The 53,249-nt window shown below is 33.3% G+C and overlaps 1 protein-coding gene across 4 annotated transcripts; it reads right to left on the bottom strand.

Moving 5' to 3' along the window:
- Positions 1 to 16,431: 16,431 nt before the first annotated feature.
- LOC110032697 lies at positions 16,432 to 46,008 on the bottom strand. 4 transcript variants are annotated; one of them, XM_020736404.1, is made up of 4 exons: positions 45,753 to 46,008; positions 45,621 to 45,663; positions 29,417 to 29,532; positions 16,598 to 16,702 (listed from the first exon to the last, which is right to left on the bottom strand). In XM_020736404.1, exons 1-3 carry the CDS (start codon positions 45,943 to 45,945, stop codon positions 29,454 to 29,456), a joined length of 315 nt encoding a protein of 104 aa, XP_020592063.1. In that variant the 5' UTR covers positions 45,946 to 46,008; the 3' UTR covers positions 16,598 to 16,702; positions 29,417 to 29,453. The 4 variants fall into 4 exon arrangements, with proteins under 4 accessions (XP_020592066.1, XP_020592063.1, XP_020592064.1 ...); XM_020736407.1 differs by lacking the exon at positions 29,417 to 29,532 and having other exon boundaries at positions 16,432 to 16,702; positions 45,753 to 45,985; XM_020736405.1 differs by lacking the exon at positions 16,598 to 16,702 and having other exon boundaries at positions 29,483 to 29,549; positions 45,753 to 46,001.
- Between the last annotated feature and the right edge of the window lie 7,241 nt (positions 46,009 to 53,249).

Genomic DNA, 53,249 nt, shown 5'->3' with positions numbered 1-53,249 from the left:
TTTCCCCCACAGTGACCCCACCTACTAAGTACATAGAGGTTGGGAGCAATATGTGGAACTCCAGGTTGAGTAAAGAAGAGGGTAGAATTTCTAATGGTGAGGGTTCCAAGTCTAGTTTTCTAGGAATAGTCAACAGGAAAAGTCCTATGGCTAGACCCCAGGCTACTAAAGAGAAAAAAAACTAAACCTCAACCAAAAATGAGGTCAACATAACTCTTGGGCCAAAAACACATTATCAATAATACTTCTATCCTTGATGAAGGCTGACTGATTCCTGCAGATAAGCTGATTTAGGTGAGGTTGTAATATATGAACCAGTACTTTGCTGATTATCATAGATATAACAGAAGTGAGACTAATGGATCTGAAATTTTCCCATTTATGAGGAGCTTTGTCCTTGGGAACCAAAGTAATAGTAGATGAGGAAAAGTATTTAAGGAGATCACCCCCCTAGAAAAAGCTTTGGATAGTAGCAATGACCTCACCCTTCACAATAAGCCAAGCCTTTTTATAAAAATCTGCAGTGAAACCATCAGGACCAGCAACTTTTGTGTTGTCAATAGAGTTTAGAGCTTCCCAAATTTCCTTTTCATCAGGGATATTAGTGAGAGATAGGCTTTTGGTGAATTTCCTTTCCTTATCAAACAATGTATCTTTAATGGCTGGGTGAGAGGATGAATTTTGTCTGAACATATTTTGAAAATAGTGAACAACATCATCAGTTATACCATCAGCATTGGAAATCCAGTGACCCTCCTGAGAAAGGATTTTGTGAATTGTGTTGCATTTCCTCCTATAATTGATGCACGCATGATAATATTTAGAGTTCCTATCTCCCTCACAAAACTTAATTCTATTTGCCTTTTGAGCATAGAAAGCCTCTTGGATGTTGATTTGATCCAGCAGATGTTCATTAGCATACTAAAGGTCCATTTCAGACCCTATGCCAGAGGATAAGAGCTATTCTAAATGTAAAACATTTTGTTCAGCTTCAAGGACTTCTTTATCAATGTTCCCCACCACCTCCTAGTTCCAATTTGAGAGATGTTTATGTTTACTAGATGTTTACTAACTTTTTTATGTAAAAGCCAAAGCTTGATACCAGGGATGTGATGATGAACATCAGTCCAATCCATTGAGACTTGATTGAGAAAATCCCCATGCATGGACCACATACTAAGATATTTGAATTTAGCTTTAGTTTTAAAAGAGGAGGAAGATATTTGAATAAGCAAGGGTCTATGATCAGACCCACTCATAGCCAAGTGTTGGATATAAGTATGCAGGAAATCTCTAAACCAATTATCATTCACCAAAACTCTATCAAGCCTCTCCCAATTCTTCCCCCTTCTCTAAGTGAACTTAGGACCTATAAACCCCAAATCAAAAAGACCAGCAGACAGAATGTTGTCATTAAATGTGTTCATTATATTGATATCAAGAGATCTCCCACCCTTCTTCTCACTAGGTGAAGAGAGGCAGTTGAAGTCACCCCCAACTAACCAGAAATCCCTTATAGAGGTACTGAACTCATGTAACTGTTGCCAAAGCTCATATCTAGCAGTTGTTGTACAGCCAGCATATATGAAAGTAGCAAAGCCACAATAGTAATTGAAGTTAAGCTTCAAATGGATAAATTGGACTCCCTCTTTAAGAACAGTGCATTGAATTTCCTTTCTGCAAAGAAGCCATATTTTACTGTTAGTGTTAATAAAAAGCTGAAATCCAGGGAACTTCCTCACAATTCTGTTAACATGTTTAGTGATCATTGGTTCAATTAAAGCAATGATCCAAGGTTTATACATCCTATTGAGAGCTAAAATTCTATTAAGGGATTTAGGATGTGCTAATCCCTAACATTCCAACACATTAGATTCATTAACCAATAGAAGTGGACTTTTCTCTTCTTCTAGTTTTGACAGTACTAGAAGAAAGAGGAGGGGCATCCTCCAAAGAAGATGATGAGGGGAGTAGATTCTTTAATTCCAATGGCATTTTCTTCTTTTTTGTTTTCTGGGCTTGCCAACCTTGTTCAAGATTTTTAGTTAATTGCAAAATCAAAGGGTCTTCCTCTGATAACTCAATAGCAGTTATCTCTTGATCAGCAGGGAGTGTAGGATGCTTAGTACTTTGGGTTTGTTCAATTTGAGCAGATTTTGGCAGGAGGTGAATTTGCTCAGTCAATAGTTCAAGATCATTTTGGAGGTTTGGTACCACATCCTCTTTTTCCATATCTTGGGGTAATTCAACCAACTCTAACCAACTCTAGTTCACTCTAGTTCAGTGTAATCTTGAGCTCTTGTCCCTGGCAACTCAGAAGCATTAACAGCACCACCAACAGCAGTTGGAAACTCAATGTCATGTGAGTCACAAAAATCAAAGTTGGTGTTCGCAATAAATGAGGTCTTGGAAGCTTCCTTCTCTTCCTTCTGAGGTTGGGATGAAGTCTAAATCATTTCTCATCAGTCTGGCCAAACATATTGCAATGATGGCAATAGTAAGGTCTTTTTTCAGCTATGATTTTTTGCCAATATCCACTATGCTCAGAGCCTAACCAAATTTCCTCCACAACTTGTAAAGTGATGTTTCTTTCAACCAAAATTCTGGCTATACATATTCCATCTTGGGATGGCCAAGTTGAAATTTACCAATTAAGGTGAATTTATGACATTCAGTAAGACCATTTAGGTCCTCTTCAGTAAAGTAGATAGCCAATTTCCCACTTTTCTTGCATATAAGTTTGAAAAGAGGGCCATTACCCTCATGATATTCTTGAGGAAAAACCAAATCATCAGGGTTCTGAACTTTCTCATTACCTTTCCCAACAATGTCAGCAAAAGTTGATAGAATGTTTAGAAAAAATTCTAGCATAATCTTCCTCCCTTGAGAGATTATAAGGATATGCCTACCATCAAGTATGCCTACTTTCCAGGCCCCTTTGAATTTCAGTCCATCAAAGTATCTTCTTACATATTCCATCTTGGGATGGCCAAGTTGAAATTTACCAATTAAGGTGAATTTATGACATTCAGTAAGACCATTTAGGTCCTCTTCAGTAAAGTAGATAGCCAATTTCCCACTTTTCTTGCATATAAGTTTGAAAAGAGGGCCGGCCATTCATATAAGTTTGAAAAGAGGGCCATTACCCTCATGATATTCTTGAGGAAAAACCAGATCATCAGGGTTCATTACCTTTCCATTACCTTTCCCAACAATTTCAGTAAAAGTAGCCGTGGCCCACTGAATATTGGTGGCAATATTAAATTGATTTGAATCAGACATCATTGAAAGAGCCTTATCAGAGATAGAGCTGACCCTAAGCTGTCAACTGCCAGAGAAATCCAAAAACAAGACCAACCACACAGTAGGAAGAAGATCCCAAGAAACCAGCCAAACAAAAAAATTGTGGGGCTAAGCAATAGAACAGTAAAATTTGAAAAAAAGTTTAATATGAAAAAGCAACTTTCCCACTACAATGAGCTCGGGAAGATGTACAAGATTAGAGAAAAGCAAAACTTGCAAAAACCATTGATGAGAGGAGAGAAAACCATTTCAAACTAATGAGATAGCAAAGATTTGGCCATCTACAGCAACAGTTTGAGCCATTCTGCTGAAACCCTAACAGAGCAACAGTTCCATTAAGCTATGTATAGGTACAAGGATTTCGAAGATTACCAGAATATTAAGGGTTGAATTGTTATCAGCCTCATGAGAGGTTGATCCCAAAAAATATAGTTGTGTAAAATTTATAAAGTTAACTTCGCTTTACAACGGTGCTAAAAATTTGCTGTGATATTTTATGAATAGTAACATTAAACACTTAAAATTGGGATTCTACGCAAGTATACATATAGTTATCAAGTAATGTAAGACTTTCTATTTAAGTCACAAATATCAATCCCACGAGGAAGTTTTAAATTTGAAATAATAAATTAACTAGAAAATTCACAGAAATCAAACAAAATTACTGTCACTAATTTTGAATGTGTAAGATACTACCAAGACTAAATTATTAACTACTAGCAAAAGTTAAATGCAAAGTTTAATATGAAAAAGCAACTTTCCCACTACAATGAGCTTTTTGGTGAAATAAGATGAGATAAATGGTTTAAATTTGTATTATGCCAAATAGGAACAATTTTAATTATCTACCCTGATTCATTGTTATAAGAAATCAATGGCTAATCTTAGGTTTAGTCCCTAAATCTGTGGCTAGGCAGGGGGGGAATGGCTCCCACTTCCCTTCCCCTGAAGACTACCTCTCACTTTAGTTTTTAAACATTAAGATCGAATTGAGAATTTTTAGTCTGTCACCCTATAAATCTTCAATTCTACACCCAACAAAGTATATTTTTCTATTTATTTGCACTTAATTTTATGAAAGTATATTTTCCTATTTATTTGCACTTAATTCTATGAACGAAATACTCCTTCATGGACTTAAATATGATTCTCACTCTGTTGTTGAACTCATACTTCATTTCCTGGATCATATGTTTCATAACATATTTTAACAATTCAATTAAGAGCGAAGTTGAAAAACCATCACAATTTATTTTAAATTTTAATATTAACACATCCACATTATCTCTTCATTTCATCATATATCAGAGTAGGAAGAAAGATAAATGAAACTTCTCAGACTTCATCAGAAAGATACAACAAAACACAAATTTCATATATAAAAGAAAGCTCATACAACAATAATAAACAAACAACACTTATCTGAAACTCTTTACCAAAGCAAATCTCTTGTAGCCTCTCTTAGGAAATGTAGGAAGAAGAAATCTCTCACTTACCTTCCTCTTCAATACTTCTTAAAGAAGAATTCAAACTTAAACTCACCAAAAAACTCCAAACTATAAAGACAATAACTAACTAATGGCATGGAATGGCGTGGAATGTAGGCGTGTGAAGAGGAAAATTAAGTGAGTGGAAGAACGTGAAATGGTGTGAAGGGGGTTTTCTGATCAAATTTTGGCCCTAAATAGAGCCTAAGGTCCAAAAACTCTTAAAAAAACGTTCAAATTCATCAAATCTTCTGCACTGACACTGGCACCATCGGCACCCATTCTGGTGATGTCGGCACTAGAGTCCAATTGATTAATCCTTCTTCTCTGTAAAACGGCACCGTCAGCGCCCTGTCTGGTGTCGTCGGTGCTGAATAATTTTTTGAATTCTTCATTTTGACTCCAAATTTCATCATTTCTGCTTCATTTTTGCTCCAAGTCCTAAAATCAACAATTTGCAATAAAACACAAAAAAATACCTTCCATTAAAGTGCAATATCACCAAAAATAAGTATAAGATATAGGTCTAAAATGCATATATTTTTTGTGTATTACTGTTCATTTTAAAGAAAAATCTAAAATACCAAAAATATTTTTGATATTTGTCATATTAGTTAAATTTTTAAATTTGTATACATAGTTTAGGAGCTGCAGGCCTTGAATTTTATTACTCAAATTTAAAAAATATTTTAGGAAGATTATGAATCAGAAAAGATTCCATGAATTTAATATAAAAATGGTGGATCAACAAAATAATGAATATGCAGTTTTAGATTATAATGCTAGTCAAGCACCCCCAATTATTATGAAAAATTTATTTGGAAAATGGATTGAAACTAGCCATGATATATATAATTCTAATTCCAATTATTACAACCTAAATTGGGAAAATCATTTGAATTTTAACTGGAATAATAATTTTGGAGGAAAAGACCAATTTTAGGAAGATAATCAATTTAATTGGACATGTAATTGGAATAAAAAGGTAATTTTAACAATGAACTTTTCTTACCTCATAGATTTAACTTCAACCCATAGAAAGAGGAAAATGAGTTCTTATGAGAAGAGGTTGTGATTCAAATAAAGAGTCAGCTAGAGAGTTAAGGGGTCATAATTAGAAAGATAGAAAACCAACTATGGGCAGATTATTAATTCAATTAATTGTTATCCTCTAGAGATTTTACATAGTGACCCTGAGATAAACCTTAAGGAGAAAATGATATGCAAGATATAGCTACCCAATTAAGATGTGAAAGAGAATTTAAGGATATGGTTTAAATAAATGTTGAGTTGAGAAAAGAGGAAAAAGTGATTGAAAAACTAATGGAAGAAATTCCTAAAGAATTAGAAAAACCTATTTCATCAACCAAGATAAATATAGAAAAACCACATTCACCATTTTCTCAGCCCCAAGGGGAAGACTTGGAACATAACTTGAGATGGAAGAGTAACCTAATAGAATTTGATCCAAAATCTAAATTTTCTAGAGAGAATCCAATCCAAAATTTGGAAAATTTTGAACTATCTTATGGAGATCCATTTCTTAAAAATTTTAAGGATGATATCAATATGCAAATTGAGAAAATCATGAGAAGAATGTTGGATTTAGAAAGAAATTTAAAGAAAGATAATTTGAATCAATTTGAAAAGAAAAAGTTGACAAAAAACTAAAATTTGAGGATTTTTTAGGAATCCACGGATTCAGAAAAAATTGGGTTGTTGATCAAGATTACTTAAATAGAATTTTAATCCAAGAGGAATTATTTGTCGAGCTAGTGACGTTAAACCAAGCACTTTATGAGAGGCAGCTCTTAGTTATCAGTGTGGTTTAACTTAGATTTTTTGTGGTTTATTGTGTTTATTTCAGTGTGGATTGATCAGTTTCATTGATGTTGGTGGATGTTTGGATTGCTAGTGGATTGATTTGATCTTTTGATCTTTATGTGTCATTATGGTCATTATGGATTGATCAGTTTGATTGATGTTGGTGGATGTTTGAATAATTAATGGTTTGATTTAATCTGTGTGCGACTTGAGGGAGGTGATTCCTTAACTTCTTTTGGTTCCATCTTAATTTTTTTACTTATTTTCTTTGACTTTATTTACATTTATTAGGAGTTTTGAACCTATTTGATAAGTTACATGAAGATGATCTTACACTATCCTTACAATTATTAGAGGTGCATACTTAAGAGGATAAGGTGCTGCCTGAGGTTGGTGCACGTAACCAACTTATCAGGGATTAGAATCTATAAAATCATTTATAAGTACCTAATATATTAGTGTAATGATTTCAATACAAATTGGAAGTAATGTAATGATTTGTGATTAGTTAAAGGAAGAATTAACCTCATTTATTATGTGTGTTTGTGTCTGTGTTACAACAATAAAACTTGGAGAACACTTAAATATATATTCCTACGTCAATTCATGTTAAGCTTTTTAGACTTTTCTTTAGTTCAATTGTATTCTTGCATGTTTAGTTTAAATTTACTTTCTATTACAAATTGTTATGTCCTGATGAATACTTGTAGATATTTTTTATAAACATTTGTGGCATATAGAATTTTTGAAATGTTTTTCTGCATGCTTATATTTTCCGTACTGAATACTATACATGTTAAAAATCAAGTTTGTGGGGAGGAGAAAAACATAAATTTCAAAATTAGAATACTTCCTTTTTATTTTAATATTATTGCAAGTATGTTTTAGGCTAGATTTACTTTTTTCTGCAGACATTCTATCCTGATTATGCATGAATATCAATTTGATAGGATGTTATAGTTGTCAGTAAATTTAGATTTTATTTTTCTTCCTCATACATTTTATAAAAATCATTGCAAAATATTTAAAAATTTAAGTTTGGGGGGAGGAAGAAAAATAAAGTTCAAAGTTAAACTCTATTTGTCCTTAACAGAAATTATAAATTAATTTTTTTTTAATTTTTGTTATGTGGAGTTATTTTAAGAACACTAAAAATCTAATTATAAAAATGTAATAATAAAACTTAGTAAGGACTTTAGTAAAATGGATGAAACTAGAGTTAAGATGTTTAGTAGAAAGTAGAAGAAAAATGATTTTACTATTTATAGTAGAAAAAATTGAATTTTTGAAAAATTAAGAATTTTTAGAATAATATTTTTTGAAAATTGGTTTAACTATTAAAATTCTTTTTTAAAAACTAATACTACGTTTTAAGTTGATTTAACTTTATAAATTCAAAATTAATAAATTGAGGGTTAAGACCTAATTGAAAATTGGTTTAACTTGAATCATTCTAAGGAAGAAAACTTAATTTCAAAAAGTATTAGTAAAATTATTTATATATAAGTCATAAATTCTAAAATTAAGGATTTTTATATTATTTATATTATTAAAGATTTTTATATTATATTTAAATTAAGGTTTAACTTGAGTTATATTATTTATATTGAATTTTTGAAAAATTAAGGTTTTTTTAGAATAATATTTTTTTGAAAATTGGTTTAACTTGAGTCATTAACTTGAATCATTGGTTTAACTTTATAAATTCAAAATTAATAAATTGAGGATTAAGACCTAATTAAAAATTGGTCTAACTTGAATCATTCTAAGGAAGAAAACTTAATTACAAAAAGTATTAGTAAAATTATTTATATAGAAGTAATAAATTCCAAAATTAATATCCAAAGTTTTGAAAAATTTCAATTATTTCTGAATTAAATAGAAAATCATGATTCATATAGTTTAATACTAAATATTCTAATACCTTAAAAATCATCTAATTTACTGAAACTTCTTCTAAACTGGACTATAACATTTCTAGAACAAAATTTTAGATCATCTTAAAAAAACCCCACTAACAAAAATCAACATATTTTCAAAGTTGTAGTGTTACTTGCGGACAAGTAACGTTTAAGTTTGAAGGAATTGATTCACCTTAAAATTACACTTTTTTAGTGAACATTTCATGTTCATTTTATGCACATTTTTTTTGATATTGCACTTTAAAGGAATTTATTTTGCATATTTTTTGGTTTCAAGTATAAGGAATGAAGATTTAGCAAAAATGAAGCAAAAAACGGTGTAATTTTGAGTCAAATTGAGCAAGGAAGAAAATTCTGATCTAGCGCATTTTGATATGAATTTCTATGCTTAATTTTCTCTATATTTATCACATATATTTAAATTAAATTAAACTTTAAAGAAAGGTTATTTTCATGTTTATCTTGTAGGTATAACACTAGGAGCGAAACGGAGCAAAAATGGAGCAAAACAGGTGTGTTGCCCGCAGTGTGGCACTATAGTGCTGAATTTTAGTGCTATTGCACCAGATACAACTATAAACACATGTTATAGCACTGATTCTGGCACCATAGCTCCCGAGACGATTTTGGATGGATTTTTGGCGATTCTGGACCCTTCTGGGATGTTTTGGAAGCATCTGGATAGCTTGCACGTCCCATGGAGTGGTTAAATGGATCTAGACACTTGGAAAGGCTCTTGAATGAAGCGATGTGTCTCTTGGAGTGAAAGGTTGTGTCTTTTGGATGACGAAATGTGTCTCTTGGAGAAAGGAGGGGTTTTTGTATCTCTTAAAATAGGGGTCGACGCCTCTCATGACAAGTAATTAAAAAGTAATTATTGTGTGTTTTAGGAATAGTTTTAGAAGGATTTTAGAGAGTTTTTGGTGTGAGTACGGAGATGTAGATTTCTCCATTTTATAGAAAGATTGGTGAGTAATTTTGAGAGATATGAGTAAGGAAGTATGAGTGGTACATAGATCGGCAGGAAGCATTGTTGGAGAGAATTGCATCTTTCTTTCAAAGGAAAAAAGTTAAATATTGTGTTCTTCATTATCTTGTAATTGTTCTAACCACTTTCTAGTTGATTTTATTTGATTTAAATGAATTTTTCTCTTGTGTTTTATTTATACTTCATAAGTAGTTTTCTTTACTATTTTCTTTTAATATGAAGTAGTGGCATGTGTAGGTTTATGATAGAATAATTTTTATTTTCATGTGATGAGTAATATCTCATTTTCTTGATTGACATAACTTAAGTGGCATTAAGTTATGTTAATATTTTTTGCATGTGAAACTAAGACTCAGGAGAGCAGTGATCTTGCAACTTGAGTACACTCACATTGACCGGTTGGCTAGTAAAATAGTTTAGGTGGCAATGTAACTTTTAAGGAACTATAATTTAATGATATGTTTCTATTAGATGCTTCTAGATGACAGATAGTTGCATAAAACTAATAAAATACTGAGCATACATATACACTCGAAAGAGGGTAGTTAGACATATGTTCCTTGTTGGCACATAATTTATTACATAATTCTGTCATCATATCAATCCTTTTACAACTTATGTCATTATCTTCATTTTACTTTTCTTTTGCAATGAAAAAGATGCATGCTTAGGAATTTTTATTTGCTTAGATATTCTCTTATTTAACTAATGTGATGGTATTTTCACAAACTCTTAATTTACTTTACAAACTGATCACTTGTAACGTTAAAATCTATTGTGAAACATAATGAACCAAGAGGGCTATGTTTTCACCAACTAGTGAGTACCACATTTCAACTTGGGCAAAGCCGTTGCGATCAGTTGAGGGGGAGTGCAAATAGATAGCGAGATAAGTTTTGATAAGCATAGAATTGATGTTTCTAGTGTGGCATACTAGATTCTTTTATCAATTAGGTCTAGAGTTTGGGTAGTAAGGGTTCCTAGTAGATTCTATAAAGAGGGTACAGTGGGTAATCTTGAAGTGAGAGGCTAGAATCTACTTAGCACTACTACACAAGCTGGTGAAAAACTCTAGGTTAGCCAATATTCTTTGCTAGTACTGAGAGGGGGTAAAGAATGTGTATGCTCTTATTTATCACCGGCTACATTCAAGTCTAAACATTTCATTCCTATTCATAATTTAGGTCATTGCATAAGAAGAGTAGACTTCAATATCTCAAAATTCTCAAAACCAATTTATCCAGATAAGTTATCTTAAGATTTAAGATTTTCATTTAGGAATAATTATTAGGAAAACCAATTTAATCTACATTCCAAACTAAGGCCTGATAATAGTAGACTAGAATTAGCCTAAGGGATTTCTTACCCCGCTTCTCTGTGGGATCGATGCTTTGCTTGGGGTCTTAAAAGTCTTAAAAGAAAACCCTATTTTACTTGAAACGATACGTATACTTGGGTAGAACCCCTAGTATGTGAAATATAAATCAAATTCTAAATTTTATAAAATATTATTTTGCATACTAGCCAGTTGGGTCAAGTTTTTGGCCATCTTTCAGAGCTTAATTTTCTACGTAATTGCGGGTTAGAACAATAGGTCACCCCAGCATTCTTCAGCTTAAAGGGCATTACATTAAAACAAAAAATTCCTTACGTGGTAAAGAAAGAAGTATTTTCTACATCGGTTACATGTATTCTTATTTGGTGCAAGCCCAAGAAGGTGTCAAGGAAACTCATCACAGAATACCTGACCACAACGTCCACCAATGTGTCAATCCTCGATAAGCGGTAGGTATCCTTCAAGCAGGTGGCATTTAGATTGGTAAAGTCGACGCATATTCACCATCTACCATTGGGGTTCCAAACAATTTGTACTTTTAAGAGCCAAGTTGGAAATTGGACTTCCCGAATGTAGCCTACCTTCTTCAGCTTCTGAACTTTTATTGTTATTGGGTTGGTCAGGAATCTTGCAGTCGATCAAAGATTTTGCTGCATTGGTTAAGAAAACTGACTGATGTTCAGTCAGTGATAGGAAACATCGATCAGGACTAGGTAGTTCTACTACTGTGTAGGCAAACACATCCTGATGTTGGTGAAGGGTCTCAATTAACAGGTTTTTGTATTCTATGTCAAAACTTTCCAAATTAGAAAAATTTTACCAGGTTCACTTCATCAGTGATAGGCACTCAAATGATGGCTTTGCCGATCTTGAGACCTCCTTCACTCTATATTTGAATGTCTAGCAGTTCATGGTCGATGATAGTGATCGCTCGCATGTAAAAGCTCATGCATTGTTCCAAGTTTCCTTGGACTATGATTATCTCCATATTCTCAAAAAATTTCATGGCTACATGGTATGTCGAAGATACAGCCCGGTAACTGTTCAGCAACAGTCAGTCAAAGCTGAGGAGATTCCACCACAAAAAAAATTCTCCATATTTGTGAACTATTTTTCTCACTCCCCCATGAGACAGCTAGGGCGATCACCTCCAAAGCCTCCTTTTGCTCACTTAAGAAGCTGAATAGTGGGTCGGCTGGTGTCACCAATCACTCAGCCTTGATTCCTAGTTTGTTAATCACCATTTTGAACAAAATGTTGACTAAACTGCTAATGTTGACAAGGATGCTCGCCACCTGGTAGTTTCTTATGAGCATCATAATGATGATCACCTCATTGCACCGGTTTCCCTTTAGGGGGAATCTATGTTTTGAAAATAATTTGGGGTGAATACGAGTGTAAGAGGTGACGAAACATACCTCCACCGACGATAACCAGGATGCTTCCATCCATGTGGATTTCATTCATCTACACTGGTCCATCCATGAGTACCTGTACTGGGGCCTTCCCCTGTTAATGTGTGTGTGATCCAACGACCACAAACTCCTTCAACTATTTGACCTTGATGAGCTCTTCCACCATATTTCTCAGATGATGAAACTCCTCTGTGTTGTGCCCATTGTCTCGATGGTAGGCACAATATTAATTCAGGTTACGTAGTTGCGGTGCTGTCTTCAGTGAGGAGTGGTGGGGGCCTTCTTGAAGTAGTCCTTATTTTGAATGGCTTAGACTAGACGAACTCCTTCACTTATTTGACCTTGATGAGCTCTTCCACCATTTTTCTCAGATGATGAAACTCCTCTGTGTTATGTCCATGGTCTCGATGGTAGGCACAATATTAATTCAGGTTACGTAGTTGCGGTGTTGTCTTCAGCGAGGAGGGGTGGGGGCCTTCTTGAAGTAGTCCTTATTTTGAATGGCTTAGACTAGCTCGATCATTGACACATTCAGGGGTGTCGACCCTTGCATCTCTCAATATACAAGTGGTTGCTCATAGTACTAAGCTGGTTGTTGATCATGATGGTATAAGTGACCATTGCTGCTTCAATCAACCCCTTGCACATCCCGAGATTGAGGATGATTGGTATGTTAGTCGTAAGGGGCTTGATCACCCTTTGGCCTTATGTCGTCCTACCAACCCTTCCGCTTCTATGACTGGTGATTGAATACTCTTAGTTTAGTTTCTAAGGACTCAATAAGGTCTTCTTCAGTGGCAAAGTGGTAATTTGCTAATTCTAAGTCCTCCATGAAGATCCTTAGCTTGTGTAGATTCAGGTCAAACCTGAATCGCTTGTTGTAAATCATGTGCTTTAAGGCTGTTCGGGCGATGAGAAGCTCCATGTTCTTCACTTCCAACATTTTCTTCTAGAAATGGGTGATATAAGCCTGTAGGCTTTCATTTACCCAATGTCTGATCCTAAGCAAGGTCTTTGTATCCTTCCTCGATTTTTGCTAATTAGCACGGTGTGTCAAAAAGAGCTTCCGGAATTTTAAGAAGGACGGGATGATCCAATCTGGTAGGCTATTAAACAATTAAAGCGCGGCTCCTATCAGCATGGTCAGAAATATATGGCACTTCTTGCCGCCATCGATCTGTAGAACTCCAATTGTTGACTCAAAAGAAGCTAGGTGATCAGTCGAGTCACTCTTCCCTTTATAAGGATTAAAGTGAGGAATCCTAAGCTTCACTGAGGGTATGGTTTCCAAAATTATTCAGTAGAAAGTGCAACCCCTAGCTGATTGAGCAAGCAATCCCACTCAATGCACTCGATGTTGGACTGTCGATGTAGACAGTGCACTGTCTGTCTATTAGGAATCTTTAGATTAACCTTGAGGCACTGACAGATTATTGAGGTGAGTTTTTTTAGGACGAATTCCTCTAGAGTTTCCCTCTATGGGTAGCGATCGGGTATTTTGCCAAGTCATGACTGTCAAAAGAGCCTCGAACTAGTCCATTATTTGTTCTCACAATGCTTGGAAATCTTCCCATATTTCTCAACGAACGGTCTCTCTATTGAATTTCTTGGGAGTTATTTCTCACTGCAAGAATTCTCCTTTGTAGTTGGCTTCGCTTCTCATATAAGGCATGTCCATGCCCACTGCACCATCTTTCAGGATGTTCAATCCTAAATTATAATTCAGAATTACACGCATAGAGAGTTAGACCTGAGAGTGAGAGGAGGACGGAGAGAATAAAAGTGTTAGGAAATTTTCAGTGGAGAGGCCAGAAAAAAATCCTCAGACCAGGGGCCCCTTTATTCGTCTTTTGCTCTCTAATTATGGAAGTGTAATCATACAATTATAGAAAGGAAGGACAATTATGGAAACCACACTTAATGCAATCAATGTGTTGATATAATACTAAATTTGTATTACAATTTGAATTCAAATATGGAGGTAATCAGCCGATCGATGTGTTTGAGTTCAATCGACTGTGGTGACCGGTCGAGTGGTGTTCACGGCTGGCGAAGTATAAATTGGTTGGCCGACTACTTGCAATCGGGTGCCCATGTAAGGAGTTTAGGCGGTCGAGACTATGGGCGTGGTCCACCGCTTGAATCCATTGTCCAATATGTCGGCTGACTTCGACCAAGAACAGTTGGCTCGGATCATGCTCCTCTAACTTGATGCCTTGATTATCCAGCCACCATCCTGGACCGTTTAATTGCTTTGAGATTCGTGTCGACAGTTCTAGTGCATGCAAAAATATATAATTTCATTTCAAAATATATTCAACTTTGGGCTTGGGCGCGGCAATAATTTCTCATCTATTTTAAAAGTTGTTCCAATAAATCATCTTCAAACTCACGTTTTAAAGTAAAAACCATATATATTATGTTCATTATTAATTATCTTATAGTGCGCTTTGGCTTGATCATTATGCAAATTCGATTTTTAATATTCATTTGCTTCATGATCATTTTGAAGACATTAAAATGCATTATTATAAAAAAAATTAGGAAGAGACGCAGCAGCAATGGTGTGTGTACTAGTTTGCATTATTATTAGTGTACGTATTTGCTCTTTCAATTGAAAGAACCCTTATTATTTATTCAAAATGTAACGCAAATTTAAAACATACCCAATTAGTAAAATATTACATAACTGCCCTTGCCCTTGTATCGGAATTTTACAGACCTTTAGCTAAAAACAGAGAGAAAAAGGAGGGGGCGAAAAACTAAGAAAAAAAAAAAAGCAATTCAATTAAAAAATATATTTTATATAAAGAAATATCTTTTAAATTTCAAATAGAAAAGATAATCTATATACCGGACTCTTAGTCATACTTAGAAAAAAAACAAGCTTCATCTTTGTATCATGTTATTATTCAATGAGCATACAATTGGACTCCTATAACATTTTTTTTAATTTAAATTTTATAATTATTTGTTTTTTTTGGTTTCCGGAAATTAAAGTTTTGGACATCCATGTAACGGTTCACACACAAATCAATAATCTAGAAGAGTAATCTTCTATCATTTTTTATTTTTATTTTTATTCTTGTTTTTGTTTTGAAAAGGTTTATATTTCGCCACCTCTCCCATGCAAAATTGCCTCGATTTGCGAAGTTAATGACCTCCGCAGCAACCTTCCTCTAAACACGCAGCTTAGGCTTATGAATATAACAAGCAAACATATTAACTAATGCAAGTTCATTATTTAAAATTCCTCCAATTAGATTTCAATCTTAATTATGAAAAGCATTTTAGTAATAATAACATTTGCTTACTTTACAATACATATTCACATGTGATTAAATACATTTTCTAAAAGAAAACAAAAAATGTTGTTTGCTAAAAATTAGATGAAATTGAATTCAATCTTGCCATTCACCTTGAAAGATAAGAAATGAGCTATAGTTTTGAGAGCTTTAAACTTAAACTTCTTTTTAATAATAAAATTTTAAATTAATAGAATGATAGATTATAATATTACATTAACTTATTGTTATAATAAAAAAATATTACTAAAACTCCTTAAACTAAATTAAGAAAAAAAAAACATATCAAACATTGTAAAGCAAACTCACAGACAGAAGACCTTTAATCATACCAACTACACCATCCTTTTTTTCTATTATCCCTTCCAAATTGAACTCAATCTCATTTGGACAAATCGCAACATAAATATTATTTGTATGAAAATCTGAAGCAGCCGTTCAGGCTATACCTCCATTAAAAGTCAATTAAAAGTTATAATATGAATTATAAATATATCTTTGAATTATTTTTTTGAAGTTCAATTTTTAGGAGTGTATAATGAATTATTGTTCTTATTTATTCAAAAAAATCAACACTAAATTTGGACGTATTCAATGCATTATAGAACCTTTTTTTTTTTTTTTTTTTTTTTTTTTTTTACTTATATAATTGACTTGCACCCAATTTTGGGAGAATAAAAACATTAAATATAGCACAACTGAATTTTGGGTGGGAAAAACATTATAAAGATATTTTGTTCAAGCATTATTAATTACACTTCATGATCTATGGCAATGCCTTCTACAATGCCATTAAATCAGTGTAAACATACAGGTTCATAATAATAGCAAATAAAAAAACGTGCAAGAAATGTAGAATTGCAAAATTGAAGTCACAAATACTTCATAAAATAATTTGTTAATACATAATGGAGACGGAAAAAAAAAACGAGATATCCCAAATCATTATCAGAAAGCTAAATAGGAAAAGATATTCTCAAATTGGAGCAGATCAAATCTTATTCAGTCTATTAAAAAAGCATGGTTACAATCAACATTCCCTGAAGAGAAAAAAAAAGGAGAGAGCAGCAGTCTTGATACAAGTGCAGAACCCTCAAATTATAGCCATCATAACACTATTTCCTGGAAAATTATAAAAAAAAAAAAAAAGGAGTCGGGTGAGTTTAGAGATTAAAGTAAAAAACAAAAGCAATCGACCTGAAATGAGTATCTAATAATCACAATAAAATGATTTATATGAATTTATAGAAACTGAAAAGGAATATTGCAATACCATCACCTTCATCCACACACGCCATCAAGGTTGCCTGATAAAGAAGCATACCAATATAAATAGTCTTATCCAGCATACGAATCCTCATTTACAATGTCCTTAGAAATCTCAAACTGATTTTATGGAAGTATTTTTTTAATAGTTTTCATGAAAGTTGTATCCAATGTATATCCTTGTCCTCCATAACTATAAATTTATTTGTATTCTCTAATTCCTTCTGTGTTAAAAATATAAAGATATAAGAGAATATGTAAACACATGGGGGCATACGAATCCTCATTTACAATGTCCTTAGAAATGTCAAACTGATTTTATGGAAGTATTTTTTGAATAGTTTTCATCAAAGTTGTATCCAATGTATAACCTTGTATTCCATAACCATAAATTTATTTGTATTCTCTAATTCTTTTTGTGTTAAGAATATAAAGATATAAGAGAATATGTAAACACATGGGCCCGCAATATGAATCTGACTTGATGAATGGACCAACACAAACCAATAAGAAAGCACAGGTTAGACCCGATTATGCAAACAGTTCGATAAAACTTAGCATAGCTTGCCCCTACCACAACACCTTCTCACCCAAGTCGAGGGCCAAAGTTATTCACACACTAGTCGACTTGAATTGGGCAAACTGCCGTCCTGGCCACAATCAACTTGCAGCTCAACCCTAGCATTCTGCCCTTCGTACAAAGCTCAAAGATACCAAATGGTTCAACCACTCAAGTTTTGAATATGTTATGCAAAACAATGTGAAAAATAAATCACACAAACAAATAATCAGACGTTGCAATTATGTTGTTCGGCACAAATTCACCTACATCCACAGGGAAGGTGTAATGAAAAAACGACAGCAATAAAGTGAAAAACCGGGTCGAAAAGATTGCAAACCAGAAAATAACACATTTACGTGATTCGGCTAATTTGTCTACGTCAACAAAGCCACAGAATATTTTATTACTTCGAGAAATTACACTGTCGAGTGTCTCGGCGTTTACAAGAAAACTTTCTTTATCTTTCTCTCTTCCTTTCTCTCTCTTAGCTCTCAAGTAGGCTTGGCTTAGCACTTATGACAGACCAAAAGATGCTATTTAAAGAAAACGAAGAGAGAAAGGTGGAGAGAGGTAGGTGGGAAGCGGTAGGTGGGGTAGGTAAGTCACAGGCTTCATATATCTTACAGAAACGGTTATTCCACTATTAATAGGTGGAGAGAAAGGGGAGAAACAACTGAAATAGAGTTACCACTCCACACAAAAAATTAATCATAATTTATTCTATAATAAAGAGATGATTATGGAATACAAATTAAAAATATTTCAAGTATAAAAAAAATCTTATAATTAGATTTCCTCTAATTAGGAATTCCTATAATTAGATCTCTAATTAGATTGCATAATATCAATCTTCATAATATACACACTTCCCTATATAAAATCATTATATTTAATATTTTTCATAAAAATTTCCACCTCACCTACAACTACGGCGGTTATTCCACTATTAATAGGTGGAGACAAATGGGAGAAACAACTGAAATACAGTTACCACTCCACACAAAAAATTAATCATAGTTTATTCTATAATAAAGAGATGATTATGGAATACAAATTAAAAATATTTCAAGTATAAAAAAGATCTTATAATTAGATTTCCTCTAATTAGGGATTCCTATAATTAGATCTCTAATTAGATTGCATAATATCAATCTTCATAATATACACACTTCCCTATATAAAATCATTATATTTAATATTTTTCATAAAAATTTCCACCTCACCTACAACTACGCTAAAATGGTTGTCTACGTACCCCCTCACTAAAGGATCAAATCTCGCATAGTTCTTAAAAATGACCCAATGGGCAATTCATTATGAGTCTATTGTCGCCTCCCAAAAGAGTTCTTAAGAGAGGTGAGCAGCCCAGGACTTAAATACTGCTCTTCGGCCCTACACCTAACCAATGTGAGACTTCTTGTCCGTGACATTCTCCTCCACTCAATCACGTGACGCCCTCATCACAGATCGGCTTCTCCAAGAGTCATACTGGACCATGGAGAGTCAACACACCTGGCAGACAGTATTTAGAAATGACCCAATGGGCAATTCATTATGAGTTTATTGTCGCCTCCCAAAAGAGTTCTTAAGAGAGATGGGTAGCTCGGGACTTAAATACTGCTCTTCGGCCCTACACCTAACCAATGTGAGACTTCTTGTTCGTGACATTCTCCTCCACTCAATCACGTGACGCCCTCATCACAGATCGGCTTCTCCAAGAGTCATACTGGACCATGGAGAGTCAACACACCTGGCAGACAGTAATTTGTTTTGATACCACTTATCACCTCCCAAAAGAGCTCTTAAGAGAGATGGGTAGTCCAAAACTTAAATATTGCTCTTCGACCCTATAACCTAGCCGATGTGGAACTTTTTGTCCGTGACAGTGTTCACTAAACTCCAACAATATGTGAACTTAGTAATACCTTTGTGAGCATCTTCGCTAGATTCTCTTTCGTATTTATCTTCCTCAACAGAACATTATCGTCATCAATCAAATTCAGACAAAGTCGTAGCTCACATCCAAGTGCTTGGTATCAACATGATTAACCAAATTTATGGCAAAAAATATTACACTCTCTAACTATTACATAACACCGACAGAGACTCTAGATCAACTTCTAAGTCATCTAGTAAGCTCTGCATCTATATCGCTTCATTAAATCCGTGACTGTCATGCACTCAGCTTGTAGTAAACAAAATAAAAGTAAACTGAAGAACTGATCTCCAACTGAATGAATATATTGTCAACGTGAATAAATAGCTAGTCGCAAACCTACACCAATCTATATCATTTGCATAGTCTAAATCAGTGTAACCTACACACAAATCAAAAATAGATGATTATCTTTCAAAAACCAAACCGACATCAACTGTATCTCTCAAATACCTGAAAATACACTTCACACTATGTCAATGACTCCTTCCAAGATTATGCATGAACCTGCTCATAACATCAACTAATTGTGCAATGTCTGGTCTACTACAAACCATTACATCACTATCCACTACATTAGCATAATAAATTAATCATATTTTTTCCTCTTAGTCATCATTATGACACTGATATGAACTCAATTAAAAGTGAGATGCAATGAGTAGACTCACTGTCATACTCGAGTCATCAACCTTACACTTTTTCAGCAACTTTCGAACATATGATTATTGTGAGAGCCAAACATTTTTAGTTGTCTTGTTCCTGAGAATTTCCACGTCAAGAATTGTACGAGCTTCACCCAACTTCATTTGAAATGTTTGGACAATTGCTTCATCATATTAATCTCAATCTCATTGATATAAACAATCAACATGTCATCAACATATAGAGGTAAATAAATGAACTCAACATTGACCAACTTCTTAAAATATGCACAATGATCGTATGGGCTTCTCGAGTACACTCGTCCCATCATGAATTGATCAAACTTATTATACCAATGTCATGGTGACTACTTTAATCTATATAATAACTTGTCTTGTCAACAAACCAAGTTTGTTTAGGCTCTAAATTCAAGCGGTTGCAGCATATAGATCTCTTGTAATTCCACGTGTATGAACTGTCTTACCACCAAGCTACTCCAAAATTAGATCGTATTGTGCTACAAAAGCTAAGAGAACACGAAGAGGCACGAAGAGCACTGTCATAATTAATCTCTTCTCATTGAGCAAAGTCTTACAATTAACCCAGCCTTGTGTCGTTGTCGGCCGTACACGAAGAGCACTAGAGAGAGCACTGTCATAATTAATCTCTTTTCATTGAGCAAAGTTTTACAATTAACCCAGCCTTGTGTCGTTGTCGGCCGTCAATGTTTTGAAAATGATGATTTTTGTAAAATATGAAAATAGTTTTGATGTAAATATGATTTTTGAAAGTAATATTTTAATTTAAAAATATATGAGACCAAATGAGTCTTACATATTGAATTGTTTGGATGGATGAGCGCGATACCACAAGTAATACACTATCCAAAAGAAAAAGCATACCACTTGTCAGTAGGCTCAACCACCTAAACTAAGGAGTTTGTCACATCCGTTTGGTCTGCAAAACCTTTTATATATGGCCGACAAATTCCCCTACCTAATATAAGGATTAGATAAGGTTTATTTTACCTGGATTCCAAATTCCCTATAGAGACAAGTCTCTATAGTTAATTACATCTTAAATGACCAGGGTCACTTAAGAAAACTCTCGATTAAGATCAGTGTTTTTTCCTTCAAGATTTCAAAATTTAGGTTTCCAAGATTGGAAACTGGAAAATCAAATGAGAGTGGCTCAAACAAGAACAGTTATTTTAAGGAATCCAACAACCTAAGAAGGTATGAGTCCCACACTAATCTTGTGTCGATGAATGATACTATCGTCCTACGATTCAACAGGTCCCAGGATTGGGTCCTGATGTCGTAGGATAGAATATTATTTCGCTCTACCACCGGTTTGACTTTATCATCACCGCCCTAAGCCCCAAAACAAAACTGACCTACTTGCGACCTTGCTTGACGAACATAAGCAGCAAAAGCCTAAATCAAGAAGAAAAGAAAGCAAACCAAAAATCAAGAAATGAAAAAGAAAGAAGACCAACCCTCCTTCAAAACAAATTTAGACAAAAAAAACTAAAGCGGCAGGAGGGTTAACCTAAAGCATCCGACTGGCGGGACTTTCTCAAATGGTAAAAGAGGTGAAATACACTCCCCATGCTAACCAAGAACGAACCCGAAATGCCTAATTTAGAGACCTCCGAGCCATTTCCAAACTTTTCTCAAATATCACAAGGAATCCCTCTCCTCATTTCTTTCTCTTCTTTTCTTCTTCCTCACTTTTTTTTTTTTATTGCAATCAATTCGGTCCGCAGGAATAGACCTCAAAACATCTCCAGGCATTTCATAGATCATCTACCAAAAAGGGACATTCGAATTCTTCCAAATACCAAGAATTGAAATATTTCACCTCATAAGCATCAAAGCATTGAATTCCACTTCAAACCGAACGACTAAGAGGGCAAACCGAATCCAAGCAAACACCCCAAATTATATCAAAATACCATCATTCTATCTTTTGGCAAGTAGACCATGCATTTTCATATATATGTAATGTAACAAATAGCTTATGATTGAAATTCATGTATCAGATATACAAATGCATAAGATTTGTGTGGTATATATGAAAATTTCCTTCACAGTCAATCAATACACCAAAAGCAGGAATCTATCCATCAAGAAAGATTACAAAATATAAAATTTCAGCATAGAGCAACAACCATAATACTTCAATTACTAATAAGCCCATCAAAGCCAATGCATAGGATGCCCACATAATAGATTTCAGGTAAGGGCAGCAAGGGAGCCACCAACACCAACATTAAAAAAGTCCAAACAGCAGTTTTCAGGTAGGGGCAGCAAGGGAACAAATCAGAACACATTCAAGTAAGGTTCGAGAAGTTTCCAAATCCCATAAATTAAAGATGAGGCAATCTTGCATATTTCAAGTACGAAGCTTAACAAAATATCCAAATGGCACATATCAAAATCAGCACACCTTCGCACGTCGTCGCCTTCAAAAATCAGTAAAATAAAGAGCTTTGAAAAGAACAAAAGAAGCTCCCATCCAATTCATATACCTTTACATATAGAACCCATAAATTTGAACTTTACATACCCGCCACCTTAATCATGCATGAAGAAATATATATATATATATATATCTGTAGTGGGTTTGAGAGGTTGCCTTCCTTTATAAAGGCTCTCTCCTGTCACCTTTTTTCTTTTCTTCCCCTTTGTATTTTGTTTTGGTTTCTTTAATGAATTAGAGCTATGCTCCTTACATAAGAAGAAAAAAAAATATATATATATATATATATATATATATATATATATACATCTAAGCCAGCGCGATCTGTTTCGTCATCCGAGGTCATTTTAACGAATTCATTGATTTACGTGTGATTTGCTCGTGTGCAGAATTATAGCAATGTGTCATTTTTAGGTAAAACCAACATCCCGGACGCACTTGCGCAATCCATTTTTTCATCTAGTGTCATCCAGGAAACCTCGTCGACGATCGGGTCAAAAATACGTCAAATTTGATTTATCTTCAAATTTCGGGTTCTTTATCGGTTATTTCAAAAATTGACTTATGTTCCGATTAATTGTGAAGTTATTACAGGTGTAGGTGATGCAAATTGTGGTTATTGTGTGCGGATGCACTAAAGTCATTATGAGTGTCCTAAGGCTTTTAAACCCGATGGGATCTCTCTTTGAGCCTTCGCATGATGGCCCTTAACCACTCAACCAAATGATGATGGTCCGTGAACACAACCACTCGATGAAATGGTTATGGTTTGAGACCACTCAGGCGAGACACCACAAGAGAATTGGGAAGTGGTTTCAATTTCTAAAGGGGTAGGTTCAGCTCTAATCCTTTAAGATAGTCAATAGGAAACCATAGAGCTAGATTCTATGATCTAAGGAGAGGAGAAATGACCTCAAAATGAGGTCAACAATCGCACCTCAACTTTATGAATTTTTTTCTACTTTGCACACACCCATTTGCACGTAATGACTTTCCTCTCAAGAGGAAGCTTCACCAACCTCCAAGTACCATTCTTCTGAAGAGACTCCATATTTTCATCCATTGCCCCTCTCAGAAAATCGTCCGGGCACTCCACTGCGTCCTTGTAGTGATTAGGAATTTCAGCTTCCGTGACCAAGAATGTAAATACAATGTGATCTCTCAACCAAACTAATTTTTAGATATTTTGACACCTGACCCTACCCCTAATTAAGCTTCCCGAGTAAGGACCTCATCCTCGACACTTCTTCAACATCTTTCTGAGCACTATTAATAAGTACCTTCTAAGTTGCAACTAAAACAAGCACCCGAGTAAAAATGAACAAACGCTGTGGAACAAATAAAGTTACATCAAACTCTAACTTCTGATACAAATTTGTGGTCTCGATAGAACTCTCCACATGTTTCAAGTCTCAAGGCTTCAACATTTTTGCTTAGTCAAATGTAATATTCTTGTTAATGAAAATCTTCTCTACCTGATCAAAATATTTGAAGTGCTTGACTCTACGTCTAAAGCTAATAAAAATCATCTTTTTTGCTCGTGATCCAGTTAATCTTTCTGCATATGGTAGTAAGTTGGAGAAGCACTCTCATGTGCTCATAATCTCTAGCATAATGTCCCGACCATATCTTCTTTAGGGTCTTCTTTCCAATAGCTGCAAAATACAGATGATTCACCAAGTGACAAGCATAATATATGACTTCAACTAAAAAAGGCTATCCAAACCAACATTAAAAAACATACATTGAACTTTCTCTATCAAAGTTCAATTTATCCTCTTTATCACCCCGTTCTACAGTAGTGCCTATCCCAGCTCTTTAAGACTCTTGCAAGCAACGCATCTGATGTGTATTCACCCTCATATTGTATGATCTAATATACCATATATTTTAACCAGTTTGGCAGTCTAGGTCTAATGTTAGTCGCATATGCCACAATGTAGTGGCATCAAAAAAAATTATCAACAACAGCAGTTCTAGTAAATTTATTACCCTAAAGATGGCGAAATCCATTCAGAAAAATCAATGTTTCAAGGCATCCTCAGAACTCTTGCCTCAATAACTACCTTGTAGCCCTTGGCCTCTAAGACCCCAACTGACAATAATTCTTCCTGATATCCAAAATATCTCTAACATCAATCATCTCACTCAAGCAGCACCTGTGTTTAGAATCCAATGTGAATTATTTGTACATAAACTATGATAAAATGAAGATAAAGATACATCTAATTTGCCTCATCACACCTCTCCACAATAAGATTAACTTTCACCTCAGAGATAATTTCCTTTTTATCCTCCTTCAACTTCAGACTATCTTTCCTAAAATATGTCTTTAAATAGAAGGCACACTATTTTTTTTTCAAGACTGAGCTCACAAAATTTGTCCCGCTTTAAAGAAGTACTATTGTTGTCAACCTTCTTTGCCCAATTCTTCTCAAATCTATCATGTTGGAGTATAATTGTCTCAGCTGACTTCATCTTTATAGACTCGTCCCTTCAATAGAACTCTTAGTTCAACGATGTAGTAATCACCTCGCTATAATTTCCAGAAATGAGTTTCATTTTGAAATTTTGATGCTCATCCAAAATTGAATTCAACGAAATTGTCATGTCTGCATCTCCAACTTTTTCATCCAAATTTAACAAATCTATCAAAAGCTTTATAAAATCATTCTAGTGTTCATCAATAGTAACTACACGTCTATCTGAAACCTGTAAAGTAAACACTTCATAAAAAGATGATTCTTCATTCTCTTCGTGAGATATTTGTTCTCCAACATTCTTCACAATTTTTCTACAAAAGCCTTCATCATCGCCACATATTTGATCTCTTGAGATAAGCAATTTCAAATTAAGCCACAAGCACTCTAGTTCATCTTCAGCCAATTTTTTTGTGACATCTCGTCAGGACATTCATTGCTATCAAGAATTTTCTTCAGATTTAACGAATACAACGCATTCATTACCTCGCATTGCCACGTGCCAAAGTTCTATTTACTGTTATATCTCGTAGCATCATCCTTAACAGGGATGTATAACCATCTATGAATCGATGTCTTCTCCACCGTCGTGGTTGATATTGAAGTACCTGATAACATGCTATTATCCACTACTCTACCAGATCTTGTGGCCTAACTTATTTTGATTTCTTTACCTTATATCGACAACATAGCAAGAATCGCAATGGCTTGTTGCCAGAATCGCACCAATCTGATTCTGATACCAAATTATTGTGCAAAACAATTCAGAAAATTAAATCACACAAGCAAATAATCAAATACTGTGCAATTTACGTGGTTTATTGCAAATCCATCTGTCCACGGGGAGTAGTTATTTCCCTATCGACAAGTGGAGAGGAAAAAAACGATTGAAATAGGATATAACTCCACACACAAAATCAGCTTTAATCCCTTCAATAAATAAGAAATGATTATGACATACACATTGTAAATATTTCAAACATAAAAAAGATCATGTAATCAGATCACCTCTAATTAAGCTACCTAATATCATTCTTCTTAATATAGAAAAGATAATGTAATTAGATATCTAATTAAGTTGCTCAATTTCAAACTTGCTAATGTATACACTTTCCAATATATAATTATTGGATTTAATACTTTTCATAACAAAAAAAACTTCCATACCCAAACCACAAAAGTGTTGATGCCTTCTACTTTTATGTATTTATAAGGACGAAAATGCCTGTATGAGAATCTTTTCCTCTTCTTCTATTCTCTCTTTGCAAGAAAAGAATTATTCTTGCATCCCTCTCTCTCTCCCTCTTCTCAAGTGCACCAATATAGATGGTGTCAAGGACATATCAAATTTTAACAATTTGCCTTCTTGATGGATAAATCATTCGCCCTTGCTATTATGGCCAAAACAACTAAATTGATTATACTACCCTTCCTTTAATATAATGGAAGATTTACATGTACATATCACTCAATTCTTACGAATTTACATATCTAACATCTAAACTTCAATTTTTACATATATGCCACCTCACCTATGCATCAAAAGGTGTGTTTCACCTTTTAAAAGTTAAAACAGTGATACTTTTTGTGATATTAAAGATTTCGATGGTATAAATATAAAAAGCATAGTTTAGTAAATTCATAGGATTTTGTTCGTACTTATGTAAATGCCTCTAATATAATTCTTTCTCTATATAGCATTTCTACGTTTTGCCATATAATCATCTAAAGCATATTATCAGCATTTCACAGGCAAGTTCCTGTGATAAAATAATTTTCAATAGGAAATCTAAAGAGTGGACAATTATAAAATAATTTTGGGGAAAAAATCTCTTTAGATATCTAACTAAAATTTTGATTTGAATGAGCTTCAAAGACTTCAGATTCTCTTTTAATAAATAATTAATTTTAGTCATTGTTATAAATAACTATTTCGTCAAAAGATCATGATACCAAAAATTTCCAAACACTAAAAAAAAAGGAATTTAGAGAGCTTATGACGAATTCATCAAACGTTTTAGATGATTTGGTCACATTAAATGTTGACCTTCTGACGATCCGATCAGGAGAGTAGATGTTTTAGATTCTACTTATGTTAAGAAAGGCAGAGATAGACCTAGGAAGACTTGGGCTTATTTATAAAAAATGATTTTAATTTATTAGAACTAACTGAAATTATGACACTAATTAGGACGCAATTGAGGAAAAGGATTCATGTAGCCTACCCCACGTAATGGGATTAAGGCTTTGTTGTTGTTGTATGATGAATTCATCAAAATTCTTTATAATGCATATACTGGTAAAGCTGTAACTATATAGATAAGCTTCAATTGAGCCAAAATTCCATACAAGTATCTGAAATCATCAAGTTTGCATGAATAACACTGAAGTGACATCCAGAATCACCTCCTTAAAATACTACATCGATACCATGCCTGATATTTCATGCAACACTAGAACCCTCTGCAATGCATGCATACATTAAAAATTTTATAAAAAAGAAAAATATGATAAATTTTATTCATAGCCGTTTTTTGGCTCTAGCAAATGAAAAATAAGAGAATAACCAAACTCATAATGGATCCATATGGACTGAAAAAGATATATTAAGAGGAAAAAAACTACCAAATGTCTTTAAATATGATCAAATAAATCAAGTTATAAATTTTAAGAATCTTAAAGGCAATCATTGTTCATAAATTCTTTGAAATGCTGTCACAATTTCATCTTTTCCGTAGCTTATTTTTATAAATATGTATATCACAAACAAAATAATAAAGGCATGATCTTTCATTATAAGAATAATTTAAAAAAAAAATCGTCAAGACCTGCATTATTAGATTGCCAAATTAATTCATCATCAATAGTAAACATGATTAATTAGGTTTTAAAATTAGAAATAGGTTCAATTTCTATAAGTTCCAGTCAGACATAATCTCATGTAAAATTCAATTTCTGAATTAAATTTGGACTCTTGTTAAGAGTATGTTCAAATGTAGGTGTAGATATAAATTCAACAAAAAAAAAATCTTGATAAAACCATATTTAAGAATGCATGTGCATGATTCTTATGTGGGTGTGGGTTGGCAAGCTTTAAAAGAGATGACAAGATATTTATAGCCTTCAAATACTGAGCTTTTCAGATGGAATTCAACATTTACGCAGCTAATATTATAGATGAATGCAGCTGTCAAAAAGACCAAAATCTTGTCGGCGTTATAATGTAACCAAGTTCTAAAAATAAATTTAATACAAAATATCAAATGGTCTAAGGTTTTCTAATGTGACTGTTGTTAAACCCATGAGCCTAGGAATTCATGTGTCTCAACATTTAAATTTGCTGTAACGTGCCTTATATAATGTCACCTAATACTTTGTAAACTTTTCTATTTCAAATTCATATTATTATAACAATAATGAAAATAATGATTGCTTCGGCTCCATGGAGGAAAGTTAAAAAATGATAAAAAAAATGCTCTAGTGAAGAATCTTGGCCCCAAGGTGTAATTAGTTTCGTGAGAGTGTTGCCATGGAATCCTTTCTAAATTGATTGAAGCATACGGTGTCAAAGACAATTTAGACATAATTTAGATCTAACTAATATTATTATACTATATATTTATCTAAAATTTTTGGATGCTATAAATATTTCATTTCTATTTATTTATTTTATTATATTTTATTATTAGTATAAATTATAATAATTAGTGATCATATGCTAAAAATTCATTTCAACCGCCAATTCAGTAATCAATATTATTAAAAAAATCGAGGCGAAATTTCAAAAATATTATAAACCAAATTATTTCATATTATTACAGTTAATTTTGTTATTTAAGCAAAGCTAAATTGTTTCTTCTAAATTTTCTAAAGTTTTCAGAAATTTAATTTTTGCTTGATTAATGATATCTTACTATTATATGTAACACCAATATATAAAAAAAAATGCAGCATTCTGGAGCTCATTTAATATACTTAAAATTTTGTGCTAATTATATGGTGATTACAATTAAAAAGAAATAGATTATACTACAGGGCAACTTGATTTGGAGTACCTAGGAAACAGGTGCATTTCAAATGAAAGTGAATCACTATATTTAAAATGCTATCGATTTCAAAGTCAATACATGAAATTACCTTTTTAATTTTGATTTTATGTAAAATACATCCTTTTCTTTTTGAGAAACAGGTGCATTTCAAATAAAAGTGAATCACTATATTTAAAATGCTATCGATTTTAAAGTCAATACATGAAATTACCTTTTTAAGTTTGATTTTATGTAAAATACATCCTTTTCTTTTTGAATTTAGGGCATTAGATGTTACTGTTTGGTGAAATCAAATGCGCTCAAAATAAACGAAGGGGCCATTTAGTTGGATGTCAAATGGGTATATTGTATTTGAAATGCAGGAGTATTGAGAATTATTTTGAAGTTTTGGGAATGCAGTGAACCCAAACTTACCCTATAAATTATTTGTGGTAATCCAAATTCACCAAATTCAGTTGATTTCCAAATACACTACAGATAACGTCTCTGCAGTTGCTAAGCGCCACTGCTTGCCCTTGACCATTGTCGCTCTGGCCAGTTGCCATTACTTAGACAAAAACAAAAAATAATGGAATCATGTAATTGCTTTACAAGAATGTTCAAAACATTTCAAATACATAGCATTTCAAATGCATTGTATCCTTTTTACATTGCAGTCCTTCTTCAACAAACTAAATGGGCAAATAACTACATTCCTTCTACTTTACAAACCAAATAGCCCCGAAAAAAAAAAAATTGTTCGTAATTCATAATCCACAAGATTCATTTAGTTTACAAATAATTTTATGAATGACATGATAAAAATATAATTAAAAATAAATTTATTATGATTTAAAAAAATTTGGTTATTTTCTTAATCATCACATCAGCCACTAGGAGGATTGGGCTAGCATTCTATTCAAGCAGTTGAGATAGAACGGTTGAATGTCCTTTTGCTAGCTTCTTGGAGTACCTTTTGAGGTTGTTTTGGAGAGTTATTTTGTAAACATTTTTATCCATTCGTAGTGATTATATATACATATGGGTTATAATGAAGACTTTCGGTGTAATGAAGGACAAATGTAAGAGCTTATATTTAGGATTATTTTAAAGGATTGTTCACAATAGTTCGTCAAAGCATTCAAATCCTTGGTGGCTTCATTTTCATTTGGTAATATAAAAACCTTCTTGATCTTCATGATCGTGTTGTAAGTATATTTTACAATGTATAATTCCAATATCATAGAATAGAGTTTTAATTTTCATTATTAAGTGATTTCCTCTTAACCACCTCAAAAGTTCAAAAGTACGTAGGTCATAGGACTAGTTGATACCACATAAAAACTGTTTCACTCCATAGCTAGATTTCTTGTACTTGCACTTTATGAGTGAAAAATATTGCAGTGCATTTTACCTTACTTTAGTGTAGAGTTAATATAGTTAGTTATGCTTCACGTTGCAAACTCTTACTCTTTGCGCACTATATTATACTTCATAATTTAAATTTGAATTTGAGCACTCCGGTAATTTTATCGCAGTGAATTAATAGCATTAGTTAAGTTTTGTAGAATTAATTAATTAGAGATAACATTATTTAATGCCCTTAATTACTTAATCATATAGCCTACAACATAGTTTCACTATGATGACTACTGTAAAATTGTTGTAGTTGATTAATAAGTTTGTAATCTAATATACTTGTGCAATATCTTAAATGTTTTGGTTGTAAACTGAACATATGCTTGTATTATTTTTATTTACATTATTTGGATTAGTCCTTCTACCAGTGTACATATTGATTGTGTATTTGATTTTCTTTAGTTGTCATATTATCTCCAACAGCGTTTTTTTTATAATATTGTTGAGCTTCAATTAGTGTTTTTTGGGAGGGAATTGTATGAGCTAAAGCCAAAATAAATTCTATGCGCCTTGTTCCACACCGAATTCAAACAACACTCTGTTGTGCTATCACTCCACAAATATATAATGGAATCCACGAAATCAGTATTTGTAATTCAGAAACCAATAATTAAAATACATTATCATCACTTTAGATGAATGCCCAAAATACACAAAATTCGCCCTAAATGATAATTTAATAGACCAAATAGAGATTTAGCATAAGAATTCATGATCAAAATGCAATTCTCACACCGCATTTAAAAATCCAAGTTGCATGAGCTTGGCCAAATCCAATCACACTAGCAAACCAATAATTAAAAATAAAGGATAGAAAAAAATCAAAGAAAAGGATCCACAAAAATGTTAATTTAAACTTACACAAGTACAAGATGGCTCCCATCATGATTGGATAATCACCACTTGTATCACACCAAAAAGATCAGCCAACACTCGAGCATAAATAGAAAAGCAAACACTCAAGAAGCTAAGAATAAAGAACTCCAAAATAGGCATAATTAAGCAATTAAGGGTATTAAAGAATGTTATGAAATGTCAAAACATGAAATGTCTCTCTACTATAAATACTCAAAAATCTATGGAGCATCAACACTCCCAAATAGGCATGGCTTCGATACACCAAACTATGTGTTTGATACAAAAAAAAAACCAAATAGGAATGGCATCGCACACCACAATATGTCCTTGATGCTAAAAAACATTGGGACAATTATAATCACGAGGTCAACATAGCATAGACAAAATTAGAAAAAGAAAGGGGTACGGCATTAGAAATTTATAGACCCACATATAATATGCATATCACTAACTCTTACCTAGTCAAATCTGCCTTCCTATCATTCTTAACTCTGCGTCAAAGCTTCCTCTATTCGTTCAATTCAAAGATGCAATTTCTCACCGAAGTTGAAGCCACAAGCCTATTCTTGAAGCCTCGCAAGAGCCAAAACGGTAAGTTATTGCCTTGCATCAAAGTTTCCTCTTTATTCATTGAAGCCGAAACTGAAGTTAGAGATCCTTACAAAAAGTCAAAGCTGAAACCCACAACTTCAGGCATTTCCACTAACACAATCTAAGAAGAGTTAAAACCGCAAGCCTTTGCCCAGCGTAAAAGCTCCCCCCTTATTCATCCTCCATTATCATGGAACCCAAAGCAGTAGCAACACATCATCATTGAAGTCAAAACCACAAGCCTGACTTCAAAGATAAAAGCCTGAAGTCAAAACTGCAAGCCCTTATGGTATTTTAATTTATTTTTTTATATTTTGCATTTATAATTGATATAAGATCAATATAGACCATAATATAATGAATAAAAAAATATATAAAAACAAAATAATAAATAAATATTGTTAATGACATTATGAATTTATTACAATGAATTGTGTATAGGAAAATTTAACTCAAGAAAGATACATTATACGTTTTTTTTAGAGAGTGAACTTAATGTTTTGTTGAAATTTAATATTGGCAATTATTTCTCAAATAAATTTGTTTATTTTGATGATTGTCAAGTCATATTTTGGAAAGAATAAAATATATATGTCATTGAATTAAAAATTAGGTTAGTTCATCAAAATTGTCGTTTGCAATTAGACATGGCTAGCTTACCTTTGTTTCGTTTGCTTCTTTCAGTTATTCAATAAGTAATGAAGATGAAAATATATGAATTTTATATATTCTTAACTTTTTAAATTATTTAATAGGCTAATGGTTTCTAAGTATGAAATTGATTTGGTTGGTAATAATCCTTTAGAAGAAGAAACAAATTTTTATGGGTATGTGTTACTAATTTAGGGAAAGTAGGATCACGGGTAGTAGGATGCAGTGTAGAAATATATCAAGGCTTATACCTACTCAAGCAATGTCTCTCTCTAAACTAACAAGTGGTCTACCTCTATCTTTTTCTCAAGTTTCAAAGTTTGTTGAGTCTATGTCTGTTGAAAAAGAAGTCATGTTATGACATTCTCATCTGGGTAATCTTAATTTAATTATGCTGCAAAATTATATCATCATTTATTTATTAACAAAAATCCTAATACTTATCAATGTGAGATTTGTTAACTTGTCAAACACATTAAAAAGAGTTGCCCCATGACCCATAACAAACTCTCAAACTAATAAACAAGTTTCTCAAAATAATAAGCCAGTTGAATACAAATGGGTATTCAACATCAAGTATAGAGCTAATGGTGGTGTTGAGAGATTCAAAATTAGCCTATGAGATTGACTATCAAGAAACTTTTGCACCATTTATTAAACTAAACACTATCGTAGTCCTACTCTTAATAGAAGTTAACAAGAAGTGGAGACTATCAACTTGACAAAAAGGAATGGGGATCTTGGAGGAGAAATATACATGGAAATACTACCAGGACTTGATAATGATTCCAACAAACACCTAGTATGCAAACTCAAGAAGATTTTATATGGTCTTAAGCAATTACCAAAAGCATGATTTGAAAAGTTTGTTAAGACTATGAGATTAATGGTTATTCTCAAGGTCAAGCCGATCACGCACTATTCATAAAACAAACTCAGGGATGTAAAATTAGTACACTTAGAGTATATATGAATTAAATGATTCTTACTGCTAATGATAAAAGAATTTTTTTTTTAAATCAATATGTTTTTCATGAAGTTTGAAATCAATGACGTAGGAAAAATTAGATATTTCATAGGTATGGAGGTAGCAAGGTCTAAGAAGGGCGTTATTATACCGCAGAGGAAATACATCCAAGATTTGCTCAAGGATATAGGGATGATTGGATGCAAAACTGATGATATTTCAATGGATCTCAACAAGAAGTCTAATAGGAGAGAAAAGAGTATATATGTCTATAATAGAAGAAACCAAAGATTATCTGGGGCATCTATCTGTTGCATAATAAGCCAGATATTGCATACTCAATTAGTATTGTGAGACACATAAATAACCCAAATGAAGAGCATTCGAAGATGGTATACAAGATATTGATGTTTCTCAAGAAGACTTATGGTTATTGATTAATTTTTTAGAGAAACAGAAACTGAGAGATAGAGGTCTACACTAACGCAACTTGGATTGGGGGAGTCACTAACAAAAGGTCCACAAGTTATTGCTTCTATTTAAGGGGAAATTTGGTCTCATGGAGAAGTAAAAAGCAAGTTGTCTCTAAAAACAGTCCAAAATTAGAGTATATTGCACTTGCCTTAGGAATCTTTGAAAGAATTTGGATTCAAAAAGTATTGAGAGAATTAGGATGTATCTCTAATAGGCCTATACAAATACATTGTGATAGTCAAGCAACTATCAGTATTATCAGAAACCATAAGCATCATGGCTGGACCAAACATATTGAAATTGATAGGCACTTTATCGCTGAAAAGATTAATCATGAAATTATACAGTTAAGCTACATACTAACAAATTGTTGATGTCTTCACCAAAGCTCTTCCTTTAAGCATCTTCTCAGAGTTTAATATCAAGTTTATTCTCTACCACATCACAACCTAGCATGAAGGGGAGTGAAAATCTAGGAGAATATGTCTCCTTTCATGGTGGGCCCAAGCTGGCCATCCAAGGAGTGATGGATGGGTTAATGAAGACAAATTAGGAAACTCCCAGCTTAATTTTTATTCTCTTCCTATTTATTTTATTTAAGAATTATTTCATTTCCATCTTTAGGCTAGAAATATTTGATAAGATTGTAAATTAGGGATCAGCTTCCCTATATATGTAGCCTTATGTTTGAAGATTGGTAATAATAATTATGTGAGGATTTCCTTCTAAAGTTTTTTGCATATATTTCTCATGATTATAATCTATTAAGGACAAATTTGGCTTAAAAGAAAAGGGTGAACATTGAAATAATGCTTGCGCCCATGAAAGTGAATTTGAATAAGAAAGAAATTATCATAGTTTGTAATGGTTGGACATATGAGCAAAAAAGAACTGTCATTAATTTCGTGGCATGACAGAATTTGGACTGCATTTGTAAGGGAATATAAGGATAAATTCCGTATTGTCCATAGAATCAAAGAAAGGACTAAGCATAGGCATGGATAAAGTGATTTAAGTAATAACTAATAATATGCATGTGTGCAAAGCTACAAGAGCAATGATTGAGGCTCGATACCTTCACTTCTTTTGGACTCATTATGTTGTTCGTATATAAAATCTAACATTAACAAATATTTATGCTCTAAAAATATATATAATTAAATAAGATAAAAAATCAACAAAATAGCTTAATAATTGATACCGTTGCGGATGCCAACTTTATAAAGACCTTAATCATGAATCACTAAATGAAATCATTAATGTTTCGAAATCATTTGTGCTCTAGAAATATATATAGTTAAATAAGATCACAAATCAACAACATAGCTTGATAATTGATATTGTTGGAGGTGCCAACTTTATAAAGATCTTAATCATGAATCACACAATGAGATCGTTAATGTTTCGAAATGTTTTTAGATAGACTCAATTTGTATCATTGATTGACAAGCTTATGTGATTAAAAATAATAAAATAAAGATACAAACTAATAGTAATTAATAACAAGTTGAGTATATATTATGAAGATGATATAAATAAGTTAAAGTTAGGGAAATGTATGGTTAGATAAGATATATTACATGACAATGAAGATTCCACCTTTTACAAAGTTACATATGAAACACTTTTGGAGAGATGGAAAAAAGTAACACTCCCCTTCCTTGCTTAGCTCCTATATCCAAGTTAAAGTTTGACTTTATACTTACTCCTAGCTAACATTATTTTTAATTAGAAATAGGATTACATTTTATCAAATATTAGAGCCAATTTTGACAAAGTGAAACTACAAACCGTGTTGCTCTGCTTGAAGACAGAGATAACAAATGACTTCCTAAAGAGGATTATTCAAATATTGAAGATAGATCAGTGATTAATTTTAAGTTTATCATATTTTTTACTTTGATGGTACTTTCACTGATCATGACTCTATAGATTCTACGAAGATCAAGGATGAAATCACTTAGTTAATGATTTATGGAGTTAGTTCCACACGACTATAAAGTTTAGCTTTTATACTATTAGCTCGATCATGTTCATCTTCTTGCTGTGAAAAAAATTAAAATACATATTTTTTACCATTTACTTAAAATGAACAAAAAATCCTCCCATACATAAAGATTTCATATTAATGCATTCCAATCATTACTTTTATCTAGGAAAAGTCTAGCATATCCGCATGGGTAAATAAAGTTATGTGATATTGGTGGAGATACATTATTGCAATATTTGAAATGCTAATCTCTTTCTTGATGATTCATGCTTAAAATTGTGTTGTTTCTAGATGAAGGTGGAGTCATTGAAGAGGACAATGGAGTTGATAATAATGATGAATCTGTCATTAAATGTGTTAATTCCAATTAGTGACAATCATGTCACCACATTTCAATTCAATATTTTGACCATGACATTAGTATTAAATTTTACTATCAAAACATCTTTTATCATACAAAGTTCTTTTAATAATAGCATATCTTATTTAGTGATGTATTCAATAGAAAATAGTGAAAATTATACTTTTTATATTAATAATATTATTGAGCATAAAAACATATCTATGATATCTCAAGTCTTATATCTTGCAACTATGTCATGTCATGTCAGTGTCCGTCCTTCATAGTAAAAAATTCATTATTTATAATCAAAAAGAATCCAAAGTAGACAGGCTCTCACAATCTTCCTATAACAAATAACATCTAAAAGCCAAACATGAGATCCATAACCACCATAGAAAAGTTGCAGCATAAGAATCACACAAATAAGGCATGAGAGAGAAGTCCTCGGGCATGAAATAAAGTAAGGGAACCACCAAAATAGAGGATGTCATATGGAACCGCAAAGCTGGATTGATTATCAACAACAACAAGCCTTTATCCCATTATGTGGGATCGGCTATATCAATCCTTATTCTCCATTGTGTCATATTGAATGCCATATTTTCATTTCATTATAATAAATTAAGATCATCTTTAATACAGCATGCCCAAGTCCTTCTAGGTCAACATCTACCTTTCTTAGAATATTTTAGATCTAAAATATCTACTCTCCTAACAGAGTCATCAGATGATCAACATTTAATGTGAACAAAACATCTAAGGCTCTCTCTAATCTAATTTTCCACTGGAGCAACTCCAACCTTTTCACGGATATATTCGTTCCGCATTTTGTCCCTAAGCGTAAAACCACTCATCCATCTATAAGCATGCTCATCTTAGCAATGCTCAACTTAAGTTTATGCATCTCTTTTACAGGAACTGGATTGATTGTCAAAACTCTTAAAAAACAAAAAAGGAGAAATCCAAAAAAGCTTCACCAAACCAAGTCGTAACTAATATAATAAATTAAATCATATCCAAGAAAATTACACCAAACCAAGTCATAACTAATAGGGGCAACATAACAACTCTATTTATCCCAAGTATCTTCATGTTTTACTAGATATATATTTTTAATATATGTTCAAATATACTTCGAGCCACGATTGAACCTTCTTCAAAAATGTTTGAATACGTGTTCGAACCTTAATCAAATATTATTGTTCAATAAAGGTTCAAAACATGTTCGAACACTCATTCAAACAAGGTTCGAACATAGTTAGAACCATGAACAAATGACAATCCAAATAAATTTTGGACAGTTGAACATGTTGAATCCTATTTGATCGTGATTCAAACATAGATTTAATTCTATCTTTGATATTCGATCTAGCTCTACACTAGAGCTCTATCATGATCCAATCTATAATACACAAAAGAAACATAAGAAAATAATACCTGTGTAAGCTGAAGGAAGAACAAGGAAATGCATAACTTCACCTACGAGATCTTACTCTCTTGAGCAAAAATAATTTTGAATGAAACTACTACGGAAACAACAATAGAGAAAACCAAAGTGTTGAAAAGCAATACTATTCTTCTTATGCTATGTGGATATAAGAATATAATGAGCATTTTGATCCGAAATAAATTTTACATATTTCCCCAAAAAAATAAACAATAAACATATTTCTCTAATTTTTCCTAATATAAAGTATATAAAGCCAAAATTTTCTTTTATACAAGATAACCACCAACTTTAACAAAAATGCTATAAGGATAGTATCAAGGCCTATAGATACCTCCTATCCGTGCAATTGAACAACACCTAAAATCAAGGAACTTGTAGGCACACATAATCACATTTAATATATTTTGCAAACATAGTGAAAATTTAACTGGAGGATCTGAGTCCTTCAGATTGTTTGTATGGGCGCAAAAAAATATGGTCGAGGACACCATTATATCTTCAACCAGCCCTGCTTTCTAACTCACCATGCAAAGTATAAAGTAGATGCCATTGATTATATTTATCTATCCCAGAAGGACAAGAAGAAATTCTAAAACTTATATCTTCAATCAGCCCTACTTTCTAAGTCACCATGCAAAGTATAAAGTAGATGCCATTGATTGTATTTATCTATCCCAGAAGGACAAGAAGAAATTCTAAAACAAAACCTTCGCTTGGCACCAAGATTTTATTTCACCAGAAGGCGACAACCACACATTATTCATACCACTTGTTCTAACCCATTAGCATGAATGCACTAAAATGTTGCCATCCTACAGGTTTATTGTTTATCATTATTCCCGCAATTGCTCTTTGAATCTCCAAGAAACCATCAAACTATGTTACACGGATACGGACACGGAGACACAAGCATGGAGACACGAACAAGAGATACATTATTGAAAATATAAGATACAAACACGCCACTATAATAAAAATTATTATTATTATAATTATTATTATTATTATTATTATGAGCTTTTAAAAACAAAGAACTCATTTAACATCACTTTTGTTTCCTATTTTAGTTGATATACTTTTTATAACTTTTTTTTAACAAAACAAATTATATTTAAGCACAAGCATAGACTATTTTAAATTACATCAAAATTTAAATGATCTTAATCAATTATTTATTAAAATAAATAGAAAGATCAATGGTTTCTTTGGCACCAAATTCTTATGTATTTACATATCTAACACCTAAATTTTAACTTTTATATTTATACCAATCAAATTTTTCATATCACATCTAATAATTTAAGGCGACATATTTGTAAAAATTGAAATTTAAGTGATAGATATGTAAATTCATGAAAATTGATTGATATGTATGTAAATCTTTCTTAAATTTTACATAAAAATATGTATTTTTTTTAATTTAAAAATAATTTTCAAATAATTTAATTCATTAATTTAGAACACGTGTCAAAGTTGTGTTCATATCTGAAATGTTCCCGACACCGCACGACTCCTTAATTAGAAGTGTTTGCGCATCATACTCCTCAAACAATACAAATAATCTCTCCCTTCTATTGGTCGGGAGGATAATTACTCGAGTAAAAGTGAGTTAGCCTCAACTCAAAATCAAAGATCACAAATTCAGGCTGACACAAGTTTGAGCAGACTTAAAAAGATGGAATCTGAGTTAAACTTCAAGCTTATTTGCACACTTAAATTTTTAATTGGACCACCAACATTAACCAAAAGGCCATTAGGGTAGTATAAAGACTGGAATATACTTATATATCCTTTTGACTAAATTACACGTAAATCCAAGGGACAGTTTGTCAAACACGTCACATTTACTGCAATTTGCAAAAGCAGCGCAATGCAATTGCAATTCCCAAAATCTACAAGTTTCAGTGGCTTTGATAATCTTAATTTCAACACCTAAATTAAAATTAAAATCATCAAAAACAAGCTATTCATGCTCAATTCCAACTCTGGTCACATGACTAAAGTTTCAATGGTGTTGATAATTTCAATTAATATCTTATTATTATAATTAACCATATGAGTGGTTGAACATAAAATTTTAAGATATATAAAAAATTAATAATAATAAATGATTGCATAAGAAAATAACATTACTTCTTATCTATTGAATGGATGCCAGTAGCTTAAACTCACAACTATTCTGGAGACAATTTGTGTCGTGACAAATATAAAAAATTAATAATAATAAATGATTGCATCAGAAAATAACATTACTTGTTATCTATTGAATGGATGCCAGTAGCTTAAACTTACAACTATTCTGGAGACAATTTGTGTCGTGACAAATTTGAAAACAAATCAATTAGCTTCTATTCAACTAAATTTGCATGTCTAGTGCTTGTGTATATGTCTGGTTACTTTTAGCTGAATTCAATTACTTTCAAAGAAGACAAGGCAAATCAATTTCAAATTCAGCCAGTTAAAATTGAAATAGTCGTTCACTGTGTCTAATCTCTTTTGTCGAATTCAATTAATTTCACTTTCAACCAAATTAAAATCAAAATATTTGTTAAGATTTGAGTTTTTGTCATAAAACTATGCCATATGAATGGCACGATATAAGAGCTACCCGCAATAAAATTTAACTTTTTAATCTATCACTGTTTGGTAAGATTAATGTGACTTCCTAAGGCCGTTCATTGAAAAGTACTCCAAAGTAAGCAAACTTAAATTTCGATGTGTGTATATTTGTGTGCATATGAACATACAAACACATAAAGAAGCATACTACATAAACATAAATGTAAATAATAGCATATAAATGTCAATGTAGGAATAAGTTATAATAATACATTCTGCGAATAATAAATTATAAATGTAATGCATATACATGTGTATGAATGTATAAACACACATGCAAACCAAAGTATAACTATAACAATAAAAGAAACTTACAAAATAAAAGAGATATATATTTTAACAGTACAGCTACACAATTATATTTTTATAAAATTTCTTACATTTCTATTTTTATCATAACCATATAAAAGCATAATTTATATTATCCAATATTATTTCATGAATTATAGCACTTCAATGTATGGAAAAATATAGATGTGTTTGCCTCTGTAAATGACACTATAATTTCCGAGATAGGTGAGAGTATAAAATTCATCAACTCCTAAAGACGTGATTTCATAGCAAATGGCTAGAAATTGTACTTATAACTTTCAATGGAAGAAGCCACATCCTACAGTTCATGCCAACCATGCAATCGAAGTGATAGACTTCCCCCTACTTCTATCTTCATACATGCCACAATGTAAGGCTTTTCTTATATTACTCCTTAGGATCTTCTCTATTTAACTACAATCCTTAAATATATAAATTATACTTTCCTTTCTATCATGATTATTCGATATAAAAAATGTGAAATATGCAAATCGATGTAATTGTTAGATTTCAGTAATGTTGGTTCATTGATATTAACATCACAACCATAAAATTCTGCATAATACAGTCAATTTATGTTGTTAGAATCTTAAACCATTATCTTCAACACATCATTTCATTATTCTAACTTTCCATGTATTTCAATAGAGATCTCACTTGTCAGAATGTCAAACAATATACTCCAAGGCAATCCACTTCCAAAGTAATTTTATAAGTATCCCATAAACAATAGAAAATCTTGTAGGCCTATGTTGATGTATAAATGTAAGCCTACTGAGACTGCGGAATTGTTTAGGCTATTGATTTTGTTAAAATCAGTTCTGAAATCGTTTTATGAAATTGTACTATGGTTAAAGTTGATAAAGTTCCTTGGAATGGCCAGCCATCAATGTCTTTTTTCTAAATTAAAAGATAAATTGTTGTCTGATAAGACTGTCATTCCACCATTATATTTAATTTAATGGCTTAAATGTAATTATTATTAGTGATCATAAAAAAATAAATCTCATGAAATTATATTTCCTTATTATCACAGTTTAAATTGCACTACTAAGCTTACAAGCTTCCAACATCTGCAGGAAAATGGAGTTAACGAATTGTTTAAACACTTGCAAATGGTTCAAAAAAAATTTATTTAGGAGGCCAAAAGGCACTAAACGAAGCATCAAATTATTGATTACAAAAAGGAATGATTTAAGAAAAACATGAACTTCAATTGAAAAACTATCTCTACTAACGATTTTGAAAAGAAAAAAAAAATCTGATTTTGAGACATAAAGGGCATGGATAGGTTTTAAAGCAATAGCAAGCCTCAGAGAAGAACTAGAAATATCATTCACACGAATAGGGCTGTAAACGAGCCGAGCTTGAGCGAGCTCATGCTTGGATCGTGTTCGGCTCGTTCGAAATAGCTCATGTTCTAATTCGGCTTGTGTTTGAAATTGGCTCTTGAACAGTGTATTCGTGTTAATTCGGCTCGTGTTTGAAATTGGCTCTTGAACAGTGTATTCGTGTTCGGCTCGTGTTCGGCTGGAAATTGGCTCGTTAAAATTAAATTGAAAAAAATATATGTAAAGTGTGAGATTCGAACCTGGATCAAATATACACAAAATAAGGGATTAACCACATTACCACATGAGATGTTATGATTTAAACTTAGATTTAAATATATATAATATATTATTATATAAATAATTATACAATTTTTTTTTTATTTCGAGCTAAAATGATCCGAACACGAGCGAACAAAGAATTGTTCATGTTCGGCTCGTTTATAATTCGAGCTTTAAAAACTTGTTCGTGTTCGGGCCTTTTTCTTAACGAACGAGCCAAACACGAGATGTTTGCGGAAAACGAGCTTTTTTTACAGTCCTACCCTCAGCTCATCCAACGAAGCCCAATGGGAAATGATGAAACAATAGTGGAAAATACTAAGAACATATTATGTATATGATCACCAAGATGCATTTGCAGAAATAGTTTTTTCAGAGAAAAGGTGGGCTCAAAAATATCATGAATCTTGATGGAAACAAAAAAAATAAAATCACATGGTAGAAAAGAAAGACACCATCGAATTTATGAATTAAGATTTCCAAACATCAAATATAAAAATTTACACACAATCACCAAAGCTGCCACAGTGAATAATGCCAATGATTCAAGCCAGAGTGGCAGCAAGGGCATTGATATACTTATACTTTCGTACTTTTACTATAGAGAAAAATATATAAAAACTGCTTATTTAAAATAACAGGCCATGATTTCATAAAGGAACGCTCTATCTTAGGTCACAAAAATTGTATTGTGGTGCAAAATTATTAAAATAAGCATGACAAAAATTGTCATACAAACAAATACTTTTAAAAAGCAACGATTAGTAAAGCTAAGCAACCAAAAAGCTGCCCTAAACACATCCTAAAAAATCTTTTGTCACTCTAAATTACTTCCAACATTTAATACTAAAAATGCTAAATCATAAAATGTAGTATTGTACAAGGCAAGAAAGCAAGCAAACAGAGTAAGAATTGATATGGATTTCCTTAAGTTCTATTTAACTTACAGTCATGATCCAATAAAAAAGCAAAAAAAGCAGAAGATTTTTTATGTGGAAATTTTAAAAAGAGGAAAATCATGATTCATTGTCCAAACAAATAATTTTCACTACTTTATAATGAAGTAAAAGACGTGACTCATTCCTAATTATTCTTTTAGGGAATAAATATAATATTGTAAAATGAGCTTCCAAAGCTTTTAAGAAAGCACTCATGGTTGCAACATTGAGTTGCAACAAGTGTTGTTGTTGGCAAATATATATAAAGAAGAATAATCATTGTTGACTGAGAGGGCAAGGGTTGCAAAGTGACTGAATGAACCAACAAAGCAAGGTTGGAGGTGATGACAGCAATTAGAGAACTTGATATAGTTGTTGTTAACTTCGAGAAAGATGATCACTGATAGGAGATGAGTATCATCATCCAATCTTTTCAGGTGGCAACAAGAGGCATGATACTCATCATCACATATGTTGCATCCAATAGTACTAGCCTGGCAAGCAAATCAAAACTTAGCAACAATCATATTATTGGAGATGAGGAATTATCCATAAAATTGTAGAGAAAAACTTATAAAATGAGTTGAAAAGGTGCCCGACTTACAAACTTAATGAGGTAAATGTAGATACTTTTGTAGTTATCATCAACAATAATGGAAATTATATCCTCCGGTGATAAAATAATGATACGATGATGTTATCATTGAGCTAATCCAGCCAAATTGAACCCAAGCAAACCTGAGTAGCTAATAGTAGGCTGACAACAACAATCCAGCATCAATATCTTCAATAAACTACCGTGATTATACCATGTGGCAGATAGGATCCCAAAAGCATGTATATAGTTACAGATCAATTATTTTATGATTGACTGAACATAAGAAAATTCATGAAGTTTCCACACCTTAAATGGTGCCTCCAAAATTCAAAGACAAGGGTTATTGATTTGAGTTAATCAGTCATATTCAAGCTTGGTCCAAAGTTGAATCGACACAAATATGCTTGACTCAAACCCAACATAACCCAAATCCAACCAATCCATCCCATTTATTGAATAGATCATGCACTTTTTTGGATCAACATGACCAAATTAGCATGAATATGGCCTACTTAATCCAACTAATTGGACCAAACCCACCTAACCCAAACCAAAATATCAATCAAACCAATTGTGGGCTGATTTTGAGTTATTTAGGTCAACTTGATCCTGATTTGAATAATAATTAAATCTATAATTTAAACCTAAACCTTACATGAAATTGAAACAACTCGTTATATTTTTTATTTCAAGTTCGAGTATGGTTGTCAAATCATTGAAACAACTCGTTAAATTTTTTATTTCAAGTTCGAGTATGGTTGTCAAATCACAAAATTTATTGATACCCATATTAAAGACAATGTGATGCCATATGGTAGGTGGATCAACTCCTCTCCTCAATAAGGTAATATAACAATTAACAAATCACAAACTAATGGAGCACCAAAGGCATAATTGTTTTAAAAAGCTTGGATTTCCCACAATGAATTCCATGATAACAAGCACACGTAGAGATGACAAGAAGCCATTGACATACAGCATAACAAAGGGCAAGCCTTAAGGGTTTCCTGGCAGCAGTGACACAAAGAGGCAATTTAGGGGCTTCCTAACAATAGCAACAAAGACATTGCCACTAGGCATAATCTAACCACATACAGACAAAGACCAAAATTAAGAAAAAAACTGACTTGATCACATCAGGCCAATCTGGCCCTAGCTATAAAAATTTATCTTCAATAAAAAACTAGAATGTATTAGTGCCTTTCAGCATTCAATCTGGGCAAGTCAAGAGCCCATCAGCATGACGTGCTGCATCTGATACTGTTAACAGGTTGACACGCTTTTTTTTTAGCTTGTTTGATCTCAAATTTGACTTAAGTCAAATCAAGCATTAATTGATCTATTTGAACTATAAATATGTATGTTTGGCATAAAATCATAATTTAGTTGATAGGGCTATTATGCTCACAACAAAATGATCAAGTAATCAAAATATGATTAAATAAAGTTGGTTACTAACCAAAACAATTAAAATATTACGATCCCATTTAAGGTCCTAAATCTATTATTACCCTTCCGTAGTTAACCAACAAGACAGAGCTACAACACAACAGAGCGTTCAGAAGGCGACTACATAACTCAGTTTGGATTCCTTCATACACCGTGAGCGACCCAAAACATCATTCATTGTCTCGATCCCCTAGATGCATTTCATTTTTATTATTAAAAGGTGAAGAACAAATAAAATGTCGTAAAAATTACTGGCTAGACTAACAATCACAAAATAACGTATTTACCATATCAGATTTCTTCAATAAATAGATCTAAAGCAAAACCCTAAGGAAATAAAAATTGAGAAACGGGGTGGGCCTCAAACCGTTTATGCGCTTGAGCAAAGGGAGAATTCTTGAAATCCTCCTCTGCAATCAAAAGGTGGGGAGAGATAATTAGATCTAAGACAGAACAAGTAACACTGAGATCTCAACTGGTGCCATGAACCGTTATTTACCGGTGAAGCCGGCAGTCATCTTGATGATAATCGCGCCGGTAATGGCAAAGCCTGTGAGGAAAGGCCAGTTCCTGTTCCATTCCCTGCGGAAGAATATCGGCCATGGATCGAACTTCCTCATCTCCCTCTCCCTCTGCGGCGATATCCCTTCTCTATTCGGGAATAATAAATAAAGTAAAATAGCTTGGATCATGACCCAAATACCTCGCGAGGCATTGACCTTAAAAGAACAACATAAGCTAAAGTACGCCAGTCCGATCCATCTTCTTCGGTTCATCCAATGGTGTTGCCGGCCCGATCATATTGATAATGGGCCGCACATCCAATCGAATGGATCATTTTTGTTCAATTGATCAATAGGCCGCTTGCATTAATCCTCCTTCATAGTTTGGTCCCACACCCCCACCCAATCGATGATCTTCAATCCACTCGATTGATTAACCGCCACCAGTCTGATCGTATCGATCAACCAGACTTTGTCGTTCGTTTACACACCACGACCCAATCGACCATCTTTGGTCCACTCGGTCGATCATCCTCCATCGACCGAATTGTATCGATTGATCGCCACCGCCCCAATTGCATTGATCGAACATCCTTCGTTGTTTGACCGGACACCCTGGCTCAATCGACCATCTTCGGTTCTTTCGATTGATCGACCCCCACCAACATAATAGTATCGATCGGCCATCTTTTGAGGATCGGGCACACCCCTCGACTCAATCAACCATCTTCGGTCAAATTGATCGATTGATCGTCATCGCCCGATCATATGGATTGATCATCCTTCATTGATCGATCACACACCCCAACTCAATTGACCATATTCAGTCCACTCGATCTATTGGTCGCTACCGGCCAGATTGCATCGATCTACCATCCTTTGTCGTTCGGTAGCACATCCTAACTCGATCCAACATCTTCGATCTACTTGATCGATCGGGCGCCACCGACCTGATCGTTTCAACTAACCACTCACTATCGATCAACTGCCCATGCTAGCTCGATTGATCACCTCGATTGGCTCCACTAATCAACTGTCACTGGTCCGATCAACCGGTCAGCCCTTTTTCATTTGAGATTTTGCATTTATTTCACATTGCCTACATTAGCTCATCCACATTTGCACGCTGTCGTGCATTTGCGGGCGTACACCCTCATATGCTTGTGATGAGCATTTGTGCCTCCCAACGACATATTACTCTATATATTTGCTTTGCGGCATTCTTATGTTGCTTTACATCACATAACAGGAGGTTCGCATTTACACTTTCCCCTTTTACATGCTTGCTAGCATGGCATCTTGTGTGTCCATAACCTACGTGCTTGAATTTATTTATGCTTGGACTTGCATCTTTGCTCACATACCTCACCCATTCACACGTCATGTGAGTGGATGGCCTGCCACAAAGTACATTCGTTGTAGTTCCCTCCAAAAAGAACTACATTAGCTTACCCTCTATGGTGCATTTACACTTTCCACTTTTACATGCTTGCTAGCATGGCATCTTGTGTGTTCATAACCTGCATGCTTGAATTTATTTATGCTTGGACTTGCATCTTCGCTCACATACCTCACCCATTCACACGTCATGTGAGTGGATGGCCTGCCACAAAGTACATTCGTTGTAGTTCCCTCCAAAAAGAACTACATTAGCTTACCCTCTATGGTACCACTTCGGACTACCGTAGGCACCTTTTCGAGTCACTGCTCCTCGCACACTCACTCTCGATACTCATGTGTCTTCCTCGAGCTACTACTCCTCGCACCCTCTTTCCTACGGCACATCTTCGGGCCGTCGTATGCATCTTCCTCAAATTACTGCTTTTGTATACTCATTGTAGATGCCATGTGTCTTCTTCGACAATGGCTTGCACATCATGTCTACTCGATGTGTGTTTCTTTTTAGCAAGAAAATACACCACCGCACTCTCGTTGTGTATCTTGCATGTGCATTATTTCTTTTTTATGACACCACTTACACGTACCATAGGAATGTCACATCATATCACTTGGCACGGATCATGCTTCAAAGGCCTCTAAATCCTCCAAGTATGTCATGTGTGTTCACTTAGGTACATGGCGACCACTTAGTATGTATCTTGCTCCATTGGTCTCTGAATCCATTTAGTGTGCAAGTCATGTCACTCATGGCATCACTTCGGTGTGTCATATGTGTGGCATGTGTCTTTAAGTTTTGCAATTGCATTTCTGCACTAGTGGCACATTCGTTGTGGGTATACATTTCTGGCACACCTTAAAATTACCTATTTTTTATGTGAATTTCATGATATTTGGTTTTAATGAAAGGTATTGTGTGTTTTTTTTATTTCACCTGCAAGAAATGAAGTTTAAGGAAAAAAGGAGTAAAAATAGAGCGAAAATAGGTCAAATGAAGCCAAAGGCACAAAAGGTGACCTAACATTTAGGCACCAGAACATTCCAAAAGGTCGACGCTTAGGTGGGACAGTTGGGCGCCTAAGCGCCATAAACATTTTCTCCAACATTAAATGAAAAATCTATATTACTTGAAACGATACATATATAGAACATTCCAAAAGGTCGACACTTAGGTGGGACAGTTGGGCGCCTAGGCGCCGTAAACATTTTCTCCAACATTCAATGAAAAATCTATATTACTTGAAACGATACATATACTTGTATAGTACCCCTAGTTTGTAAACTATTAATCTATTTAATTACACATTTATTTTGCACGCTAGCCGCACAATATAAATTGGGTCAACATTTTGGCCATCTTTTTGAACTTAAATAATTACGTAATTGCAGGTCGGGTCAAATTTTTGGCGCCGTTGTCAGGGACTTAACAAAATTTCATATTTAGAAATTTTTATTTTTATTTCGATGTAGATTTGTTTTAGGAGAGTTGTATTTTATTTTCTTTTTTTTGTATTTGTTTATTTTCTAAAAATATAAAAACATAAAAAATCAAAAATAAAAAATGATAAAAAAATTGAAAAATAAAAACCATTAAAAATATTTTTATTTTAAGTGTTTTGCTTTACTTTTAATTTATAAAATTTTAATTGTCCATGCGTAGTTCGGGATATGGAGGTTTAGTGCCCTACAATTCTAAGTTAGAACAAACCATTAGAAAAATTTAAAAACGAAAAGAGCTTCATAATTCTCAAAAAATGACCAACACATCACAAAATCACTTAAATAACCAAACTATTGAAAATCAACATCATGATTTACAAAGATCTTTAAGGGACTATGCATACCATACATCAGATGAAAATGACTCAAATATGCAAACCTCTACTGTAGCGGCTAACTCATTTGAACTTAAACATTTTATTATACAAATGTTACAAAATAATCAGTTTGGGGAACACCATCTGAGAATCTAAACTTACACCTAGCAAGTTTTTTAGAACTGTGTGTTACATTTAAATATGTTAGTATATCAATTCTTGTTGTTAGACTTAAACTTTTTCCTTTTTCCTTAAGGGATAAAGCTAAGATGTGGTTAAATTCATTAGCACCCAGATATATTAGAACTTGCAGGGGGGGTTTAGTAGAAAAAATTCTTGGCTAAGTATGTTCCACCTTTAAAAACCGCTAAGCTTATAAATGATATTACTTCTTTTACTCAATCTGAAGGTGAGTCAATATACGAAGCATGTGAACGATTTAAAGAACTCCTTAAAAAGTTTTCACATCATGACTTGCCAAATTGGTTAATTATTTAGACATTTTATAATGAGTTAACAGGACCTCTTAGATCTATTATTGATGTTATTGCTAGAGGCTCATTAATGTCAAAATCATTTAATGAAGCTTGTACATTAATTGAAGAGATGACTACAAATAATTTTCAATGGCCCTATGAAAGGGTAACTCTTAAGAAAGTAGTTAGTGTTCATGATAATGATGCAATTTCTATACTGACATCTGGTCCACTTTTAAATTACTTATTTTTTATGCACATTTTATACCCATTTTTAAGGAAATTATGTTTTAATGAAATGTATTTTATGTGTTTTTTATTACAGGTGCAAGAAAAAGAGTTTAAGAGTGAAAATGAGCAAAAATACATTAAAAAGGAGGAAAATGGGCCAAACCAAAGAAAATTATCAAAATTAGTTGAACTGGCAACCAGGCGCTATATGAAGATCGCGACTGGCACCTAGGCATGACAGCTTTGGAGCATAGGCGTGACAGTTTTGGCGCCTAGAGGTGACAGTTTTGGTGCCTAGGCGCAAGAGTCGATTTCTAATAGATGCGTTGAATGAGGCTAAATTTTGAAGAGATGTCTGAAGCAACCTATGGTGAATTTTGAAGCTCTATATATATGGATTAATTCTAAACGTCAAGGGGGAGTTCTAGAGTCATTTTAAGAAATGGAAGCACCCATCTAGAGTGGGCGCCCTCCTTAGTGAGGTGGTGTGAGTCTTTGTGATTTCTGGAGTATTGTGAGTCTTGTAAGAGTCTTGTGGAGTCAGAGAAGTCAAGGAACTTCAAAGGAGTACTTAAGGAAACATTTCGCATAAGTATTTGTATATTTTTCTTTATGTATTATACTTTGGATTTGAGTTTTATTAATATGTTTTTTGTTATCCCCATCTGTTCAGAGTAGTTTCTTCTTTCTCCTTGCACTAAGAAGTAATGAAGTGGAGGTTTTGATTTGCTTCAAATTTCATTTTATTCCACGAAGTGATGGTATTTTCACTAGTTCTTCATTTACTTTACAAACCGATTATTTGTTTTATTAAAATTTATTGAGAAACTTACAGTCCTGAGAGGGCTATGAATTCTTCAACTAGTGAGTACCACACTTCACTTCAGAAAAAAAAAAACCATGACGATCGCCTGAGGAGAAGTGAAAATAGATAGGGAGATAAGATTTGATGACGTTGAATTGATATTTCTAGTGTGACAGGCAAGATTATTTTATCAATTTGGTCTGTAGATTGGAACTAAGGGTTAGTGGTAGGTCCTATAGAGAGGGCACCGTTGGTAATCTAAAGGTGAGAGGCTAAAACTTATCCAACACTAGTATACATGTTGACACCAACTTTAGATTAGGCAATGTTCTTTATGCTCGGAAGAGGTAAAACATAGGATTGCTCCTATTTGTCACAATATATCATTTAAAAGTTCTAAACATTTGCAATCCTACACTGATTATGAATTATTTACAAGGAAAAAGTCTCTTTAAATATCTTGAATTTTCTAATTTTGGTTATTATCAAATCTCTACATTTGTTTTTAAGTTACACTCGTAGTAATTAGTAAATTGTATTTCTTACTTGAATTACTTTCACATTTTCCTAGATTATATTCTACTATTTAAAGTAAAGGTTTTCTTAGTCAAATACATAAATTTATCGCCTTTTCTGTGGGATCGATACTGGGATTTTTAAAAAAATACTATATTACTTGAAACGATACATATACTTCCGTAGTATCCCTAGTGTGTAAATTATTTTATAAATTTGTTAACATATCAGTTTTGCACACTAGATGATAAATTTAAATTGGGTTAAGTTTTTAGCAATCTTTTGTCTTTTGGAAGTTGAATTACTACATAATCGAGGACCGGGTCAAGTTTTTGGCACCGTTGTTGGGGAAGCAACAAACCTTTTTGACTTAGAAATTTTATTTGAACTGTAGATTTATTTTATAAAAATTAAAAATTAATTTTAGTACCTATTTTTTATTAAAAATTATAAAAACATAAAAAAAATTGCAAAACTCGAATATATATATATATATATATATATATATATATAAAATGAGGGGGGGGGGTGGTGGTGGTGCTGGTAGCTCTGCTAGAGTTCCCCTCATGGAGATTCTTCACTGCTAGCTGGTGAGTTGGAGGTGGAGAAGGTGTTTTTCTGCTCTTTGGGAGTCTGTTAAGAGCTTCTTTTGTGTTGGGCTCCCTGTTTGTTGCGATTTGTTGTTTCTCTGGTTCTAGATTTTAAAATTTGGAAGCATTGTTCCATTGGTTTTTGGGGCATTGCTTCCTGGTTCTTTTGTGGTTCTTGTGGCTATGCTTCCCTCTTGCTTCCAAGTGGGTTTTGTTTATTTATTTTTGGTTGTTGTGGTTGCTGCTCTCAGTTTTGTTGAAGGTGGAAAAAGACTTCTGATTTCAGTTCTTTTGTTACTCCTTCCATGGCTTCACCAATATACATCGAAACTACATTTAAACTAATGCTCAGTGGACTAAGGCCACATATGCAGGGGTAGTTGGCCAGCCTAGTGATACTCTCCATGACCTGGATATGTTAGTTTCCCCCAAGCTTTTCATGATACTATTGCTGGAAAGGGAGATTGCCCATGTATCCTTCCTTTAGGCACTAAAGAAGGAGAATCGGCCATCTTCTTCTCACAACAAGAAATTATCTCTTTGAATGAAGAAGTCAAGCTTACACTTGTTGGCAAGTTTCTGTTGGGGCATCCTAAAATGGAACTTTTAAGGAATTATTTTGATTCTCTAAATTTATTTGAGCCCGTAAAATAGGTCTGCTTGATGGTAGACATTTACTCATACAACTGCCAGTTGAAGAGGACTATGCTAGACTCTTTGCCAAATAATCTCTACTAATTGCAAGAACCACCATGAAGATTTTCAAATGGACACCTGACTTTGACCCCAGCAAAGAGCCACCTATGGTTCCCCTCTAGTTTAAATTGTCTGGTCTCCCTCTACCATTTTTCTACTTGAATGCTTTGTTTAATATTGGTTGTGCTCTTGGCAGGCCTCTAAAGGTTGATGCCTCCACATACAACATGGCCAGACCTGACTTGGCTAGAATTCTAATTGAAAGGGACATCACCCTTCCAGAATTGAAAAGAATCTGGATTGGATCTGAGAAGGAAGGATTTTGGCAGGAAGTTGTGCTTGAGCAAAGACCATATTTCTGTCAGCATTGTAAAATATTTGGGAATCCCAGGGATAGGTATTATAGTTGCAACCTCCCTCTAAAAGAATCCCTCCCACTAGGGAGAAAGTTACTGCACAGGAGCCACCATTACCAACTCTTACCCCTAGTTTTATTGGATACTTCTCAAAGTTCTACTGCTCCCTTTGATTCCAATGCTCCTTCTTCTGCCTCCCCTAGAGTTTTAAGGGAATAACTCAATACTGTGACTATTAATACCCCTTTAACCTGCTTACCTATTGGCGGAAAGGATGAAAAAAAAGATTGCTTCATTGACTGATACTAAAGATCTGGAGGCCTGATACACATAAAATATATAGTATTTTTAGATATATTTTTATACCTATTTTTGAGATATTGCACTTTAATAGAAGGTATTTTTGTGTTTTTCTTGCAGATACAAGTAAAAATGAAAAAAATGCTTAAGGGAGTGAAAAATGAACAAATTTGGAGCAAAAAGGTGAAAAATTGTGCAAAAGAGTTTTGGTGCCTAAGCGTCAGATCCGGTGCTTAAGCACCGGTTAAACAGAGAAGTTCACACCTAAGTGTCAAGACCCCATGCTTAAGCGCTAGTGGCAGTTATTA

The sequence above is a fragment of the Phalaenopsis equestris genome, unplaced genomic scaffold, assembly GCF_001263595.1.
Source record: "Phalaenopsis equestris unplaced genomic scaffold, ASM126359v1 Scaffold001010, whole genome shotgun sequence".
NCBI classification, from domain to species: domain Eukaryota; kingdom Viridiplantae; phylum Streptophyta; class Magnoliopsida; order Asparagales; family Orchidaceae; genus Phalaenopsis; species Phalaenopsis equestris.
The sequence above is the reverse complement of the archived record's forward strand: the minus strand, read 5'-3'. Positions and strand labels throughout refer to the sequence as shown.

Excerpts from the sequence above, each read along its gene's own strand:
- LOC110032697 (XM_020736404.1), bottom strand. The coding sequence starts at position 45,945 with ATGATCCAAGCTATTTTACTTTATTTATTATTCCCGAATAGAGAAGGG. Across the intron at positions 45,664-45,752 it reads GATGACTGCCGGCTTCACCG|AGGAGGATTTCAAGAATTCT; the intron begins GTAAATAACGGT and ends TTTTGATTGCAG. Across the intron at positions 29,533-45,620 it reads TTTGCTCAAGCGCATAAACG|AGCGACAATGGTCAAGGGCA; the intron begins GTTTGAGGCCCA and ends GCAACTGGCCAG.